This window comes from Schistocerca cancellata, chromosome 10, assembly GCF_023864275.1.
Source record: "Schistocerca cancellata isolate TAMUIC-IGC-003103 chromosome 10, iqSchCanc2.1, whole genome shotgun sequence".
In the NCBI taxonomy this organism is placed as follows: domain Eukaryota; kingdom Metazoa; phylum Arthropoda; class Insecta; order Orthoptera; family Acrididae; genus Schistocerca; species Schistocerca cancellata.
The window spans coordinates 116,848,927-116,909,874 of NC_064635.1; the positions used below are offsets into that span (position 1 = coordinate 116,848,927).

The 60,948-nt window shown below is 39.6% G+C and overlaps 1 protein-coding gene across 1 annotated transcript; it reads right to left on the bottom strand.

The window, feature by feature from the left end:
• Positions 1–25,491: 25,491 nt before the first annotated feature.
• LOC126106421 (YY1-associated factor 2) lies at positions 25,492–57,918 on the bottom strand. Its single transcript, XM_049912697.1, has 2 exons — positions 57,169–57,918; positions 25,492–29,664 (listed from the first exon to the last, which is right to left on the bottom strand). Exons 1-2 carry the CDS (start codon positions 57,695–57,697, stop codon positions 29,660–29,662), a joined length of 534 nt encoding a protein of 177 aa, XP_049768654.1. The 5' UTR covers positions 57,698–57,918; the 3' UTR covers positions 25,492–29,659.
• Positions 57,919–60,948: the final 3,030 nt, after the last annotated feature.

The window sequence follows — 60,948 nt, forward strand, 5'->3', positions numbered from 1 at the left end:
GAAAATTGATGCAGTGTCATCTCGTCCCCATCTCATCTGTTTGTAAATCGTAGAAATCGAAAGTTCCATGTGGGGTGTACTGGTTCTTTGCCTCAGAATTTCGTCTTAAAAAATTGTGGGGACTCACAGTTGTACATGTGACAGTTTTTGCCTTCTCCAGTTGAAGCAACATAGGTTTTCGAAACACACGAAGAACTGAAGCCATAATGCCAGAAGTTTTCTCAACAACCATTCTGGCCCTAGACAGTCTGTAATTAAAAACTCTCTCTTTTGAACCTATAACATGTTTTCCTGTGTAGGGATTTCATAATATTACCCGGTAAAGGAAAATCATCATCTGTTACAAAAACATATGGTAGGGCCTTTGTGCCATCTGGTAAGCATTCAGCTTGGGGCAAGTTCAGTTTCTTTTTGTTAATTAACTCACTTATGCTCGCGTTTTTGGACGCACCACCATTCTGCCTTGGCAGCCGATATCTGCGTACAACAAGTTGTAACTGGCATGAAAAAGTCTGTCTGTACACACTATAATTAGTTAATTGTTGTTTGTTCTGTTATTCATTGTGGTCAATGATAATGATAATTCATATTTGAACAAATGTATGAAAATAATCTGCCTGTACACACTATAATTAATTATTGTTTGTTCTGTTATTCTCCACTTTAGTGGTCAATGATAAGTCATATCTGAAAAACAAATGTATGAAAATAGTATGCACTATAAATAATTAATCATTGTTTGTTTTGCTATTCTCTACTATACGCTGCACGAGATATATATTTATATATGTTTTACCACCTTAGGCCTATGTTCTTAATTTACTGTATAATTACAAACTCATACAATGTAACATGACAAATCCTATATCATTGTATATGACAAAATGGGCCGGCCGGAGTGGCCGTGCGGTTCTAGGCGCTACAGTCTGGAACCGAGCGACTGCTACGGTCGCAAGTTCGAATCCTGCCTCGGGCATGGATGTGTGTGATGTCCTTAGGTTAGTTCGGTTTAATTAGTTCTGAGTTCTAGGCGACTGATGACCTCAGAAGTTAAGTCGCATAGTGCTCAGAGCCATTTGAACCATTCGATAAAGTGGATGCTCAATAAATAACAAATAACATCGACGACAGCAAGCAGCACAATGCTGGATGACCCATATAGTAATTGTATTATTCACTTTCACTACCAACAGGGCACTGTAGTACGATACGTTTCCTGTCAATTGCTCTGGCACAATGGGGGAACTGAAGAATCTGTGAGAGCAAACATGCTGTTTCACGCCAGTCGTTTTCAGTCGCCGGTATCTGAAAGAAAGAAATTTTTCGTTCATTCGCCAGAGGGCATAAGTGAAGATGAAGAGGATGTTGCTGGACCTTCCAGTGCTCCACCACGAAAAATCAGAGGAGTGGGCGAGAAAAAAGATACTATGCAGCAACCCTACGAGATTGCGTATCAGTTATTAACTAAAGTACTGCAAAAAGTACGGAAGTTGCCAGAATTTCAAAGAGCAAAAACAATGGCTTTGCTTAATGAGGTGTTAAAGAAACAGCATCCGGAAAGTCAGGATTCGACAGTAGGTATGAATGTGGCAGGATCATCATCATCAAATAGTAATTCCCTTGCCACATATACGAGTTACGTAGATAGTGAAAACACAACTGAAGAAGTTGCGTTTGATGACATCTATAATATAATTGACAAATAATAATATTTCGATAAGATGGATATTTAACGATGTTTTCCATTTACGTACCTTTACATAATCCCTTAGTACTTCCACCAGAGCTCCACATACTTAAGGTATTATTTGAGATACTGCTTGCTTCGAAATGTGAAATAAATACGCAAGGCTCTGAAATGAATCTCCTGCTGCCAGAAACAAAGAGTAACTGCAAGCCTCTGGTTGACTGAAATCGCTTTCCTGAAATTCGTGTCGTTTTTTGAAACAAATGGTGCTATCATATTTGCCAGATACTCAAAATCGGTAAATGACATCCGAGTGAAGTTACGAAAGCCAGAGCCGTCTTCCATATTCAGCTCCGCCAGTTCTTCTATAGAATATTTTTCTACACCAACGACGAGGACGCCTTTCAATTTGTTGGTGTAAACCTTCTAGTATTTATAATGCAGCACCACATATCACTGTATTTTCCTCGGCAACAGACATAACGCAGCAGCAGACGATACAACTCAATAAGACAAACAGCACTGCAGACGGCGTGAACACACAACGAGAAATGTTTGCCGCCAGTGTGGACGGAAACAGAGACAAGAAACAAAGTCGAAAACACTGCAGAAAACAATGTTTCCGACAGAAACATGTTATGAGCAGCAGTATGCACGCGGTTTTAGCAAGTGGCGAAAAACAAGTTGGTACTAATTTTTTTCATATGTTAATAGAAAAAAAATCAGCTTTGAATTTCTTCGAGAAACCATATTTATGACAGACGAGGACCTCCGAAGCATGGGAAGTATAGCTGTATCACTAGAGTTGTAGAATGGTAATGTTATGTAATTCATTGATCGCGGGTACAATCATTCCTGCAGTCGTTTTTTTCCCTTCGCGTTGGAATACCTACATCCATTAAATGTATAATTCATCAAATATATGCACTCTTACCTAATCATCATTTCAATTAAAAACACACGTGTTCTTGTCTGTAATTACATATTGCACGGGAAATTTGAGTTTTCATTGCAAATATAAGTTCTTAATTATCGATATTTTAAAGAAGATTGTTAATAAAGGTTGTTTAAATTAGGAAAACATAAATTTGTAGGGCAAAACTGAAAAACCAAATGCTCTTTATTTGGACTATGTCCAGCATGTCGTAAATTTGTTCTCACATGAGTCAAGAGTGATAAGCGTCGTGAAAACGTGGACAACAATAATTTTCACAGATTTTAGCATACATTTAAAACACTCATTTTTATAGTTGCCACCGAACCACTGCAATATGAAGCCAAGAAAACTAATCTGGAGCCAAGTTGAGAAATTTTATCGAGAGAAATAACAAGACGTTTCAGCAGCCACACGTACTGGCACTAATACACTAAAGTTTGTCACACATCACTGCCCAATGTTCGCGGGGTACAAAACGTCACATCATAAAAGGAGAAAGTGTGGCGCTTGGTTGTCTTCGTGGATTCCGTTGTTTGCTCTGATCGTAACAGATGACAGTAACAATATTCAACTATGTTTCTCAGATTCGGGTATGGAAGAGATTGAGAGAATACCAGACGACTGACAGTGAGTAATACCTTCAGTGAGTTCAATATTTAACTAGAGTGCGTTTAAAATTAGTTGCGACTTTTGACAGTTCAGTACACCCAAAGCATTGCGTCAGCATTGGAGAAACTACACTCCTGGAAATGGAAAAAAGAACACATTGACACCGGTGTGTCAGACCCACCATACTTGCTCCGGACACTGCGAGAGGGCTGTACAAGCAATGATCACACGCACGGCACAGCGGACACACCAGGAACCGCGGTGTTGTCCGTCGAATGGCGCTAGCTGTGCAGCATTTGTGCACCGCCGCCGTCAGTGTCAGCCAGTTTGCCGTGGCATACGGAGCTCCATCGCAGTCTTTAACACTGGTAGCATGCCGCGACAGCGTGGACGTGAACCGTATGTGCAGTTGACGGACTTTGAGCGAGGGCGTATAGTGGGCATGCGGGAGGCCGGGTGGACGTACCGCCGAATTGCTCAACACGTGGGGCGTGAGGTCTCCACAGTACATCGATGTTGTCGCCAGTGGTCGGCGGAAGGTGCACATGCCCGTCGACCTGGGACCGGACCGCAGCGACGCATGGATGCACGCCAAGACCGTAGGATCCTACGCAGTGCCGTAGGGGACCGCACCGCCACTTCCCAGCAAATTAGGGACACTGTTGCTCCTGGGGTATCGGCGAGGACCATTCGCAACCGTCTCCATGAAGCTGGGCTAAGGTCCCGCACACCGTTAGGCCGTCTTCCGCTCACGCCCCAACACCGTGCAGCCCGCCTCCAGTGGTGTCGCGACAGGCGTGAATGGAGGGACGAATGGAGACGTGTCGTCTTCAGCGATGAGAGTCGCTTCTGCCTTGGTGCCAATGATGGTCGTATGCGTGTTTGGCGCCGTGCAGGTGAGCGCCACAATCAGGACTGCATACGACCGAGGCACACAGGGCCAACACCCGGCATCATGGTGTGGGGAGCGATCTCCTACACTGGCCGTACACCACTGGTGATCGTCGAGGGGACACTGAATAGTGCACGGTACATCCAAACCGTCATCGAACCCATCGTTCTACCATTCCTAGACCGGCAAGGGAACTTGCTGTTCCAACAGGACAGTGCACGTCCGCATGTATCCCGTGCCACCCAACGTGCTCTAGAAGGTGTAAGTCAACTACCCTGGCCAGCAAGATCTCCGGATCTGTCCCCCATTGAGCATGTTTGGGACTGGATGAAGCGTCGTCTCACGCGGTCTGCACGTCCAGCACGAACGCTGGTCCAACTGAGGCGCCAGGTGGAAATGGCATGGCAAGCCGTTCCACAGGACTACATCCAGCATCTCTACGATCGTCTCCATGGGAGAATAGCAGCCTGCATTGCTACGAAAGGTGGATATACACTGTACTAGTGCCGACATTGTGCATCCTCTGTTGCCTGTGTCTATGTGCCTGTGGTTCTGTCAGTGTAATCATGTGATGTATCTGACCCCAGGAATGTGTCAATAAAGTTTCCCCTTCCTGGGACAATGAATTCACGGTGTTCTTATTTCAATTTCCAGGAGTGTATATGATGATAAACTGCGGGTCTCGCCCACCTTATAGCTTCATACGTCAGCATCATGATCAATTACCTATTATTTCGTTAATGGTCATAGTTATTGCGATATTTCGGTATTAGTTAAACTACTGCGAGAAATTCTTAAAGTTTGTAGTGAAAAACAGCGATCGCTATTTATCTCCAATGTCCCGGAAATGGAATGCGTGTAAAGGTTTCAGTCACGAATGCACACGCCAGTGAAAAAGCCAGAAGGAAATATTCATAAAACCCTCATATCTCATTAACGGTCTGAGATATCCAAACAAGATTTTGGCAAATGATAGCACGCAAGGAGCAGAGCATTTTGCCATATGATTAATATGCGAAACTTCCATATCTACCGCGGTATTCAAGCAGCTACAGAAGATTTTAAATGAAATAATGTAATTTTCAAGGACCATCACTAGCAGATGAAAACAAAAACTGCTGTGGCTTTTGCAACAACATAAATGAAGCTGAACATTTCTTTTCATACTGAGAATGGGCTTTCTCATACCTAATGATTTGTCTTGCCCTCTGTTGCTAATTTAACAACACACTTTTTTATGATTCTGTTATTCGTTATTTATACTGAGCAAGCAGTAAAGGAAACAAAAGAAAAATTTGGAGTAGAAATTAAAATCCATAAAGAAGAAATAAAAACTTTGAGGTTTGCTGATGACATTGTAATTCTGTCAGAGACAGCAAAGGACCTGGAAAAGCAGTTGAACGAAAAGGGCAGTGTCTTGAAAGGCGGATATAAGATAAACATTAAAAAAGCAAAACGAGGATAATGGAATGTAGTCTAATTAAATCAGGTGATGCTAAGGGAATTAGATTAGGACATGAGACACTTAAAGTAGTAGATGAGTTCTGCTGTTTGGGGAGCAAAATAACTGATGATTGTCGAAGTAGAGAGGAAATAAAATGTAGACTAGCAATGGCAAGAAAAGCGTTTCTGAAGAAGAGAAATTTGTTAACATCGAGTATAGATTTAAGTGTCAGGAAGTTGTATCTGAAAGTATTGGTAGGGAGTGTAGCCATGAATGGAAGTGAAACGTGGACGATAAATATTTTAGACAAGAAGAGAATAGAAGCTTTCGAAACGTTCTGCTACAGAAGACTGCTGAAGATTAGATGGGTAGATCACGTAACCAATGAGGAGGTACTGAATAGAATCGAGAAGAAGAGGAATTTGTGGCACAACTTGACTAGAAGAAGCGATCGGTTAGTAGTACACATTCTGTGGCATCAAGGGATCATCAATTTAGTGATGGAGGGAAGAGTGGAGAGTAAACATCGTAAAGGGAGACCAAGAGATGAATACACTAAGCAGATTCAGAAAGATGTAGGTTGCAGTAGTTACTCGGAGATGAAGAAGCTTGCACAGGATAGAGTAGCATGGAGAGCTGCATCAAACCAGTCTCTGGACTGAAGACCACAACAACAAAAACACTATTTCAACTGCAGTAGAATCTCAGTGAGATGTATATCTGTAAAGTCTGCTGTATTTGGGCAAAAGAAGTAGTTGCTAACACAGAAACAGGAGAAGTGACGTATTACTCAAAACTCGACACTGTCCTTCATGAATCCACGTCTTCTTAAACACATTCTTGGTATGGCTGACAGCTTGAGACCAGTCCTGCGATGTAACATTTGCAATGACTTCTTTTGTCAGCATTTCAACCTCACTGAGCGTAAATGTCTTGTTTTTGTCACATTACTTTTCAGCTATGCCCATACATTCTCTGTCGGATTTAAATGTGGATGACACAGAGGAAGCCTTATTAGATTATGCCCTTTAGTGTTAGCCTGTTCGTCTATCTGGAAGCGTGGAGTTTTTGGCTTGTACAGTACTACAAGTTCCATTAACTTCGCCTTACACAAACGAGATTCAGTTTATCCGATCGAACATTTCTTTGTACCCAGAGAAAACTAGCCGCTTTCCTCTGCTGCGTTGGAGCTTTATCCATCACAAACAAGTGGTATTACACTTGACCATTGCTTTGTAGAGTTCGGAGGAATTATATTCATAGTCGATAACCGGTTCTAGGACGACCACTTTTATTGCTAATCTCGTGTTCTGACGTTCTGTACTTTTATTATTAAGGCAGCACCAACACGAAACACTCGTTCACAACACCTGACGATTGTAGAACACTTCAACGCCAGAAAATATCACTTTACTGCGAGAGGTACGGGACGTAGGTGCCTCTAAAGCGCGACAGCACGTGGTACTGTTTATCCATGGCGTGCCAACAGGGGCAGTGTACTGAGCAAACTGCTGGTGGCGTGGTAGGGAAAGCCGGCTCGCCATTGGCATTACCTGGGCAATGGCGACATGTCCCCACTGCTGAGCCCAACGTCAGAAGTCGCAACTAATTTTAAACTCAGTATAGACGATGAAATCACAGCAATACGCTTTTGCATCACACATATCTCGTGCAGAACAAATACCCTGTGTTTAAGTTAGAAATTTTCATTACTCTTGTTTTTAACTGTTATGCTATCACTACGTTTACATGCAACACATGTTCCGAGAGACGAAAGCCGAATTTTGGAAACCATTTCTCACTGTCGTGTTCACATGTTAAGGTCAGAAGCGGATTGCTAGCACAATTAATTATTGTGCCTGGAAAACAGCTGATACAATTTACGATTTAGTCAGCATAATCGCTATTTCTCTTCAGTTAGACGAGGTGTTAACAGCTTCAGTATAGTATTTCAACTTATCATTCACTGTACAATATGTAACCTCGTCCACATTGGCTGAATACTTTTCAAAACAAACGAAACCTGACAGCCGAAACACATTTCAAAATCGGCTGTGCTTACATGAGAGCGGAACTGGAAAACCAGGAACCAGAAGCAGATTTCCAAAATCGATTTTGAATACCAAGAAGCAGTATTGGGAAACTGGTTTACGAAATCCGGTTTTGGGGGCGCCATGTAAACGGGGTGTATGTTAACTACGAAAAGAGCATGTTACCATCTCCGTCTGGTCCCCTAAGTAGAGTGCGATGTTGCCGAAGTTTTGTGAATATTATTTCTTTCGCCTTAAAAACTGAATGACGTTCAAAGCTATATTGTTTCTTTGATAATCTCTTCTTACATCAGAGTTGGAACTTCTCACATCATGGCAGGTTAGCAGTTGGCTAGCCAGTGCTGTCCCAGTTAAATGCGCTGTTAAAGCTGTTGTCCTGTATTGTCATTCAGTCGATACACACGTAAAGCAAAGCATAAAACGTATCCTTATTATCGTACTTGACTGTACTCAAGTCATCTTGGCCTCCACTCCACATGAAACACAACGCAACAGGTCCCGTAAATGTGACAGCTATGCACGACATCATTTTGACGTCATTCAGTATCACCTGATTGGCTTTTTTAGCGTTCAATATGGGCCTCTCACAAGGCTTAAAGGGAGATGTAACGGAAAATGTAAACATTTATTTATAAAAATCATTACAGCCATATGTATTAATGTACAAATCTAAAATTTTGCAAGTGTAAAGCAAAAGAGCTGTGATTTAACGGAAAAATATAATAAAATATGCAGGATTAATATTTTGTCAGAAATTTGAATTTTTAATTGTCTTGTATATTAAGTGCCATAACTCAGACTCTTATCACGCCATTAATCTGAAAATTTTATTGTAGTGTCCTGAGAAGGTTATTAATTTATGGCACAAATCGTATCATTAACGGAGTTTTTAATTTTGCACATCCAGAATTAACTTTTTTCTACAAACAATCATCTAAAAATCAGAATGTAATTGTAGGATCTCGTATTTTTTAGTTCCAGGGAGACAGCAACATGTTACGAACAGTTCCTGAAAATTTCATAGCCTTAGCACATATACTTTTTGAGAAAAGGCTTCTAATAACCTACAAAATGCAAAACAGAGAAAATGAGGTTCAAAGATTTCCTTCTGGTACTTCCACATGTAATAAGCTTACCTCAATTTTAAAATCCTCCATAATGATACTCCTCATCCTTCAGGTTTCTCTTCTCTCCTCTTCGAATCTGCCCAGCCTGTATTTGCACGTAAGACGCTGATCTGTTAGCTTTCTTGACCCTGCTCTTGTCGATGGTGTAAAATGCTTTTGTTGTAAACATGCCAGGATCTTACCAACTCTCTTCAGCACTTCAGTCCTGCCATTATTTCCGTTATTGTAACATAAAACTGCATCATAGATACCTATTCTGAGCACTTCAAGTCCACAGAATGTCCTTTTTGAACATCCAATCCTAATTAAATTATTGGGGCTTTCATTTGCATTTTGCGTTTTTCCGTGAAGACACTCAATAAATCACGGTTTGCAAGAAACCTGAATGTGTGCTTAATTGCATTCATAACAGGTTCTGGTAATGAATGTTTATGTGAATACGCTTCATTTCGGTTGTTGAACTTGCACCAATCATCTTTCGGGCACAGATTGTGCATTGGTGTTTGGGCAGTGGATAGTTTGTGGAAAAAACAGCTCACACAGCACCCCTCATTGCCTCTGAATCGTGTGTTTTTCCTGATAACTCTCCCAGAGATTTACAAAAAAACACATTATTCTTGGAATGATTTACCATAATCAAAGCTATAACAAAATGTTACACAACGGTTCATGCCTTCATATATGTGTACTCTCTCAGAAGTCAGCTATTAGCGTCAATAATTTACAAATTAAGCATGAAACACACTTGTTTTATAATTTCAAGTATGTCGTTTCATGGTAATGGAGCACTGAAAGTTTATCACAAACATGTCACCATTATCATTAAACATCACTTAATAACCGATTAACTATATATGCTATCGAGAGAGAATAGGGTAACCAAGAGAGTAGACAATCACCACATAATTAAGTGCTAGAGTAGGTTTGCATCCCACCACATGCAAATGTTTTCTTTTTTTCGTATTAAGGTTGTTAACACATTCTGGGATTTTCTCATGAATGTAATACAAGTATGTTCTGCAATATTCGATGTTATTTATATTCCATCTGATTTGGGAACGAAGGCTGACATAACTATCTGGAGATTCCGAGTGTATGGTTAGGCAGGATCGTGAGAGGACAGCTTAAATTACTGTGAGTGAAACGAGCACCAGTTACCTTCATATTCCTCCTTGTCACAAATATCTCGCTGTTTATTTACGAATATGTAGCGATTTCCGATTGTGTGGTTACGCAGAAACCTAAGAGTACAGTTTTAAATGCTGCGACTAAATCGAGCTGCAATAAAATTCATAGTCTGCCTTTACATAAAGATTTGGCTCTTTATTTCTCAATATGAGCGGCTGTCAACTTTGTGGCACGGAAAAATATGAATATTATTGCTCCTCGATTCACTCGCAGCAATTCAATTTGTCCTCCTGACCACTTACTCGGAAATCGCTAAATATTTATTTCATTCTTCGTTCTCAGATCAGACTGAACGAAAGGAAGTAACAGAACGTGTTAACAACACTAACATAAAAAAAGTTGCACGTAAGTGGATGCGAACCAACGACTTCTGATTCCAGAAACATGACATTATTCATTATGCTAACACACAGACGTACATTAATAGACTGGCAGTACCGTGTACAGTATCACCGGCGTTACTGAAACTAGCCAGCACTTTAGCATAACAATATGGCGGTGAGCGCAAAAATCTGTTTATATACTGATAAATCAGTCGCAATAAATGGGGATAAACTGATATAACTACGTTACCTTTAGAGTTTTGACAAAATGGTTATTTTATGCATCGTATTTGGTTTTCTAATTTCTCGTACAGCAGATGGGAGATACAAGGAAAGGAACATATCACAATGCAAGAATAATTAGGTGCATCTTAGGCATTTTTTCTTTTGTGCTGTATGTAGTGCTAAATAATTACATTACAGTTTGTCTTATCTGAAATACTGACAATGATTAAATAGTTTATGTACATTTTAGGGGATTACATCAATCTAATTTCTCGTACAGCAGATGGGAGATACAAGGAAAGGAACATATCACAATGCAAGAATAATTAGGTGCATCTTAGGCATTTTTTCTTTTGTGCTGTATGTAGTGCTAAATAATTACATTACAGTTTGTCTTATCTGAAATACTGACAATGATTAAATAGTTTATGTACATTTTAGGGGATTACATCAATCTAGCATTAATAGACGTGGCTTAACGATACGCTTTTAACCAGTTTTGATCAACTTTGGTTTTCTTCGAATAGTATGCTCCTTATGAAAGTGCTCCTATAAGTAGAAAGTGCTATTTCTCCTTGAGAACAAGTGTCTTTATTCATTTAAGTGTTCTCATGAAAACTACCATCTGCCTCAAATGCATGTATATGCAACTTGATGTCCTTCTCATAACACGATTCTGCAATGTATGATTCAACTAGTACACAAATATTTAGTCAACTAAAGAACTTTATTAGACCGCCTTGTAAAGGCTACAACGTCATTTGGTATCGGGAAATCTTGGTAGTACAATGTGCAAACTTGCTGCCGCCACCATCTTATCTCACCAAACGTCTGGCTTCAGTAAAAGATGCATTTTGCCAGTCTAGTAATGTACGTCTGTGATGCTGAACTCTGGTCTTGGTTATAATATTCTGTCTTGAAAGCTTGTATCATTGACACGTTATAAAGCGACATTTAGTGATAATGGTGTGATGAATTTTCAATGTTTCGTTACACTGAAACGACATACTGCAAATTACAAAACAAGTGTGTTTCATCCTTAATTTGTAAATTGTTGACGATAACAACAAGAGGGCACTCTTATGCGAAGGCATTAATCATCGACAAAGCATTATGTGACATTTTATTATAGCAATAATTATAATAAATTATTCCAGGAATGACGTGTTTTGTAAATATGCCGTATACGCACATGAAAACTTTTGATAGGCCCTTATCGAATGCTACCGAAGGTCGATCATCAAGTCGTCGATATTGTATGTGACGTCAAAATGACGTCACGTTTGCGGGAATTTTACGAAATGATCATAACCATGAAAGAAATTCAGTGATATTCCAGAAAATTAGGAAGAATACATAGTGTCATGTTTACAAAAGGTTTATTCTTATGGTGAACACAGTAAAGCATTTAGGTTACCGGAGGTCAACATTAACGCTAGGCACCCTGTGAACTGCAGATCCTTTGGATAGCTGTCCCAGAAGAGAAGTTTCACTTTGAAGAATTAACTGGTAACTCCGTCCACCACTTAGACACTGTTGTAAGACGTCACAGTAGAAGATAGTAACAAAAAGGCATATATTAAGAGGTGCAGCAAGGTTGATACTTGCCCCTAAGAACCACAATGTCAGTGTGTTTACACTGGTTAAGATGCTACAACAGTGGTCCCCAATTATGCAAAGCCTCTGGGCAGGGCCAAGTGACAGAAAGCATTGTTGTTACTGACCATAAGATGAAGGGCAGTGACGTTTACCTTTCAACTGAACGCTGTTGCTACCAAAATTGGAGTTTGTTAATGTGAAGTCCAGATACATCCCTACCTACCAAGTAGGAGAGGGAAAGGAATCAGAATGTGGTTGGCAGAGGTGCCCTGGAGGTGCAGAGCCATTCGTCAGATTGTCTGAAGCATGTCAAGTGCCGCACCACCACAATCCTTTAAAAACCCATGTTTTTGTTTTCACACAGAGTTCACAGATGATTGGGATGCCAACTGTCTCATTCATTGCCAGCCTCAGCAAACTCTAAAAAAATCTGTTTTTCTCACTTGGAGTGCTGCTCTCGAAGTCTGTACTTAAAATGCTGCCAGTGTTCACTGCTTCTATCAGCGTTCACTCCACAGGCTCAGACAGTGACTTCCGTTGTGCAACCAAAAGGACAGAATAAAGAAACAGAGGTCCATAGATTGATGCCAGACGAGGAAAGATGTGGCCAGTGCAGTCTTGTTTACACGATTTCACGAGAAGGGGTCACGGGAATGGTTGGGCGACAACGTAATTGAGTGGTGGCAGTGAAGTCCAGCAGTAGAGGGCATGCAGAGTCTTCGCAAGCTTCAGCAGCAGCAGCGGGAAGCGAGCAGCTGGCAGTGGGTAACGGGCTGGCACAGCACAGCTGAAGGCAATGTGACACCACGTGGTCACGTCCTGCTCATCTCATCCTAGTGTAGCGCATTGTGTAGCTTTCAGTGGTGGGGCTGTCTTGACTCAAGTCACCTCTCCTCGCCTCTACATAGCTCATCAGTAACCGGGATAAGTCATACTGTCACCTAACAAATCAGTTGCCGTAAGGGGAGCAGCCGCAACTAACAATGCCCATACACTCATTCTTTTGATGGATCGAAATCTGTATTAAATGAGTCCATAAACAAAGTGGACATAGCTTTTGAACCAGGACGTGCAGCAGCCCATCCCATATTGTTAAAGTTAGTAAAAATCTATATTCAAGGTCGTGCATGAAGTAAAATGCTCATGCGTGAATTATCTTCCACATGGGAAACAGTACGAAATGCTTTTTTGGAAAATTACGCACGTAAGCCTACTTTGGACTTCAACACCTGTAAAATGTTTTAGTAGGCAATCAGAGTGAAAAATCGATACAGGCTGGGCCAGTAAAGTAGAGTCACTTCAACATCAGTTTCGTGAGGTTATCCATAGTGCAATGCCAGAATCATTACTGGTGGGGTCATTGTCATTAGTAAGAAAATTAAGGAGAGCAGTATCTATTCAAAGCATCTATGAGAAGCAAACACAGACAATTGTGTGTACAAGGGGCGAAAACACACTCTCACTGGGGTTGTTAAAGTAGCTTTGACATAAGGGTTGGTAGTTACGTCCACCATAGAAAAAGGATTTACTAATAAAAGTCATCATAAACGTCATCAGGGCAAAACGGGAAAGGTTACTCTTAAGTGTTTCTCACGTGGATGTGCAGGGCATATGTCTAAGGATTGCAGAAGTAAGTTAATTTGAGACTGTAAACTTGAGAAAAGAATTCGTGAAGTAGAATCAGCTGACGTGTGACGAGAGTCAGAGGCTCAAAAATCCGCCAGAGGCAAAAGTTACATTTTACTGGGACATAGAGGTCCTTGTAGGAAAGCAAGGCCAGTTGTGCGTTTCATGTGTGATAGGCCAGGGCATATGGCTAGAGAGTATCGGACTCCTCTCGTGCTACTCAGATTGGTGAGATAATCTGCTTCTGAACGGACGCATTTTGTCATTGCTTCGTAATTCCAGACATTTTGTTACACACTGAACACAGGCAGATTTAAAGAGGCACATCGACGTACTCATTTATATTAATATACTGCAAAGCAACAATTATTATTAATATGTAAGTGTCTATTCATAATTTGTGTGTATATGTGATTTCTTGAATATGCATTTTATTAATTTCTATGTCTTTTTTTCATATTAGTAGTTGTAACTGCGACATGGCAGAGGTTTGTGTGCAATCTGATGGAAAATTACATAAAGTCCTAGAATAAAAGAACTGTAAGTCAATCCTCACGGTAATTTTACTGCAAGAAGTCCAATATTTTGTTTTGGGAACTTGCAATGCAAAAATACTTAGCAAACGCACGACCTCAGACATCAATTGTTCACACGCCAGACAATGTGTGAGGAAATAATATTTTTTAATCTTAATGCTTTGAAATAGTGTTAATTATCTGATCTGTATTCTCATATTCACACGTAGAAGAGATATCTAAAGTCGACTGTGAAAGTAAAAATGAGTTTTTAAAATTGAATTTAATTGCCTACAGAGTACATAAAGCCCGTTAAAATTCCTTCTGGACAATGCAGCACAGATTTAGCTTGTTCAGTATAATGTACCTGTGAAGCCAGGTCAGGTATATACCTTAAGGAAGTAAAAAGATTATACACACATCGACTGATGACCTCAGAAGTTAATCGCACAGTGCTCAGACCTCAGACTCTCAGAGCCATTTTGCAAGTACACAGGGGCAGGGACATAGAAAACCACAAACAGATTTTGAAACTGCAAGACGTGACTACAGTATACAGTTCTGGGTAACTCAGAGAAGCCAGTTAACCAAAATACACCAAAGAAATAGCGAAGTAAAAAAAAAAATACCAGTAAATAAGACGTGTCATCGACAGGAAACGTACGTTATAGAAGCTAAGGCAGGCCCATAGGGATAGAATGAAGTTAGGTTCTCGTCAGGAGAGGATAAAAGATTGCAGATACTAGCCTAAGAGAAGGCACTGTTGAAAAACAGAAGTTGCAGGAAGGCGTGTACCAACCAGATAAACTGGTGAGAGTACGAAAAAGCTCTTAATCAAAATATCCACGGGTATGCTGCCGGTCTATAGTGTCCAACGGGCACAATATTTCGGCGATCAAACATGTCGCCATCATCAGGTGAACTGACGGACTGAGCTCCTGTGAACGTACCGGCACGGAGATCCGTACGCTATGGCTGCTCAGAGGGAACTGGGTTCGGTCGCGGCGGCGGCCGATTTAAATACCCTCCGCCCGCGGCGCGCTCCCTCCGCCGTCCGCGCCCAGCGCCACGGTCGCGCGATGGAACAGATTGCGACGGCGTCTGAGATGACGTCGGTGTGATGGCTCTGTCCGCCGTGGTCGTCACAACTATACGTCTGCTCGATTTACTCTTGATTAACCCGATCGCTGGTTCCCAAGCCTTGCTAAGATTATAGCCACAGTCCCGGTTTATGAGGTCGTCATTGGTGCGAATTTCGATGGCCTCTCTAACAACGCTGTCCCAGTATCTCGGCGTCTGTACCAGAATCCTCGTGCGGTCATACTCCATGGCGTGATTTTCCGACAAACAATGTTCAGCGACCGCCGACTTGCTCGGATACATCAGTCGAGTGTGCCTCTGGTGTTCACGGCATCGATCCTCGACGGTACGCATCGTCTGACCAATATACGACTTGCCACATTGACACGGAATCTGGTACACGCCGGCCTTCCTCAAACCGAGGTCATCTTTGGCGCTCCCCACCAGTGCACGAGTTTTATTTGGAGGACAAAACACAGTTCCGACCCGGTGTTTCTTCAGAATGCGGGCGATTTTCCCCGAGAGTGCGCCTGTGTATGGAATAAATGCAGTGCCTACCTCCTCCCTCGTGACTTCATCCATCTCAACAGGTTGTGCTGCAGTGGTTGGGCGGAGAGCACGTTGAATCTGCCACTCTGAGTACCCATTTTTTCGAAATACAGTTCTCAGATGTTCCAATTCCTGGGGTAGACTCTCTGCGTCAGAGATAGTGCGCGCCCTATGTACTAGAGTTTTAAGTACCCCATTCCTCTGTGAAGGGTGGTGGCAGCTGTCTGCATGCAAATACAGATCAGTGTGCGTAGCCTTCCGATACACCCCATGACCTAGGGTGCCGTCAGCCCTTCTCTTGACCAAGACGTCAAGGAAAGGTAATTTACCCTCCGTTTCAGTCTCCATAGTGAATTTGATGTTGGGGTGTATGGAGTTTAGATGTGTAAGGAAGTCAAGGAGTTTATCCATACCATGTGGCCAGATGACGAACGTGTCGTCCACGTAACGGAAAAAGCAAGTAGGTTTCCATACGGATGACGACAGAGCTTCCTCCTCGAAGTTCTCCATGTACAAATTCGCTACCACCGGTGAGAGTGGGCTACCCATGGCGACTCCCTCCGTTTGTTCATAGTATTCTCCATTAAAAAGAAAATACGTGGAAGTCAAGACATGCCTAAAAAGTTCGGTGGTCTTCTCATCAAACTTCTGACTAATCAAGTCTAGTGACTCTCGCAAGGGTACCCTCGTAAACAAGGAAACGACATCAAAACATCAGATTCAACGTGCTCTCCGCCCAACCACTGCAGCACAACCTGTTGAGATGGATGAAGTCACGAGGGAGGAGGTAGGCACTGCATTTATTCCATACACAGGCGCACTCTCGGGGAAAATCGCCCGCATTCTGAAGAAACACCGGGTCGGAACTGTGTTTTGTCCTCCAAATAAAACTCGTGCACTGGTGGGGAGCGCCAAAGATGACCTCGGTTTGAGGAAGGCCGGCGTGTACCAGATTCCATGTCAATGTGGCAAGTCGTATATTGGTCAGACGATGCGTACCGTCGAGGATCGATGCCGTGAACACCAGAGGCACACTCGACTGATGTATCCGAGCAAGTCGGCGGTCGCTGAACATTGTTTGTCGGAAAATCACGCCATGGAGTATGACCGCACGAGGATTCTGGTAACAGACGTCGAGATACTGGGACAGCGTTGTTAGAGAGGCCATCGAAATTCGCACCAATGACGACCTCATAAACCGGGACTGTGGCTATAATCTTAGCAAGGCTTGGGAACCAGCGATCGGGTTAATCAAGAGTAAATCGAGCAGACGTATAGTTGTGACGACCACGGCGGACAGAGCCATCACACCGACGTCATCTCAGACGCCGTCGCAATCTGTTCCACCGCGCGACCGTGGCGCTGGGCGCGGACGGCGGAGGGAGCGCGCCGCGGGCGGAGGGTATTTAAATCGGCCGCCGCCGCGACCGAACCCAGTTCCCTCTGAGCAGCCATAGCGTACGGATCTCCGTGCCGGTACGTTCACAGGAGCTCAGTCCGTCAGTTCACCTGATGATGGCGACATGTTTGATCGCCGAAATATTGTGCCCGTTGGACACTATAGACCGGCAGCATACCCGTGGATATTTTGATTATCAAATACGCCGGGAGAAACTCAAGAATCACGAAAAAGCTCTTGTTTCAATACATATGAGGAAATGGTTTTTATTGAGATGCCTCATGTTAAGGTAGAAGAAGTATCGGCATTTAATCCAATTCCAAAGCAGATTGAGCACAAGATAGACAAGGTGTCGATTGAATAAAAAATCGAGTCAGATTGTTTAAAATGGCATAGAAAAACTGTCCATAATAGAGATGTGTTCTGGGTATAGTGATATCTCTCATTTGCCAGGGAATAAAGTGGATTCCCAAAGCAGAGGGAAGAGTAATATGCTCTCGCTCTTAAGGAAGCATTACAACAGGAGATAAATTAGATGTTGGAGGATGATATAGCAGTACCTTCAACAAGCACCAGGAATTTCCAGTTAATTGCATTTCCCACAAAGATAGATGCCTCTGGTAAAAATGAATGGAGAGTGCTGGCTAATTACAGAAAACTAAATGACATTACCATCAACACAGTCCTCCCACTCCTATGTACTGATGAAATTTTGGACAGATTAGCAAGGCAAAATTTTTTTCAGCACTAGGTTTGGTTAAGAGATACTATTAGATATTATTAAATGAATAAGACTGAGAACTTACAGCTTTTAGTACACAGTATGCTCATGATATGTATGAAAGAATGAAATGGGACTCCATTCTTCACCCTCCACATTCCAAAAACTGATGAATTTGGTTCTGATGGGTTTACAGGGTGAAAAAATGTTTGTTTATTTATGTAGACAGTGTAGTAATTTTTGGTCCATCTCTGCAAAAACACAATCCTTGCTTGGGCAAGGTTTTTGAAAGGCTAAGGCAACACAATTTTAAGTTACACATGGATAAATATGAATTTTTAAGGAAAGAGATCTCACATCTGGGACATGTGTTAACTGAGGATGGGTTAATGCCAGATCTAAACACGTTAAAAGCAGTGGCGGCCATATCTGGAGGCAAGGGTGTGGGGAGGGGTGGAGAGGCAAGGGGGTTGTAGGATGGAGATGTCACCCCCCCACCCCCACCCCACCACCACAGCTCTCGGGGAAAGGAAAAATATATTGTAGTCAAGTGATTTAAAAATTGGTATCACGCAGTTTTATAAGAGGGTCATTACTGCAACATTTTTATGGGTGTGCAAAGTTGCCATTCAACTTTAGAATTATGAAAAATACTACATACTCGCAGGTCTTGCTTCTCCTCTCCCTCCCCCCCCCCCCCCCCATACAAACCATCATATGGATACTCTTTACCCCAGCCCAATACAACAAAATCATTAAAAAGTGTCCTCGGGTTAGTTGGGGGGCTATAGGTGCTACCTAAGTGACTTCAGTTAAGTGCAAAAAATCACTACATGCATTATTGAAGAAAAGATTTGAGTATGAATGGGGCACCAAGCAAGATGGCCTAAAAGAGAAGCTACTCAATCCCACTGCATTGCAGCATCCAGATTTTTCAAAAAAGTTTTTAATCGTGACTTATGTGAGCCAGGATGCTATTGGCACAGATCTTAGCCAAGGGGATGTAGGTAAATAATTTTCAATTGCATATGATTCCAGAACACTGAACAAGGCACAGCAAAATGATAGCACCATTGAGAGAGAGTTATTGACAGTAGTTTGGGTGGTCAAACTTTTCAGACCACATATGTTTGATCATAAGTTTACCATTTGTACAGATCATAAAACAGTGCAGTGGGTCGGAAATATTAGCAATCTGTCCTCATGTTCAATGATTTTCTGATTGAAACTGTATATGAAAAGGGCAAGAACAACTGTGTAGCGGATGCATTATCGAGGATAAGGAAAGTACAGTCAGCTTATACTGAGACTGGAGCAAATGGAAATAAGGAAGGGGTGGTAGTCAAGGAAGATGAACAGCAAGAGATAACTGCTGAACAAAGGGCGGAAATTTTACGGGAATTCCATGACAGACCCATACGTGGGCATCAAAAGATTGTGATAACTTATGATCAAATCAGGAAATACCAAACATAGTCAGGTATGGAGGAGGATATTGAGGAATACCTTGTTTTACAGACTATAAGACACACTTTTTTTCTTAGAGAAATTGCCTACAGAATTCACGAACATCTTATACTCGAAATTAATATAAAAATGTCCAGTGTTTGCTTTAAAATTCCCACCATTCTTAAAAAATGGCGAAATATTTGATGCCGCGGGAAATCTATCTCTACCTGGCAACATTGGATTCAACTGACAGCAGCAGTGTACTGATATGACGAACATGAGTTGTGGGGATTCAAAGGCTTAGGCTTGCTAAAACTATCTCCCTCCTGCCCCACCATCAGTCAAACCCAGAACTCGATGCATCACTGTAGTCTACATGGCCAGTGAACTATAATTGAAAGTGATTTGTGTTATCAGTAACAGTACAATATTTTTGTTAGTAGCTAGTATCATGGTGGAAAAATTAAATGGTATTCATATGATGTGGGCTATAAATTGAAAGTAATAGCATATGCAGAACAACATGGAAACAGAGCAGCTGAGTGACATTTTGGCCCTCCATCAACAGAAAAAAACCATTTGCAATTGGCAGCCTGGTAAAGAAGAACTGAAAAAAAGGGGGAAGACTAAATGTGCAGATAAGAGGACTGAATGCAAAATGGGCAAAACTGGAAGATGGATTATTGCAGTGGAGTTAAGCACCATCGAAATGGTACTGGAATTAATACAAAAATGATTCAATACACACTTGGAAGCTAGTCCTACAGTGGGCTTAGCATGCAAACCAAAACCAAAACCAAAATATGCCAGAAAAATGCCAAAAGAGTGTGAAGAGAAAATATTTTCTTTCCTCGGCTTTGTTATTCAACATCAAAAGAAAACCAGTGTGGAACTAAGCCAAATAGCGAATATGGATGAAACTCTCCTGGCAGTTGATAAGCTGAGTAACACAACTGTTGCCATGCAAGGTGCCAAAACTGTAACTATTAAAACAAGTGGACATGACAAAATGCACTGCACTGTTGTCCTTTCATGTTGTGCTGGCGGTACTAAACTTAATCCAATGATCACTTACAAGTGCAAAATAATGCTAAAAACTTCTGAAATACTGCCAGGTGTTGTTGTTCACATACATGGAAAGGTTTGGACGGACAAGGCTGGTATGAAATTGTGGATTAACACAGTGTGAAAGAGATGGAACGGTGCTTTATTGAAAAAGAGTTCTCTTCTTGTGTTAGATCAGTTTAACAGTCATTTGAAAAAATTCTGTGAAATAGAAGTTGAGAAAGGGAAATACATAGCTTGCTATTATTCCAGGAGGACTTACTTCGCAATTGCAATCTCTTGATGTGTCGATAAATAAACTACTTAAAGTGTATATGAGAGAGGAATAGAATAAATAGATGAAACCCAACACGAATTTACATCGAAGGGAGCTTTAAAGCAACCCACAATCAAACAAGTGTGTCAGTGGATAAAACAGTCTTGTTGTAAAGTGAGAGAAGACGTTATTGTTAAATCTTTCAAAAAGTGTGGCACAAGTGATGCTCTCAATCGCAGTGAAGACCATCTTAAATATGAAGAGGACAATGATGATGACGAAGAGGAAGAAGAAGAAGAAGAAGAAGAAGAAGAAAGTTCAGATGATGATTTTTGTGGATTTTAAAGGTCAGTTCGGTTTCATAAACTCTAACAATAAAAATGTTATTTAAAAAAAGCTGCTCAAAAATTAAGGTGTCTTATAGTCCATAAAATGTGTTATATCAGAAAATGCATTATCTGTCAAAAAAAGAATATAATATAAAATAAGACAAAAATACAATTGAATGTAACACCGACACCAGGTGCAGTGTTTGATAGGTGTGATGTTGAAACATCATGTCCCGTGACAGTAACAGACAGAAATAATAAATATATCCTAACAGTCCAGGATGTTCTAATGAAGTTCATTGTAGCAGAACCGATACAAAAGCAGGACAAAGATACAGTGGCTCATGTCCTGGTGGAAAGAATAATTCTAAAATCTGGGATACTCTCAAGTAATCCTCAGTGACAATGGTAGCACTTTTTTGAGTGGCACACTAAAAGAGTGGGTGCAGATTGTTAATAACTGACAGGGTGCAGACTGCCTGATATCATCCCCAATCGAATGGAGCATTAGAAAGATCACACCAAACCATAATAGAATTCCTGTGATAATATATCAATAGTGTTCAATCTAACTGGGACGGCTGACTTCCATTCACAGTATTTGTGCACAATACCACACCCCATGGTGTCACAAGTCATACACCACACGAGTTATTTTTTGGTATTGCATGTAATATACAAGGTACATTGCAAAGAATCCTGCAGGAGTTACTTATAATTACAATGATAATGTATGCAAATTAGAGGAGAAAATTAGGCAGATTCGCCAATGTGCCACAGAATTATAATAAACAATGTAAAGGCAAGAACAAAGAGTACTGTGCTAGAGACCAGAATCTGAAAGATTTTAAAAGAGGTAATCAATTTCTATTGTACGAGGAAAGTATTAGAAGAGGCAGAAGTTGTCAAGTAGGAATGCAGTGGTGTGGCCCATACACTATACTAACGACAAAGGGCCCAAATGTGGTCATTCATTTAAAGAGAAACAAATTTTTAACAGTGCATGCCAAGAGGTTAAAAGAGTTCTACTGACACAGAATTTTTTCTTGAATTTCAGATGAGGAAACTGACGGGAATGTTGAACCTGGTATGCTGTATTGCAACAATGTACACACTTGGATAATTTCAAGATTTAGCACAGAGAAGTTTCCTTCAGCACTGGGTTTATATGATGATAATACTGGCAAGGTAAAAATCTACAGTGTGACGTGGAAAACTGTTAGCTATATATATCTGGGAGAACTTCACAGAAAAACTGATGACACAAAGCCTTGTAAACAGAAGTTAACAAAGCTTGGGAATAAGTGACCAAGAGTGTACAGCTGTAATTGCATGTCATAGAGATCCAGTTAATTGTACAATTAACAAGACATGACACATGTAAGAAACGAGGTGTTTAAATTTTGTGGGTGAACCTAACATAACTAATGCACTGCAAATACTTAAATACTTCCATTTAATTCGAGACAATATTCAATGCAAGAAGTTTCCAATTGCTCTCATGGAACAGAGCGGATACCAGTTGGTATCAATCATTGATGTTGAAGTATTTCCATCCGGCCATATAAGCTGTGTATTGAATGTCTATTTATTAGAAAATGAGCGTTTTAATTTGTATAGAGTATTACCTCTGCCTTCTGAGGTTGGTGGAAATCAAAGTTTATTTATGTCCATACAACCAGAGAAAGAATATTTGTTAACTGATGAATAGAAGCAGTACTATGGAAAACTGAGTAACGAACAACTGTTGTATAAAGAAATAAATTCTGTTCTCAAAATTTCTAAGCAAAAGTTTGTTTTACTGTCCACATACAATCACGAAACCTGAGAAGCTAGGAGGTTGCAATCCGTAATGGGAATTCCCAAGCATAGTATTAAGAAGTTTGCGAAACTAAAGGATACATTTGGCCTCCACTAAGTCAGGACCAATAGCTATTCATTGCTCCAAACAGGGAAGATTTGACAATTTTGTGTAATGACAACAAGCCAACAGACATACTGGTCAAAGATACAGGGAAACTAACATTTTATGGAAAATGTAGAGGGTATGGAGCAAAGGTGTTCATATAGCCTTAATGAATAATAAGAATTAATGTGACCACTGGACACAGTGCCAGCTTCAAACATGGAGATTGAGTGCCGTATTATAAAGCAGGAAAAGAGGAACATTTCTAAGTTATGGTTAGACCTGCCATTGGAACATGTAATACAACATTTAGATTATTTTAAAGTAGCAGGTCATAAAATAGCAGAAATAGAAAATAGCTTTCCAAGAGCAGCACAGATTTTCAGAAATACCTTGGTATCATTAATTGTTCTCATCCTACTTAAGAGTTGTAATACTTCCCATTATGCTTATATGTTGTTTATGCAACTACTGCAGTGTTTCAGAGATTGTTTTAAGGACATGTGGAAGGTACGGGTGGTGATTGTTGTGGCAGAGTGTGTGTGAGGACGACTTTAGTAAACACATGTGAAGGGTCCCAGATGCCACGTATTCGTAGTACACAGCCTCTTTGGTCAAGGAGAGGAAATAGTGAAGAGTGAGATGAAAGCTCCATTATGTTTGAACACAATGAAGAACAAGCCTCGTTACCTATTCCAGCTCCACATAGAGATCAGTGATAACACAAGGCACTGCAAAAGTCCCTTAGTATGTTGGAAATCGTGTGAATCACATAAGGAAAATGTGAACAAGGATCTTGTGTGATCATTTTCAGATTAATTATTGTAATGATGATATGTAATGTTCTGTATTGACGTGTTTATGTAACATGGAAGAAAGGAGCAGCAAAAATATTTTATCTTTGTTGTATATATTATGTACCTGTAAAGTGAAAAACAAATCAGTGTTTATACTGATGTTTCTATGTATCTGTAAAGTACAGTGAAAAATGAACCAAGGAATTACATTGATGGTTCTATGCGTATCTGTCTGTGTGTATATAAGTACAGTTAAAAATGAAACCATGTTTTATATCAATGTTTACCAGTGTGCAAAAATGAAGTGAAAACTTAACTTTACAAAATGCGAAGTGCAAAAACAACAAAATTGATTAACCAAGAATGAATATTGTCACTTTTAGAACTATGATGCTTTTACCACAACAGAACCCAGATTACTCATCTGTTGCCAAGTGATTTCCAATAAATTTTTCCCATTGGGAAGATATCATATATTAACAATGTAATTACTTGTATATTGTTAAGTTTGAGGCTGTTGGAAACTGACAAGGGCCCTTCATATTAGGGGATCAGAGACATAGAGGAGGTGGTGAGTTGCAGACTGGCACAACGAGAAAGACAGCTAATATATTAAGCTTTCAGACAAGGTGGTCCTTTTGAAATAGAAAACATACACATTAATACATGCATAATGCACCGGCACATTCAGGATCTGGGTGCTGGAGACTGTGGCCTTGTGTGTGTGTGTTTTCTATTTTGATGAAACACCTTGCCTGACAACTTTTTTTTTGCAGTGTTTTTCGTTGTGCTGGTTTGCAACTCATAACATCCTCTACATGGCGAGTAGGATTTTCAGATTGCTTTTCTTCTATCCTGTACTTTTTGTAATTGCTTAGCTGAGTGGTAATGTGCTTGTCTACCATGCAATGGGCACCGGTTCAATTCCCGGCCAAGTTGGAGATTTTCTCTGCTCATGGACTGGGTGTTGTGTTGTCCTCCTCATCAGCACGCAAGTTGCTCAGTGTCTGTTGAAATAAGACTTGCACTTGGTGGCCGAACTTCCCCGAATGGAGCCTCCCGGGCAACAATGCCATACAGTCATATCATTTCATTTAATTTGAAATACTACTTTGGATAGTTACCTCTGTTGTTAATCCGTGACTTAATCACTCAGGTAGTGTCCTTTGCCTACTTGAGGCAGTCAATCTGTACAGAGTTACTGCAAACATTTCTAAAATCTCTTCACAAATTCTGTATATTTTACATGTAAACAACATACTGCATGGCATTCATGAAGGTCACAAAGGTTAGTTCAAAGGAACGGTAAATATCTATACTTCTCCAGTTTCTAACCAGATAATTTACAAGGTGCTTGTGACATTTCCAGAAAAACAATGGCTCATCCTATTGTCTAGCATGTAGAAATCATTCTATCAAAATGTCACAGACACCTTGAGAATGGATACAGTTGGAAATCTTAGTAGCTCCTACAGTAATACCACATCATGACAACCTGCACAGAGAATGTAAACAACTGCCATTTTACACTGCCTGTAAAACATTGTGAAGTACATGAAAGGATTTAATTGTATAAATGTGAAGCTGTGCAACAAGTAACTCGAAATAAATTACAGTGTAAGCCATATGAGACTTTTTCTGGAAATTACATTGCATACATGTTTGATGCTAATCATAATCGAACACACTTTAGCTAAAGATTTTGTTGTATCTTTTATTCAGCAGCCTGATTAACAAAAATAGAAAGACTCATTTTCCTTGTACAGGAAAAAAATGCATTTAATAGTCACTTTATTCAGTTTAAAATTACATTAAACAATAATAAAATAGCAGAGAGTTAAACATTACATTTATTCAAATGTATGTCAGTAAATATATTTAAAACATTTCTCTTTGTCTCTCTCTCTCTCTCTCTCTCTCTCTCTCTCTCTCTCTCTCTCTCTCTCACACACACACACACACACACACACACACACACACAATATAATTCCACTGTAGACATGCTCGTCCCACATAATAAATCTTTTGAACTGTAAATACTTTTCACAATTACAATTATTTGGATGCTCCCACAATTATCTACAAGGAACTGGGGTATGGCAGTGGACACAAACGCGTCATGTGACACGCAATTACAAATAATTAGTCATTTTACTCCTGCCAAAATAAACTGGGATAATTTTGACTTGCAATCAAAGGTACACAGTCACTTTGAGCACTAATAAAGAATAAATTCAAACACTCATCATAGACTATTCTTCCACAGCACATTGTTTCATGCTGACACAGGGAGAAATACAGATATGCAGATTACCAAGACAATGTACAGTATCTTGTATGAAGCAGATATATACAACACTACTATACTTGTTAAAGTCAATGTAGAGAAACACATACACATCAGAAATTAAAAAAAAGGTAAAAGAAAAAAAGATGGTCAGTGGATACATCAGTTTCACACTTGTATCTACAATTTCAATAAATGCACACCCAGTAGTCTGGAAATTTGTAACTACATGGTTTTGAACACCATCAATGCGTGATGCAGCACGCTTCCAAATAATTAACAAATTATAAAACAAAGGCAAAAAGCATTACTTTAAACATATGCTCAAATAGATGCATTCAGCCGGCATGAAGATTTCCTAATATTTTACACTTTAGTCCAACAAACTAAATACTTCATCACGCACCCGGTATATATGCAATCCTTAGTGATACAATCAGTGCAGAGTATTTGCAACTTATGTGTGCTGTTATTAATCATTCTAGTGAACAGAGATTACAGTGTTTAGCATATCGTGATCGAAAACTGCATTCGATGTTCCTCTATAGTCTGTCCAACTCTTAACAGCTATGTCTGACTCACAAGCCAATACTGGTCTATTACTGCAGGGAAGGAATTTGGCCCTGGTGATCCCTCCAAAGCTTTCAGGTAAATTAACAGAGCTATCAGAAACAAATATTGTGATGTGTCCACAATGCATTTTCATTCTGAAGCGGAATGTGGGCTGTTTTGAATCTTCCTAACACGTTCAAACCATGTACCATGACAGCAATCAAACCCAGAACCACTGTCTTCTAAGACAAACGCTCTACTGGCTACGCAATCCACGTGGGTAATGAGTCATGCCTCTATAGTCTAGTCAGTAAATCTGCATAGAGAACGCAATGGTTCCAGGTTCAAATCCCTTCCGCACTCCATAGCACTTAGGCTACAGTCACTTTTTGTGTGTCATAAAAACAATAAAGTCCCAAAAACCAGGTTTTACAAACAAAGTAAATATCAGAAATCATACAGTTTATGATGTATAACATATACATTATTGATACAATATAAAAGTACACTTGCACAATTTGAAAATGTTGATATTATACCACTTCAACAGTAACTGCATAAAATAAGTAAATAAAAGATTAAATACCACTATAAAACTTTTGAAACTGAGAAGAGTATTTTAGTCATGTTACATTAGTTCTTATGGAAAAGTCTTATCAAGAGAGCCAAATCCAAACAAGATTATCAACTCAAAAAAACTGTATCTTTAAGGACCTAATAATACAGTGCCATGTGGTGTAAGGAAGGATGACCATGGCTTAATGTCCAGCTATCTGTGATATTAATAGAGGCAAAGCATGATCTTTGACTGGGCAAATATGGGGAATGATATTGACCAAAACTTTTCCAAATGTACCATCCAAGCATTTGCCATAAGTGATTTAGGAAAACAACAGAACACCTAAATATGAATGGCCATAACAGAGTTTGAAACGAACTACTTCCAAACGCAAGTCTACTGCCTTCACCCAACCAGCTTGTTCAGTGTTTCATGCAAAAGTGTTCGGTAGGTTCAAAGTAAAATGTGGTGTGGAAGCACCTTTACCAGTGTTGTATTATAATGCAAATATTAAACATAAAGCAAGCAAAAGTGAACTAAATGAAAACAAATGAGTAGCCTTAACAAATGACATTATGCTGCCGAGCCAAAACAAAGACAAACTGAGATTTTAGTGTCCTCTGGATCAAGGCCAAAAATGAGTTTTCACAAGTAGATTTAAGTTACAAATCAGAAATTTAGGGTTCCTCTGAGCTTGGCTAACCACATGTAATGAACTGGACCTAAGGTATAATGTGGAGATATATGTTTCAGCAAGCTCCAAAATAGGCTGAGATAATGTCTGCCACTCAGAGTACAACCTATGATACAATCCTTCACTTATTTGTTCTGAAACCTGGGTAGCTAAGAAGACTGAATAGTGGTGCAGCAAATCTTTGAACCTGTCAAAGATGGAGAACAAAGATGTATATCACGTGAAGGGGAGGGATAACATATTGCAAACATCATAGGAAGCAAGCAGATCTGGTTGCAGGTACATGTGACAAGGAGTAATTCCCACACCGAGATGAGGAGAAAAATCATGGGAAACTTGTGTCACTGGTATATTAGGTGGGGAAGGAAAATGACCTAACTGAGGTGAGCATTTCAACACCCTGGGAGAAGATAGGTCTATATCGAAGGAGACAGAGGCAGTTTGTGAAGGCTGTATGGGACAATAACAGCTGGATGACAGATGCAAAGATAGGCAGACGGAGGGGTCACAGATAACAGTCTGTGGGGAAAAAATCTATTTTTGCCAATTATAGCTGCACAACATGAATCTTTTTTCTTCCAAGCCAGATTTCTTCACATTTATAAGTTTATTACATGATACAGGTCTCAAGGACTAGGTCTCTAGGAATGTTAAACTTACTGTTGTGCACAAATTAAGTCAAACAATCTTACATGGTGAGATGAACCAGAAATAGTTCCTGTGAGAGTTTTCAGCATATGGTAATTTATATTTGTGACAATGAGTTATTGTCTCTTCTGTATTGGCACCCCCTAGGAGCAGAACTGTGTAGATCCCAACAACTGTTATATGCTATGAAGCCAATGCGAATATGGCTGTTACTAAGAACCGGAAGCAGCAACTCCTTCTTTAATATAAAATGTCCTAATACTGGATACGGATAGCTAGTCGTTAACCAAAACGGTGATGGCACATGGTATCCATGAAGATCTTTGCTTCTATGACTAGTGTGTTTAACAATGCTCAATATGTGGTTGAAATGTTAAATACAATTCCCCACAGATTCACTCTGAAATGACTCGAGTCAAACTGTACATTATTAAATTAAGAAAAGTACTACTGCTATATCCATAACTCACAGGTGTCGCTCAGAAAATCTATACTACAAAATATGAATGAATACAGTCAACAGTGCTGTTACAATATGCTGCCTGCCACGTACCTAACATGTATTACATAATATAGGTGCAGATGAAGTCACAACAATGATGCACAAAGTAATGTGCCCTTTTATAATTAATATATGCCACTGAATGCAAACAATGTTCAAACTGACTCAAATAAATATACTTTTCAAATGTAAAAGATATTTTATCACAAACATAATTCAAGCAGACAGTAAGCCTTCTTGATTTTGCTCAAATAAATCAATATCCAATTATAAAACAATGTTCTTCCAAACAAAATCTTAAACCATCATATGTATCAACAAATATGAACGCCTTGCAGGTGTCTTAATTTACAAAAGAATTTTATATTCTTGTACTTGACACATTAGTGTAACAAGAATAATAGATGACAAAAATATTATTTTATATAGACATTCATATGTTTAAATATGTTTTACTACATCATTATGTCTGCTACCTTTGTTCTAAATACAGTATGACTTTTCATATGTGTACTTCACAAATTTACATTAAAATCTTGAGTTTACTGTCCTGCAGCTGCCAGGATTTTTAAATAGATGCTGCTGTCCTTAGCACCATTTGGCAGTTTCTTTGAAGAGATTCTCTCCCGACCTTCAGAATCCATTAGGCTGAAAAATTTTTTTTTTATTAGAACTGTACATATTGAGGCTAATTCAGTTGCGATCAACTGCATACTATCTGCAGAAGCAGAAACAATAAAAGCAAAGAAATTTCAAAACTAAAGTGATCATTCCAAAAAACAAAACCGTATATTAGGGCCACATCTCAGAAAGGGCTGATACTGTTTTCTTCATCTCACTACAGAGTTAGTTAATAAAACTTATTTAGAATTACAAATGATTATTAATCTGTGTATGCCAAGCTGTTCCTGGCTAGTACAAGAAATGCAGCACAAATTGTAAAAAAAAAAAAAAAAAAAAAAAAAAAAAAAAAAAAAAAAAAAAACAATTCAATAGTCAATACAAACACACTTTATTGCTTTGAAACTATCTTCATCATTAAGAAGCAACATTCACAATCATGTAGTAATTGTTTATATGATAATTTGGTAAAGAAATATTGCAAAATGTTACATTGTGACACGTCGAAAACGAGTACGGTGTCTCAGACGTGGACACCAGCCATTTGTAGCTGTGCAACGATCTATCAATTTTGTGCACATTTCACCAACTGACTCATAAAGTTCAACTTGCCACAAAGAGTTCTCCATTTATACGAAGACACTAACTTGTTCTCGAAAGAACAGTTACTGTTGATGACCGTGCAGCTTTTCCCTGGAATAAATGATGACTAACTGACAACCTCAGCTGCCAACAGGTGTTGTTGATATACCTTGATGTGGACAGCTGAAAATGTGTGCCCCGACTGGGACGCGAACCCGGGATCTCCTGGTTGGGGCACACATTTTCAGCTGTCCACATCGAGGTATATCAACACCACCTGTTGGCAGCTGAGGTTGTCAGTTAGTCATCATTTAGCTCTCCATTTCTTCCTAACTATTCAGGCAGAGTGGGGGTGGGAGGAGTGTGTGTGTGTGTGTGTGTGGGGGGGGGGGGGGGGACACAAGAAAGCATTTCCTATAATGTTGGCTGAATGAACATGAAAGCCAGTTTGGCTTCTCCAAGGATGCAGGCTGCTCTAAGAGACTGCATTGCACTCATTATACAGGGTGTCTTAAAAGAAAGTTTATATTTGAAGAGCTCTCTGCACATGTGCAACAAATTGGAGGAGAGTGGGGGTATGTTCATCGCTTGCTTGGTCTTCACAAATTCAGCTGATATTGAGCATTTCTCAGAGTTTGGACCACATGTTCTGTGAGCAAGAATTTTACAAAAACGGTGATTCGGCAACTGTAGCACAGAGGAAATTTTGCAGTGATTGTGGATTTACATAATGTGTTCTCCTAATCCGCAAATGAATCAAAATGTTTGAAGAGACCTGTTCAACACAAGCCAAAGCAAAATCCACACAATCAACGTCTTCAAGAATGGGCGAATCTGCGGTGTTCGTAATTCAGTCTGTTCGTGATGATCCTAACCTCTCCAGTCGTAAGCATGCAAGTTCTTTAATTGTGTGTAGACCATCACTGCATCCTTACAAAATCCAATTGGTACAAGAATTATAGCCTCAGGATGCAAGACAAAGACTGCAGTTCGTTAATGATGTGATTGTGTGCCTTTCATTTAAGAACATCTTGTTTTCTGACGAGGCTCATTTTCATGTGAACAAGCATGTCAGTAAGCAAAATTGCCACTACTGGAGTGCAATGAATCATAAACAGAAGCATAAAAAACTCCTTCATTCACCAAATGTTCCTGTGTGGACTGCAATGTTGGGATGAGGAATAATTGGCCTGTACTTTCTCGAGGACAAGAGCAGTCGTGCTTTTACAGTGCATTTGGTATGTTATGCGACAATGTCAAATGACTTTTTGGTGCCTGAACTGCACAACTTTCCTGATTGTTACCAAAGAACATGGGTTTCAGCATGACGGAGCCACTCCACACATGTCCAATGTGTCTATATGAGAGACCGTGAAATTTTTCATGGTAACTTGATCTCTAGGAGGAGTGACATAAATTGGCCCCTACACTGCCCAGATTTGAGCCCCATGGACTTTTTTATCATGGGGATCCATCAAATCTCAAGTGTATGTCAATAATCCTACTTCTCTGCAGCAATTGAAAAACAATGTCTGCTGCGAAGTGACAGCCATTCCCATGTCCACATGCCGAGCCATCATGCATAATTTTGTTTGTTGTTTAAATGAGTGCCATTGGCATGTTGGATTCCATTTAAATGACATTATTTTTAAGAAGCAAATTACTAAACTGTATATTTCAATAATAAAAAAGATTTTGTTGATGACTTCAACCTCTATTTTATTCTGACACGTCAAATATAAACTTTGTTTTGAGACACCCTATACTAGGCATCCTCAAATTATACAGGAAGGCCTGAGAGGATGTACTGTGGGGTAAATGGGAAATTATTATACAACATGGGCACAGGGCTTATAAATTTACTTGTCCAAGAACCACTAAAAAGTTATATATCTACAATATATTTGATTTATAGCTCGATTTTCAATATTCAGATATAAAATAATTTAATTTATTTTTTTTAAGGTTAATAAAAACGGGAGGAGGATGAAAGCCTTCCCCGATAACCTCTAAAATTGACAACTTGGCCACAACAGTCTTTAGTTCACTCAGTGATGGAAAATTAGGGGACAAAATTTTGCAGTCACAAATTTTCGCATAGAACTAGGTAGAAGTGTCATGAACAACATACTAAAAATCCTGACCAGTGGGCTGTGAGTGTTGGGGTGGGGCAATGGGTCACAAAGGGTTGTTATAGTTGGAGGGGAGAGTGGGAAATTGAAAGGTCACTTTTTTATGTTTTTCTGGTATAACTTGAAAACCACAGCTCCTAGCAAAAGTGTTTCCCAGTACAAAATTAAACTACATTAAATTTCCTTCAAAAAATGTCCTATTCATTTTTTTCTCTACAATTAATAGTTTCTTTGTCACAGACAATGGAAAAAGATCACATATTATTACCTTTAACTGAAATGGGTTAAATGCAAATATTAAACATGTGTGCGATATCTAAGTGCAGTAGAGCCCTATTAATGGATAAATTGTGTTCCAGAGTGTGGATAGGGGGAGATGTGAGGGATAGAAGTGAAAGGTAAGGCAGATTGCTAGAGTGTATTCATACACTTTCCTCCTCCATAGGACTGCAAATAAAAGTTCAGGGGATTTCTCACTCTTAAACACCAAACTAAATCATAAGAGGTAACTATAGGTATTTCACAAAGCTATATGGACCCTCTACAGCACACCTAATGAATCACTGGTGACAAAGTGCACAGATATGCTAGAGGACTTTTGCACAAAATGTACTAATACTGCATAGAACGCATATATGAATTACTAATAACACTAATGCAAGTAATGCATATGGACAGAATCTCTGTAAATCTCCGCACATTGTTCTAAAATTCTAGAGAGGAAATTGATTCTAAGTCATCTTGTATGGTAACTGTAGGATTCTTCTGAGAAAGATGATGTCCTCCAGTACGAGCACTACTTGCTTTTCAGTTTATGGGCAGACTATACCTCCCGAGCATTTCCAGACCCATTCCCTTATGCGAATAGACAAAATTACTTCACTGAGCACGTATTTATATAATCGAGTTATTATTAATAACTCATATCTGATTTCCATATAGCATTAAAGCACTTGATGAGGTGTGGGGGGGGGGGGGGGGGGGGGGGGAGGAAGGAAAAAAAATGCTTCCGGGCACATCTGCACACTGTGTCAGCAATGATTTAAAAGGTATGCTCGGAGGGGCTGTATAACTTTGTGAAATACGCCGTAGTTTCTTCTTATGACATAGCAGGGTAGATATAGTGGGGAATTGCCGTCTCAACCTTCAGTTTGCAGACCTGTGAAGGAGGAAAGTTCATGAACCCAACCCAAAATTCTACCTTCCCATGTGCTTCTACCCCATACATCTCCTCCCACACTGTTACACCCCAATAACACAGTTTATCTCTCAACATGGGTCGGCTCCACTGAGAAGTGGTACACACATTTAATATTTGTAATGAATCCTCTTTGTTTAAAAATGAACAATAATTTCACTTTGTTGGGACAATATATTTAATTATTTGTAATTTTTTCCTCCCCTGAAACATGGAAACTATTGACCCTACAGAAAAAGTGAATAACACCTTTTGTGTAGAAAATTTAACGTTGTACTGGGAAAATGTTTGTTAGCAGCTGTGGCTTTTTATATTATTTGGAAGAAACATAAAAAAGTGACTTTTAAAGCCCAATCCCCACACCAATGCTTGTGATTTTTAGTATATTGTCCAGGACACTCCCTCCTAGCACTGAGCAAAAATTTGCTACTACATGATTTTACCCCAATAAAAAAATAAAATAAAAAATTTAAAATATTACAGGGCAATATTATGAAAAGGACAGATTGCTACTCACCTTATAGTGGAGATAACAAAAAGACAGGCATAACAAAAAAGACTCTCAAACAAGTTAACGTATTGGTCAAAAAGGCATTCATCCAAATCAGACAAAACCACACACACACACACACACACACACAACCACTGTCTCTGGCTGCTGAGGACAGTCCGGCCTCGGCAGCCAGAGACAGTGGTCACAAGTGTGCGAGTGGCATTTTTGTGTGCGTATTGTTTAATTCAGATGAAGACCTTTTTGGCCAAAAGCTCAACTTGTTTGACCATTCATTTGTTGTGCCTATCCGTGACTCAACATCTCCGCTCTATGTTCAGTAGCAATTTATCCTTTTCAAAAAAAATTGGTAATCATTCCATCTTGGATTTTCCACTCCTTGAAAATTACCAGATTGACACACTACAGTCAAATCATTGGGATTTTAAGACACCTCCTACAAAGTGGTCAAGTGTGAAAGTACTTCAAATTTTGGAAAATACAGGATTCTTCTGTTGCCTACATAAACTACATTGGTATGCAATGTCATCTGAAAAACATGATATTACATCCACCGTTGCTTGGTTTACCATTTTTCCTATGTACAGCCCGAAATTTAAACTTTTAAAACACAAAATTAAGCTACATGCATTGAGTTCATATCATGTTCCTCTATTTCTTCAGAATACTTCATGAAATCGGAATTGTCTTCACTCTAGCATAATGACTGAACATTTTCTTCACTTGCCTCGCCATCAGTTCTATTATAATTCTTCCTGTTAATTTCATTCCTGAGGTCTGAGGCAAGCCCAGATAGTACACGAACCAGACGCAATTGCCCCAATTTTGAAATATTTAGCGGTAACAGCCACCCCTCAAAATTTATAACCTACAGGAAAACACATGAAGGCAGTAACATTTCCTTGTTTCATTAAGCTTCTAATTTAGGCTACAGGAACTGTAATATTCATAACACTTACAGTGAACACGTAGATATTTAATAAAATAAATATGCCAACACACTAATAAGAAAAGTATGCAACTGAAAAACAAAAGAAAACAAAGACTGCTTCAAGCAACAACAATTACAGACATGAGACTGTCTGTAATCCTCTTTGAGGATGTCCACATGGACACTGCTATCTGTCACCATGATGCAGTTGTAACAACAGTGACTACCAAAGTACAAAGAGCAACAAACCAAGAAGAATATATTTTTAGCAAATTAGATAAAAGGGCAGTTGCGCTGTATCTCAATAAGTAACTCAAATCATTTAGCTCTGGAGAGGAGCACATAGTTTAGGAACTATGGCTCAGGTTTAGGACAGTTGACTATGCACTTGATAGATATGTACCTAGCAAAGAAAAATTCATAGTGAGAGGAGCCCTCCACAGTACACAGTAGCTCTAAAGGAACTTGTAAAGAAACAAAAATTACTGTATAACAGGTGTAAAACAAAGCACAGAGCTACGGCTAGAGGTACGGAGATGTTGAATCAAACACATTTGGCTATCAAGAGAGCAATGGGTAGCCTTCAGTGACTACTGTAGCAGATTATTATTGAATGATGTCTCACAAAAAGCAGAGCTATTCTGGTTATATTACAGGCTGTTAGTGGTACCACAGTTAATGTCCATTCAGCCAAGGGCGAGACAGGGACTGTAAATGAAGACAGCAAAGAAAAAGCAAAAATGATTAAACCTGTTTTCAAATGTTGCTTACAAAGGAAAGCCCAAGAGTATTGCCCCAGTTTAATTCTCACTGAAAAGATGAGTAATGTAGATATTAGTGTCAGTGGTTTTGAGAAACTGCTGAAGATACTAAAGTTAAACAAAGCTACAGGGTCCGATGGAATCCCTACCACAGAGCTATACTGAATTTCTGGCTGAATTAGCCCCTCTTCTAACTATATCTATCATAGTCCCTCTTCTAACTATAATCTATCATAGATTCCTTGAAGAAAAAACTGTGCCCAGTAGTTGGAAGAAAGCACAGATCATACCCATCTACTAGAAGGGCAGCAGAAGTGATCCAGAAAACTACCATTTAATATCTTTGACATCCATTTGTTGTAGAATCTTAGAACCTATTTTGAGCTCAAACATAATGAAGTATCATGAGCAGGATGTTCTCCTCCATGCCAACCAGCATGGGTTCTGAAAACATCAATCATGTGAAACCCACGGAGCACTTCCCTCACATAACATCCTGAAAGCAATGGATCAAGGCAGTCAGGTAGATGCAGTATTTCTTAATTTCCAAAAATGGAGTGAGAGTCACTAACAGATTTAGAAGTAACTTCGGCTGTGCCCCAGGGAAGTGATTGGGGCCCTTGCTGTTTGTTTTGTATATTAATGACCTTGCAGACAATATTAATATTAACCTTAGACTTTTTGCAGATGACAAAGTTATCTATATTGAAGTACTGTTGAAAGAAGCTGCATAAAAGTTCTGTCAGGTGTTGAGAAGATTTCAAAGTGGTACAAAGATTGCCAATTTACTGTAAATGTTCAAATATGTAAAACTCTGCAATCCATAAACTGAAAAATCTTCGTATCATATGACTACAGTGTCTACGTTATACCTGGCCAATTCAAACAAAAACCTGAGTGTAACACTTTATACAGAGATGAAATGGAACAATCATATAGGCTCAAGTGTAAGCAAATCAGGTGGCAGACATCAGTTGATTTGTAGAATACTAGGAAAATACAATAATTCTACAAAGGAGATTGCTTATGTATCACTCATGCAACCTGTCCTAGAATATTGTTAAAGTATGTGGGACCTGTACCAAAAAGGACTAAAGGGAATATTAAACATAAAGAGAAAAGGGCAGCATGAATTGCCATAGATTTTGCTTACCCCACACGAGAGTGTCACAGAGATGCTAAAGACACTGAACTGGCAGATTCTCGAAGATAGACATGAACTATCCTGATAAATCCTATTTACAAAGTTTCAAGAATAAGCTTTAAATGACTTATCTTGAAATATAATACAATCTCTCAAATATTGTCCCCGTAGGTTTCGTGAGAACACAATTAGATTAATTACAGTGAGTAAAGAGGCATCAAACATAGAAATAGATATAAAATCAATGGAAATGTCATTGACAATATACAATATCCAGAATGAAATTTTCACTCTGCAGCAGAATGTGTGCTGATATGAAACTTCCTATCAGATTAAAACTGTGTGCCGGACTGAGACTTGAACTCGGGAACTTTGCCTTTTGCGGGCAAGTGCTCTACCATCTGAGCTACCCAAGCATTACTCATGACTGATCCTCACAGCTTTAATTCTGCCAGTATCTCATCTCCTTTAAAAACTTCACAGAAGCTCTTCTGCAGACTTTGCAGAACTAGCACCGGGTAGCTCTGATGCCAGAGAACTTGTCTGCGAAAGGCAAGTGTCCCGAGTTCGAGTCTTGGCCCGGCGCACAGTTTTAATTTTCCAGGAAGTCGGTATGCTAGTACTGGCCAAAAACACAACACAGCTACAGATACCAATCCAAGAAATTAATAGGGTCAGCTACAATTTTGTCCTCAAAACCAGTAAAACCAAATACACGATTATTAGTAAAACTAATATCTCATCAGGTATTACTCTCAACTCTATACCCATTGAATGAGTATCAAAATACAAATACGTCCTAACACAAAAAAGACACATCATGAATGAATTGTCTGAATGGAAGGAAAGTGCAAGACGTGACGTGACGTACATGTACAGACAAACACATTATTACAATTTCAGAAAAAATGGATAATTTACTGAAGAGAAAGCGTTTCACAAATTAAGCAAGTCAGTAACACGTTGGTTTCCCTCTGGCCCTTATGCAAGCAGTTACTTGGCTTGGCATTGACTGATATAGTTGTTGGATGTCCTCCGGAGGGCTAGTGTGCCAAATTCTGTGCAAGTGGCACATTAGATCGTCAAAATCCCAAGCTGGTGAATGGCCCTACACATAATGTTCCAAATGTTCTCAACTGGGAAGGTATTCAGTGATCTTGCTGTCTAAAGTAGCATTTGGCAAGCATGCAGACAAGCAGTGGAAACTCGCACCCTTTGCTGGCGAGCTTACCTTCATAAATGTAAGACCACGATGGCATGCCATGAAAGGTAACAAAATGGCGAGTAGAATACTGTTGGTGTACTGCTGTTCTGTTTGGATGCCACTGATAGCAACCAAAGGAGTTCTGCTATGAAAAGAAATGACACCCCAGACCATCATTCCTGGTTGTTGGGCGGTACGGCTGGCGACAGTCAGGTTGGCATCCTACAACTGTCCAGGGCATCTCCAGACATATCTTTGCTGGCCATCGGGGCTGAATTCAAAGTGGGACTCATCACTGAAGACAATTCTACACCAGTCAATGAGATTCCATGTTAAACAAGTTTGACACCACTGAAAATGGGCTTGTTGGTGTACAGAGGTCAACGGTAGTTGGCACAAGAGCCTTTGTGAGTTCAGCCGCTATTCTGTGAGCCTTCTGTTAATAGTCCTTATGGTCACTGAAAAGCTAGTTGCTTGGCAGATCGACGATGATGATGAATCTGGGGCTCTGAGTGCCTCTCTGACGATCGTTCAGTCCTCATGTTCCGTCGTCTCTTCACCCATTCCTGCCAACATTGTCAAATACTGGCATTGCTCCTATTCAAATGTGGAGCGATTCGCTGATTCCTCCAACTGGCTTTTTTGAGTGCTGCTACACATCCTCTCTCAACTGCTGACATCCGTGTTTATTGTTCATACACATGTCTGTGACGCACAGTTAGTGTCCTACTGTTTACACAGAGTGAAACTTGCAGTGAAACTGCACTGCAGCATCACACATTCATTCACTGGCTATCAGTGTTTACAATTTTGCATTTTCCGTTGATACCTGCATAAATATCAATTTCTGATCAATTTGCATAGCTCCTTTTTTATCTTAGTGTATTTTAATAAAACCTCCTTTGTTACGTTTGCTTTAACTGTAGCTCATGAGTAAATGTTGTAGGACACTAGTGCTGGGTGACAATGTTGGTCTCTATGCATATGACTGAGAGCTGCTTTGTAGAATCAGATCTGATGGATGGATTGTGCAAGGGCAATATGTGCCATTGGAGGAAGGTCTTTCTATGGTCTACTTCATTAACTGCAGCTTTTGTTGCAACAATTGAGTGCATTGTATAATGATACTATGCAATGTGCTAATGCAGTTACTATTTATCATAAAGCCTCTTTCCTTACTACATTTTGTTGCATAACATAAAAGCAGAGTAATCTGGATTTTAAGATTTATTTATGCTTAATTCTGTAGGAAAGATTTTGCACAATTACTTAATAAGGGCATTTCTTTTAAGTTATGTGGTGCTTGGATTGATGATATGTTCAATCAGACCCAGAAAATCAATAGCTGAACTGAACAAGCTAGAGCTGTATTTTTTAAGATGAGATTCCTTTTTTTACCAACCATAATATATCTTGCAGCTGAGACTCCAAATGATAAAATGTTTTGTAATCCCAGTACTTTTTTTACGGAAAGAAGGCATGGCAACAATGAAGAAAGTGGAAACATTCCAAATGTGACTATGTTAACAAATGTGAAAATATCCTGGACACAAAGCAGTTTTACTGCAAATTAATAAGAATAAGGAATTGAGGAAAACAATCAAAACCATAAAACTACAACATATTTGGCCATATCATGAGAGGAGAAAGGTACAATACTCTCATTATGGAAGGAAAAGGCGTAAAGAAAAGATCGATAGGAAGACAATGAACACTGACTGCAGAATGTTAGATGTGATTCAGGTGCGTTCCCAACAATTGTTTAGATAAACATATTCAAGAACATTATTAGCTAGAATGACAACCAACCTTTGAAGAGGGACAGCACCTTACGAAGAAGAACAGAGGCATTTAAACATTCGTTCTTCCTGTACTCCATACGTGAGTGGAAAAATAAGCAGCCCTAGGAAATGGTAAAATGGGAGGTACCCTCTGATGTGCACTTCACAGTGGTTTACAGAGTAGATGTAGATGACATGTCTGCAGCCTTGCTACAAGCTGGTATCCAAAATACGGGTGCCAAAACCTTACAGAGCATCAATGTAATAGTGCTTACAACCAGCTTGGGCATTGCAACATTACCTACAGCACATGGCAAAATGTAGTACACATATACAAAATATATGTGGCACTATAATTTTTAAGCTAACACTAAATGGAAACACTGCAGTGCGGCGCATATGCAGAAAATCTGTTGCACTTTCTGCAAGAGATCTGACATAATGGAAACGTAATCACAGAGTACCATATTCAAAGTTACTTTGCTGTGGTCGGCTGTGGTATAATAGGCCAGAAAATTTTTAACATTTCACGTTACCTGTATAATTTGTCATGTTCAGAAGCTACACTGTTCCTGACAACTAAGCCCTAATCCGATTCCACTGGGCCTCCATAAGCTGCGAGTCAGACTTTATCTTCAAATCTTTTTTTGGCAGAATAGATGATCTGAAGATTTCTAAGTTTACAGCTGAGTGAATACAACCACTTTGCCCACAATATTTTGCAAACTTTTCCTGCATTTTCCCTCACGTGTGTTGGGTGTAAACCTCACAGGTCTGCTACAGGTGACACAGGCCTCCAAAAACGAGAAGTGTAGAGCAGACAAAAGGCAGAACAGTTGGACTCAAGGCAAAAGCAATATCAATGTCACACCCATCTCTATAACAGTGCCATGCGACTACAAAGGTGAGAGCACTGAGAGTGATGGAGCATACCGTGTGTTGCCAACGTAGTCTCCACCTCTGTCCCACCTCCCACTCTCCGGCCATGACCTTCTCCGGTAAGTGACAAACCAGGGATAACATCACTTTGGGGCCACTGTTTCTGCTTTTGACTCTACCAGGAAAAATTGATTTTCTTAGAAAATGATTGCGATCACTTTTTAACGCAATACTCGTCTTGTTTGCTTTATTATTATTATTATTGTTGTTGTGGTTGTTGTTGTTATTGTTATCTTCTATCCAAAAACAGGTTTGATGCATTTTTTCACACTATTCTATCCAGTGCAAGCCTCTTAATCTCTGCATAACTACTACAACCTCCATCCATTTAAACCTGCTTACTGTGTTCATCCCTTGGTCTCCATCTACAATATCCCCCCCCCCCCCCCCCACACACACACACCTCCCTCCATTACTAAATTGATGAATCTTCACATCTTAGAATGTGTCCTATCAACTGATACCTTCTTCTCCAACTTGATTTATTACCTCCTCTTGAGTTACTCGGTCTAACCATTAAATCTTGAGCATTCTAAATTAGCACCACATTTCAAAAGCTTCTGTTCTCTTCTTATCTGAAGTGCTTATCATCCACATTTCCCTTCCGCATGTGGCAACTCTCCTAATACCTTCAGAAAAGATTTCCTAACATCAAAATTTATATTAGATGTTAACAAATTCCTCTTTTCAAAATTGCTTCCATTACTATTGCCAGTTTGCATTTTATATCCTTCCTACTTCGACCATCACGAGTTTTTCTGCTGCCGAAAAAAGTAGTACTCGTCTACTACTTTACTAAGGTAATTCCGTCAGCATCATGTGATTTTAATTCAACTACATTCCAACACCCTTGTTTTACTTTTGTTGATGTTCATCTTATAATCTTCTTGCAGGACACCATCCATTCTCTTCAATAGCTGTTCCAAGTCCTTTGCTGTATCTGACTGAATTACAATGTCATCGGCAAACCACAAAGTTTTTATCTCTTCTTGCTGAACTTTAATTCCCTTTCCAAATTTTCCCTTTCTTTTGTGTTTATTTTTTACTGCTTGCTCAGTGTACAGACTGGTTAACACAGGGGATAGGCTATAACATTGTCTCATTGCTTTCTCAATCACTGCTTCCCTTTCACACCCTTTGCCATTTATAACTGTGGTCTGGTTTCTGTGCCCATATTTTATTTCTGCTTCCTTCATAAATTCAAAACGTATTCCAGGAAACACTGTCAAAAGCTTTCTTTAAATCTACAAATGCTTTAAACATCAGTCTGTCTTTCTTCAGTCTTTTCTAAGATAAATCATAGGGGCAATATTGCATTGTATGTTCCCACACTTCTCCAGAATCCAAACTGATTTTCCTCGGGGTCGCTTAGTGCTTCCTTTAACCCACCCATAATGAACACTACAGTAGCTAAATATCTCCACCATATCTAAACTAACACAGTAAATGACTCTAAACGCTCCATGTGCACCACAAAGTGTGCACTATACTCAAGACCTAGTATAATGACGAGCGTTACATGGCACACTGCTACTTGCCACTGTGTATTACCCCTTCTTACTTGCTCACCAATATAGCAGCAGTAGTCAAGTAAAGTATCACCTGTGCACACAAAATGGTCAGTATTATTATGCAGGTACCTATATCTGAAACAATTTAATAAAGGAGGCACATGAGATTAGAGTGTTGGATAATTTATCTAACAGCAACAGAGTGTTAATCTTAGTAAATTTTGGGAGGTGGCACTAAATTTGCTTACACCTTGTACAAAATCACATCTATCAGCTACGGACAACACCCCAAGAGAGCACATCAATTGTTATGACATTGACAACACCAAACTATAGTCCCCGTTACAAAAAAGTGGTATAAACTACATCCTATGCAGTTTGCAGTTTATCGAGATCCAAACAGCAAGCAACTGAGATTTTCGATTGATACGCTAAAGTATGATTAGTAGGGAAGCTGTCAGAATCTTGCAGGGAAAAAATGATAACACTCAGATATGGACCTGGAGTTCTGCTGATTATCACTCTCCATTTGTCTCTGCAGTAGGAAGTGCACACAATAGGTGGCCCAAAAACGTACATCTGTCTGCCACCCAGAACACTGCAGTTATAGGGGAACCTACAATGGACTCTTTAACCCGTTACGCAACTTGACATGGCAGGCAGGCACGGCAAGCCACTTGCATTATTTTTACACCACCTTATTAACACCCTCTTCGACTACCTGATTAAGCTTTAAAATAGTAGTGGCTTGAAAACAGTTATGACTACGAATGAAAAGGGTCAACACCAATAATGTGGCAAAGAAGTCACTGAGATATGCAACACAATGCTTACAAAGCTCTAGGGGCTGGTACTTGACACGATTTGACTTTCCTGTACAAGGCAACGCCACCTTTCATAAAATTTTGTTGTATAATAGTGTGATATTAACCTTTAACTCTAAAGGCGCATCCAATCAATTTCCTAGAGTTCAAAATGATGTTTCGATAATGCTAGAATGTGTCTACAAGTACACCATTTAACCATTCACATCTCAGCACTGAAAGTGTAGGTTCACCCCTTGTATTTAATATCCTGTTGACAATGATGTCCAAGATGGGGTACACACTTGAATTGGACAAGATGAGGAAGAGATGTATCCTTGGTTTAGGGAAACCATACAAAACCTTTTTATTTTAAGAGACTGCTAATGTTTTGGCAGTATATAGTGAAGCAAACACTACTTTGTTGTCCAAGCTGTGCTGTTTTGCTTTTCTACACATTCCTTCAAATGAGAGCACTAGTATTATTGTAGCTCTGTCCTTTGATAGTCAAGATCTAGTGAAAACCATGTTTTGCTCAGATCGACCACTGGTTTAGCAGTAATGTGCTTCCAGCATTAAGCTAAGCAACTAACTTAAAGCCAAATCCAACAGAAGTAGACTGTCATGTATGATATGATGTAGTGAGGTGTGATCTCACCCATATTTGATTTCCCTATTTTCCTGAGGAACTTCCCAAGTTTTGCATTTACTGTTCAATGGAATCCTTCAAACAGAGCTTGTGAAACTACCTGAAAAGTAACATTGGCCAGTTACATGTCTGATGTCATCAACAGTGAGGGTGATGTTGAGTTGGAGCTGTACACAGTATTTTGAAAAAGAGCCAAATTCGCAGATTACATTACTCATCCCTTCACTAGACTTCAGATTATAAGTAACATGGTATTCACCTCTAGGACAGGTGTGAAGCTGCCCAGATGTTTTTCTGGTGTGGCTACAATGCAATACGACTTTTGTAGCCTTTGTAACTATTAACTTTCCCCCTCCCCTATTCCCCGTGCTGCAGTTAGACTGCCTCTCAATTATCCGCTACATCTACTCTGCCAGCAGCCTAACTGTTGTTCAGAACATGAATTAAACTGCAGCACTCCCGTCGTGTAGTGAAGACGATCATATCCGGCAGCATACTTGTGAAGAGCATGAACATATAAGACACCAGGAAAATCTATGGAAGCCACTCATGAGAGCTTTCTGCTATTGGTAATGGACAAATTACTGTTTTCTTCCATTTGTTAAATGGAAACAGGTCAAGTATTTTGAAACAAATATTTGTTAAGTATTTATAATCATGCTACAAAATACTTTTATCTGTTAAAATAAATTTTTGTGACAATGTGATTGCATTCTTGCTGCTGGCAATCCCAACTCATTTATGTAGTATGCAAATGCTGCACTCAAGTGCAACTAAAATAAAAGATAACTTAATGGAAACACGTGAGGTTTTGGAGCCAGTGATTGTTTCTTTTAGTAGAAGTTTTGAATGGAAAGGAAGAGGGATGAAGGAAAAGTACTGGTGAGGTTTAGGAAATGGAAAGAGTTGCAGAGAAGTCACTCAGAACCCCAGGTCAGGGAAATTTATTGGATGGGATAACAAGGTCTCATTTTCTAAATCCCATCAGTCCTTTTCCTCCATCCCTCTTCTTTTCTCTCCAACCTCTGCCAGGAGGAGAAGCAACAGACTCCAAACGTTCGCACATTTACACATCTTTTGTGTGTTTTTTGCCTGCCGCCATTTGCTGAGTAGATTACTTAGGTAAAACATACTGTATGTTTCACAAATGAGATTGATGTGTTGTGTATAGTGAACAGCATTTTGCGTTATTCATGAAAATCATGGGGGGAGAGGAAGGAGAGGGAGGGGGTGAGAGAGAGAGAGAGAGAGAGAGAGAGAGAGAGAGAGAGAGATATGGGGAGGGGGGGAGGGAAGGAGGGAGGGGGGAGGGAGGGGGAGAGTGAGTGAGAGAGAGAGAGAGAGAGAAGACAGGGTGGGGGATCTCAATTCCACAACATGGTTTAGTAATCTTGTATAGCATTAAAGAAGTTGCTGAGCTTATTGGTTGGTTTGTTTAAACTAGGGAGAAAGGGACCAAACTATGAGGTCATCAGTCCCTTGTTCCTAATAAAACAATGCCACAAGTGTGAGAATAAAACAGACAAAACATACAACACAAAACAGAAAGAAAGGAAAGACCACAAGAATGAATAAAAGGCAACGGACACTAAAAGGAACAAATGTTGACAAGAAAACAACAGAGAGATACAAGAAACAGTTAGAAGAGAGTAAAACGAGGAAAAACAGTGGCTGGCCGACCACGGAAATAAAAAGGAAAAGCCAGCCACTTTGCAACACATTAAAACCTCCACCCTAAAAGCACTAGGGTGGAGGACACAGAGGAACAAAGGACATGTGCTAAAGCTCAGATAGAATGATAAAACCCACCCTCACGGATGAAACGTAAAACCAAACCAGCCGATGAGGCATTGTCTGCTAAAATCAATGGTAACAAGTCCAGCAACCAAAGATGAAGTTGCTGCGCAGCCAAAGAAGGACAGAGTAGAAGAATATGGGCCACTGCCAACTGGGTGCTGCACCGACGCTGAGGTGGGTCTTCATGGCGCAGGAGGTAGCCGTGGTTCACCCAGTCATAGCCAATGCGGAGCCGGCAGAGAACCACAGAGTCCCTGTGAGAGGCCCTCATAGAGGACTTCCATACATTAGTGGTCCCCTTAATGGCTCGCAGTTTGTTGTGCGTACTGAGATTTTGCCATTCCGTCTCCCAAAACTGAACAACGCTGCGGTATAATAACGAACACAGGTCAGTTGCAGGGATGCCCATCTCCAGAAGTGGTTTCTGTGTAGCCTGTTTGGCCAGCCTGTCAGCAAGTTCATTTCCTGGGATTCCAATGTGACCAACGAACGACTGGACCGTTCCAGGGTATAGACGGACTCCTGGATGGAAGCTACCAAAGGAAGAGAAGGGTAGAACTGGTTGACAGTTTTCAGGGTGCTCAAGGAGTCAGTACATAAAAGAAAAGACTCCCCGGGGCGTGAACAGATATACTGAAGTGCATGAGAAATGGCCACCAGCTCTGCAGTGAATATACTGCAGCCATCGGGTAAGGAATGCTGTTCAATATGGCCACCGTGAATGAAGACAAAGCCAACGGGGCCATCAGCCATTGGTGTAAACCATTTCAGAACCCCGGAACACATCAAGAATTGAGAAGAAGTGTCAGTCGGGAGCCGCAGCGCTAACAAAGTCCTTAGGGCCATGTGACAGGTCCAGACAAAGCTGCAGCCGAGGTGTACACGATGGAGGCGTACGTGAACGGACCGCAAGTAGAGGTGGTAAAGGGAAGGACTCCAGTTCGGTGAGAAGGGACCACACGCGAACCACAATCATTAGCCCTGACCTGGGCTGCCGATGCGGGAGATGGATTGCCGTGGGCGAAAAAGGAGACGGTAATTTGGATGCTCAGGAGAACTACGGATGTGTGCTACGTAACTGGCAAGCAATTGTGCACATCTGATTTGCAATGGAGGGAAGCCAGCTTCCACCAGTACGCTGGCCACTGGACTCTTCCTAAAAGCTCCTGTCGCTAGTCGATGCTGAGCTTATTGTGCCAATCTGTCAGAGAGATCACTACCACCAAAGTAACTTCCCTTTATTCCATAAAATACAGAGGAGTGGTTTGTTATTCAATACTGAAATTTGGAAGGTAGAAAAAAATGTAATGGAAAAACGAAGCTTTGATGGTGGCTTGTGAGTTGTGCCTGGACGAGTCAGTTCAAGAGAGGCAAAGGTCCCTGGTTTGTGACCCAGTCCACCATACAATTTTGATATGGAAGGAAGTTTCAAATAATTGCTTGGATGGCTGAACTTGAAGTAATGGCTCCAAATTGAACACCACTCCCTACATTTAATGTCAATGACGACTTTTCCATTTAGCATCGGTGAACAGTTCTGTGGACAAGTGATGAGACTAGGACTTTCCTGGTTGAGCGGTAAAGTGTATTTGCACACTTCATATTTTATGTGTTCAGCTAGGTTCACCCCACTCCCCTCTTTGTCTTTCTCTCCTATGCAATACTTTGTCAACTGGCCTAACGATCATCTCTAAATAAAAAATATCGACTGTTAAGATTATACCCCCTGTTGGACAGAACATGGATTTACACAGAATTTGTGAGACCAACAGAAGCCTTCAAAAAGTCGTTCTAAGCAGATTACGCATCTCAGCAGTTGTTTAGTTATGGAATAAAAATGAAAACTAAACCATGATTTTTTAACAATTTTTGGTGCAGAAAGCAACCAGCTGTGAATACTTTTAAGAAGTTCCAGGCCATTCCCATCTCCACATGGCTACACGTGTATTACTACAGTATCAAAATCACCAGTACAATGTCGTCTGCTACAGTAATTTGTTCTAGTGAATAGTGTTTTGTCTTGTTATGCTCCCTTAAATATCTCTAGGAGGAATCAGACAGTATTTAAAAGTACAAGGTGGCCACATATTTCACAATCAACAAGATGATACTCTTGCTCAAATAAATAAATAAATAATAAACACGTGAAAACCGAACTCAAACTGTAATTGTCATGAAAAATAGTATGAAGTGTCCCTGAGTCACAGGGATTTGTGGAATATGTGCATGCTGTTTACATATAAACACTTTTTTGTGCGTCCTCACAGAAATGTACAAGGACTAAAATGAGGCAAAACACCTTCACTTCATGTATTAGGCAAATTGCCTGTTATGGTACTGATCTCTTCTATCGTCTTCCTATATTTTTTCTTCCAGTGCCTTTATAACTGAAAGCTCTTGCTAGAAGCCTTTCTCCACCTACACAGTTTACATCTTTCCTCCATTCTGTCATTTTTCTTTTATTTTTTTCATTTAGGCTATACATTTCTAACTGTGCCCTTATAGCCTAATTTATTTTACTACCTTCTCTTGTACGTCCTTCCAATCTTCTTAGAAACCTCATTTTTTGAACCTGTAGTCTATTTTCTTGGTGTCTTATCATCACTTCTACAAATAAGGGTTGGAGCTGCTACAGCTTCCCTCCATGGAGGGCACTACTGGCAGAATGATGCTGCAAGCTGAAGTAAGGGTGTGCTCGGAGAAAACGAGAAACAAATATTAAGATTGAAGATCCCATCAGCAATGAGGTCATTACAGAGGGAGTACAAACTCACATAGGGCAAGAATAAGAGAAGGAAATAGGCTGCCTGCATTTCATTCTGTTACTTACTTAACTGGCAATTGGGGACCTTGCAAATTTTGCACTGAACTTACAAACTGCCTCCACCAAATGCTGTTCTGTGCAGCTTCCATCCAGTTTCCTGTGAATTCTACTTGTTGCATATCTTTTCAGTTGATCCTCTCATCTTTTTCAGTCTTCCTTGTAAATGCTTTCCCTGACCTCCCCTACTTATGGAATCCCTGCAACATGTCCAGCCCACTGCAGTCACTTAACCTTTGCTTTTTGTACAATATTAAGATGATTCATCTGTTCCCTCCACCCTTTTTCTTCCTACACCGGCACAAAAATATTTCTTCAATCTTTCTTTCACACACCATCAGTTTTCTTCCACAAACCATCAGTTTTCTTCTACTGCTCTCAATAGTACTCGATGTTTCAATACCGTAAAGCAATACTGGCACAATTAATACATTATTTGCCTTCATTTTTAACTTTTGTTGACATAAGACCTTGATTTCATGATTGGTTTTACTGGGCAGTATTCCTCCAGTTGAGGTGTGATCCCAATTATTTAAAGTTCCCAACTACCTTCAGCTTCATCACCCCAACTTGTAAATCACCAAGCACACTGTGGCTCATCCTCCCACTTAGTTCTGTCTTTTCTGGGTTGATTCATAAGCCCACCTTCCCTTCTCTCCCTACTTTCATCAAATTATGGAAACCACAGAAAGTGGGAGACCAAGCAGAGATCTGAACCCCCTATCACCAGAACCCAAGTTCAATGTCTTAACTGATGGACCATCCCATATGGTAGGGGTCCTTGAATTGTCTTGTTACTGCAGGCATAATCAGTGTCACTTCAGACGGGGGTGGGGGTTACATTGTTATTGATGTTAAAATGAAGGACTAAGTAAGGAACACGAATTTTTTTTTCTCAACAAAAAAAAAAAAAAAAAAAAAAAAAAAAAAAAAAAAATTAATAATAATAAAAATAAAATAAAAAAGAGTCCTGACCCGAGATACAGCCCACCAAAGATAACACTGTACATACCATTTGGAATGTGCAAAATCTGGTAAAAATTTTAAAATGCTATATCTCATTAACAGTTCTAGATATTTTGTTACAGTTTTTTTTTATTTGAAAGATAATTGCTTTATAATTACAATGGTATCCTCCATTTGGACATATCTGTCAACGCTCTTCTACTGTCACCTTTTGACTTTTTTTTATAATTCATAGAAATTTTTTTTTTCAAAAATGCCAATACAGGAAAGTTAGATTTTTTTCTGGTGATTAGTACCATGCAGTACTATATTCTCTGTGAAGCAGAGCTTCCACTTTTAAGTTGAACAGGTTTCATTTTAAAAAATCATTTTTTTTAACTTTCAAGGGTAACGTACACTATATGATCAAAAGTATCTGGACATCCCCAAAAACATATGTTTTCCATATCAGGTGCATTGTGCTGCCACCTACTGTCAGGTACTCCATATCAGTGACCTCTGTAGTAGTTAGACATCATGAGAGAGCAGAATGGTGTGCTCCACGGAACTCACAGACTTTGAAAGTGGTCAGGTGATTGGGTGTCACTTGTGTCATACGTCTGTACTTGAGATTTCCACACTCCTAAACATCCCTAGGTCCACTATTTCTGATGAAGAATGGGCCGTCATTCCCCAAGAAACCTGCCAGTACCTGACTGAACGTATGCCTGCGAGAGTGGAAGCTCCTAGCCTTGATGGCTATGGGTCGGCCAACACCATACTGAACGCCATAATTACCGATGGATCGCACCATGAACTTTTAAGTCATTTTCAGCCAAGTGTCCAGATACTTTTGATCATATGGTGTATGTCTTCACTGGAGTTGTTTCTTACTAATTTCTTTGTTACAATGTTTATTTCTATTGTCTTTGTTGCAGTTATTTCTTATCACCTTCTTTTTTTTGCAGCAGTTATTTCTTTTCATTTTCATTGTTGCAGATATTTCTTACACTTTGTTGTAGTTTCTTGTCAGTTTCTTCGTTGTGGTTGTTCATTGCAGGTTTCTGTATTGTAGTTGTTCAGTGATAATTCGTTTACTGCAGAGGCTTTATGAAATCTGATACCATCCAGTGAGTTCTGTGTTTTCATGAGGAATTTGCCAGTTGACACAGTTGAGGTGTATTTTGTTAAAAGGACTGTTTGAAATGTCTTCTGACTTGGGCCACAGGAATGTGAAGTGTCCTGACTATTTGCATAGCCATAAAAGAGTGATATATAAGACAAACAAAGGAACAGACTTTGTTCAGGATGGAAATAAGTGTTCTCATTTGAAGACTCTCTTTCAAAGTAAAGATGTTTCCGGCAACGGCTTTTTTGTGTTCTAAATGTTTTGACAGAATAACAACAATGATAGTACCTGAACAAGGCGAAGCCTCCCATGGTGCAGATGATGCAGATTTTGCATCAATAGAGGAAGAATTAAATACCCTGAATCAGTCAACTACAGAGGTAGATGTTAGTTCTGTTAAGAAACCGAGGTCAGTGAAGTTGTCATAAGCTCTTATGCATCACGAATGTGCAGAGAAATTACTAAAGCTATGGATGAATACACTACGGCAAAACTGACCACACTCTTCAAAGTAGAAATTCCATCTTCAGAAGAAAATGAACCAAAGCACTCCTGCACCTCGTGCCAGGAATTTTTCACAAATATCAATCCACCTGTTGAATAATATGCATCCTACAGTGAACTGGTACAAGTTTAACTATCATTCGAGACACATTTTCAAAGAAAACAATTTTGAAGCACTTCCATCAGTATCAAAGTACATGGTAGACAAATCAAGAAATGTGAGGCTTGTAAAAGGAGACTTTGGAAGACCAGATCTCTATTACAGTCATCCTATAGAAGCAGCACAAGTTCAAATGGTGCAGTCATTTTATCTGGAAGATAAATGGGACTGTTCTCTCCAGAGCGCCAACAAAAAAAGACATTAGGCCTATAACTGTAACAGTTGAAGGTCAAAAAGTTGTGAAAGTGAAGAGGTACATGACTCACAGTGTTAAAAGAAACTTCTGCAGTTTATAAGAGCAACTATACAACTTCACATATTGGAAGATCAATATTTTATGCACTGTGACCTAAGTGGGTAGTTGCACACCAACCTAGAGATGTCTGTTTTGTGTGTACTGTGCGAATTTTGAACTCTGTATGGTAACTTTGAAGAACTTACTGGAGCTCATGATATATGACACCTTGGTTGGGCGTGTGAAGTCATTTGTAGTCTGTGACATAAAGCGAGAGACTTGTTTGTTTCAAGAATGTGGAGACTGCCTTTGAAAGGGAGGATTGTCTTTACAGACACTTGGCTTGGAAGATGTAGGAGATAACTCTGCAGAAATTACATATGCGACATGTGAGGAAAATAAACTAATTAAGAAAACTGTTGCCTTTGACAGTTTCATTGATGAACTTGGTAAATGGTCAGTGAAAGCAGGAACACACCAGCATCTGACAAAATTGCAACACACTGCAGAAGTGAGAGGGAGTGTACAGGCTGAAGAAGTGTGTTTAGTGCTTCACTGTGATGTTGCTGAGAACTGGTCTGTAATTCTCCCACAAGAAGTATAAGGGTATCATTGGAGTAATGACCAGTTTTTTTACAGGAGTGACATATTTTCAAAACGAGAGCACAAGTGTTGCAGTTATAAGTGATGACACAGGACATGACTCAGCACACACTTTGTTAGCAATGCGTGAAATTCTTCAACTGCAAACAAAGGCAGAGGTGGTCATCATTATTTCTAATGTTGCTCCTAGACATTAAAAAAAAAATGTTACCAGCTGTTTGAGTTGAGTAAGTCACTTGTGCAAACTGACTGGGTATACAGTGCTACTGGTCACAGGAAGGGGCCTTGTGATTGTGTAGGAGACCTGCTGTAGCACCATACTACAAAACAATCTTTCCAGACCAAATACAGCTTCGATTTAGAATGCTGAGGATTTTACGAGAGTTGTGAAATCTTACACATCCACAGTCCTCATTCTTTTGTCCAAAGAGGAAAACAAAGAATTCTGTGAGCAGAAAAAAGAAGGATGGTCCAAACAAACTACTCCTGTGAAGGGGGTTCATAAGACACATTTTTGGACTCAAAGTGATGGGCGAACTCATATTAAACGCACTTTAAAGAGCAAGAAAGAAGAAATTTCATTCGTTCAGCCAACACCTCACAAACAGCAGGATTATATTCAGAATCACAACTTCAGATGGTGGATGTTTGTGGTTTGTGTGTATGGCTGTGACTGGTGGATTGCAGAGATATAGACACCAGTTACGAGTTAAACAAAATTGTAGTGAACTTTATGCTACCACATGGACCAGATGCTGAATATACGTTTCCAACTGAAGGACAGCAACAACGCCATCAGTGCTCACTTCCTGTTCACAATGTTTTGAAGATTTAAGTGCATCAGTTCCTATTGGTTCAACAGGAAGGCATCTCTATATCAAAGGAAGATACTGAAGCAGTGGAACACATTTTTAGTTCATTGACTGGTCAATTTCAATACATAACAGAGTGCACAGAAGTTGTATAAATTGAAACCTTTAAGTCTTTGGACCTTTCACACACATTTTGGAACCATTTGAAATGCTTGAAAAATGAGTTTCTTGCTCATCTTCCAAAAGTAAAATTATGTTAAATATGGCTAGGTTTTGAAACTTCCTGGCAGATTAAAACTGTGTGCCGGACCGAGACTCGAACTCAGGACCTTTGCCTTTCGCGGGCAAGTGCTCTACCAACTGAGCTACCAAAGCACGACTCACACCCCGTCCTCACAGCTTCACTTCTGCCAGTACCTCGTCTCCTACCTTCCAAACTTTACGGAAGCTTTCCTGCGAACCTTGCAGAACTAGCACTCCTGAAAGAAAGGATAGGTTTTGTTTTTTAAGGCCTCTTATGTGATAATGTAGTAATAAACCCATTTTTACGTATGGCAAAAATTTTGATAGTTTATAAAAGCCAGTTCAACATAAAAGTGGAAGCTCTCCTTTTCAGGGAATGTAGTACTATAAGGTACTAATCACCACAAAAAAATCAAAATGTTTTGGATTGGCATTTTTGAAAAAAAAAAAAAAATAAAATAAAAAAGTTCCATAAATTATAAAAAAAAAGTTCTGAGCACTGTAGTAAAAGAACTTGACAGATAAGTCCAAATGGAGGATTTCTTTGTAATCATTAAGCAATTATCTTTCAAATAAAAAAAAAACCCTAGCCTGCCTGAATTGATATTTACTATTGTGTATGATAATCAATGGCTAGAAACAGGATTGTTTTTAGATACCAGATTTAAAATAGCAGGCACATGTCAATTCCTGCTTGACTACAGAGTGCAAGATCATTCTCGAACTCTTGATAGTTACTCTGAACAATATAACCTTGTTCCTAGAAACAGCAGCAGAGCTTAGAGTATCTATGTCAACAAAAGAAAGTGTGTCAATGAATTACCATTTTTTTGTCTTATTAACAAGTTTTTATTGCAGCCTCAATGTAGTTAAATTACTGTAGTGACAGGAGTTGTGTCCTTGAAAGCCATCAAATCTTTTCTGTGGAATGGTGACTGACACACACAAAGAGAAGTTGAAACATAGAGCCTTCACACCAACATGTGTTATGACCTTTTGTGATCTTTTTTTTAATTATGTGAGCTCTAACAAATGATCACAGTTTGCAGACAACACTATCTGGCCCTCCATAACAGGAGGACAAAACAAAAACCTGATTTTTGTTTAGTAAGGCAACTGACCAGTTTAATGTGAATATAGTGAGAATATAGTTAAATTTGTCGACAGATGGTCCATCAGAACTTATAGGAGGAGAAACTCCCACTTCTTCCTTCTCAAAGCAGGAGTGTGCTTCCCAGCTTGGCTTTCGGGTAGCTTGGCATCTCTGACAAACCAATACACTTGTGAGTGGTGAAAAGGGCATTAAACTTCTATCTGCAGGAAACTTACTTGGTAAGAATACATTATAAACTTGTGTAAAAATAGTTTAAGGAGTACACATAAGAACTCAGTGAGTAGCTGATATGCTAAATGATTGAAAGGCACAAATAAGACGTTGCTAGCTTTGGGCAATTTCTTCTTCAGAACCCCACACACACACACACACACACACACACACACACACACACACACACACACACACACAGAGAGAGAGAGAGAGAGAGAGAGAGAGAGAGAGAGAGAGAGAGAGAGAGAGAGAGAGAGAGCACACTCCTGCACAGCTACATTGACTCAGCTGACTAAATCAAACTAAGGTGAGGAGCTGTGCTGTGTGGAGTAGGTGAAGAAAGGGGGGAGTGGAGGGGGGGGAGAGTACGAGGTAGGCAGGTGATGGCTGAGAGGGACTGGGAGTGCCAGCCACAACAGTGTAATTACACTGTCACAAAAATTTATTTCAACTAAGAATAGTATTTTGGGGCACAACAACAAATACTAACAAAATTTATTTTACAAACTACTTGACCTCTTTCCATTACTACCAATGAAATAAAGCCATAATGAGACCATTAACAATAGCAGAAAGCTCTCAGGTCATTACCAGGTATTTTAAATAGTGGCTGCTAAGTGATATAAAGAACTGGCAGTGAGAGTGCTGTAGTTGAAGTCATTTATTGTGTGACAGTCCAACTGCTGGCAGCATGGGTGTGGTGCATATCATATTAGCACAGCTGGATATTTTTTTAAAAATATACACACGGGGGCAATTCCTACCCACCACCTTTCACACATTCCAGCAAGAGAAATTCTTCTACGCAATTGGGTGACTAGGAGGGTGCTCCTTTGCAGCTGGTTCCTGGGGATAGTCTGAGGGGCGTGTGTTGATATTATTCATAAACTTCTATGAAAGTCTCACAAGTCCTCTATGTCCAATAGAAACTGAAGAACACAACACAGCAGCACGTTCATTCAACAGCCAGCTACGATGCAACTATGAACATTACAACAATGTACATAATTTTAAAAGTTTGGAGTGGAACCAGTCAACCAGAAATGTGAATTTAACAAAGACATACATGTTAGTAGTACCACACTTTTGAATACCACTGGTTTCATGCCAGTAGATTATCAACTGTGGACCCTCATCCTGTATTTTGTCTTTTGTATTGCGTGCAATTTGGGTACAGGACACGTACACAAAGTTTCAGATGACTGAGAAGCTAGATATCTTCTTGATAGTACCCTACAGCATATTATGTAGGCCACTATATCATCTAACACTGCTCATTGCTGTCAATGTAGTTGTTTGTGGAAGGAGATGTAAAACAGGTAAAATAGTGATCACTGTAGGCAATTACCAAACAAACTGTATTACCAGTATCTGCAGCGAGACAGTGTGAAATGAATAATTACACTATTTTAAAGGATCTACATTGACCATTACATTACAGCTGCAGTCTTAAATATTGTTACCAGTCTGTCTATTCACGACTGCCTACTTATGAAGTTATGACAACAAAATTTATAAACTCTGTAGGAAAAGTTAAACGACTACTGTCAGTGTCAATCAAGGGAATGTATTAGTCTGTGATAAGCCGGACGAAAAATAAGCGTCTCAGTCTGCTATTTCTCTTGGTATGTTTCACTACTGTTTCTCCGCAACACGACATACATAGCATCTGTACGTAAACAAATTCCAGTGACATATGTAGGCCTATGGCACTTTTAAAGGCTGCACAGAGAAACCAACTGGAGGCTCATTACAAAAGGATAACCATCTTTCCAAATGCATTAAGAGTCTTTCCACTTAACTGTTTCCAATTCCGCAATTTCTGCATCAGGATTCTCTGAACTTTATTTAAAGATATATTATAGCTTATGGAAATTGTTTTCACGTCTAGTTTAGCTGTCTCTTCGTTCAAACATATTTCATGAGTGCAAATATTGTTACTTCAGAACTGTCAGCTAAAGTTACATATGGACCGAAACCCCTGAAATCTTGGTTGTGATGACAGACTGATCTGTAGTGCAGCCTGAGGCCTAGGTTACGATGAAAGGTGACAATCTAGTTGTGCGTCATCGAATTTGATGAATGTGAAAGCACAAAATCTGATTGTGATAACATTTGACTGGTAGCAAATCTGTGCAATACTGAAAATTACAAGGAGGGCAGGGTGAGGGCTTTCACTTAACTGTCTACACAATATGTAGTGTTTTCTCTGTGTACCTAGGCTTAAGCCATGTTCTGCAATTCAGTGTACATTAGAATATTTTCTTGGGTGAATATTACGTAGCCAGTTATGTATAACTGCCTCTCACACATCAAAGTTCAGTAAAAATGTTGCTAAAGCCTTCAGTATACTAGCTTCTTTCTATAATTAAAACCTCTTGACTCTTAAAAGCTGGGTTACCAAATTGTCAGGCTGAATTAATGCACAGAAAACTTTCTTGTTACCTGGAATACATCAGTATTTCATTACTACAACCACCTCCCACCCCACACACACAATTTAGATGGGTGTTGCATTGATAGAGGAAAGGAACAATGGTTTCAGTGTAGCTATAAGCAGTTTCTTTTGCAAACTTTAAAATTAAAAGCATTAATAGAATAGGCCTAAATGTAAACTGTCATTGAACATTGGTGGTGTCATCTTATTTGAGGGCAGTAATTTTTAGGGATTAAAAGAACAATTAATACAGTAAAATTTATTTTACAATACGTGTGGGCACAAACTGAAATGGACCAAATGTACTATTACAGTGTAATGATCACAGTTATGAGAACAGTGAAAGGGGAATGAGGGCTGTGCTGAACGTACCTGCATCACTACTCCGAGCGTCATTGCTGGATTCTGAGTGGCTTCCAAGTTCCGAGGATGCGGTACTTGACTGACTACAGTGTTCTGGGGGCTTTTTTGCTTTGTACTCTGTTATAAATACTGTAACATCGTTCACAGTGACCTCACTTGTCACGCCAGTAGTCCTGTCAATATTTTTGATCCGTGGCACGCTTTTTCTGGAGGCTTTCTCTGGGGTCCCGGATTTCTTCTCCGTTTTTTCTTTGGGAGGTGGATCCTTCGTGCCTCCTTCTTTTGTCCCTCCCTCCTTTTTCGCGACTTTTGGCGCCGTCGACGTGTATTGTTGTGCAACTTGCTGGGCTACAAGCTGCGGGTTTATCCTCGGTTTTCTGGTAGTGGTGCCCTTACGAACGTCGCACATTAGACACTTAAATGCCTCCGCGGTATTTCTGTAAGTGCACACGGAACAATCCCAGAAGTTCTCCTCCAACACTTTTGCTTGACGTTTGTTTCTTTGAGCTGATTTTTGGCTCGAAGACTTCAATTCCATGTTAGTAGTACCCAACTGTTTTAGGAAGTGATCTATCCGTTTTCAATTAATTTTTTGAGCGAATAGATGCTCACACTGCAGGGAAGTATCCGAAACACCGCTACACTTTTTTACTAGTGCATATTTCTGCCCATCTTACAGGAACACAGTATGTCCTCTAAGTTGTCCAGCTAACCAACCATTTAACAACAAAGCCCACCGCTTATGAAATTACTCAAATCTGTGAGCCGTGAGGAGACGCTCGACAGCGTTGCCAAACGTAACAATACAGTTGGCAGAAGAGCAAGGATAAACATTGACACTTGCCAGTTCCAGAGATGTGATTCCAAATGAAGCCTTCAGCTGGGGAGTATCTCGCGCCAGGAAAACTCTGGCTGCATTGATGTTTCGGACTGGAAATTGAGCTAACTTGACCATACTCTCCTGTCATCCGACAACACCAGACTGCGTGTGTTCTACTACTCTGTAAGTAGCAGTTAACACGTGTACTATGCTTGCCTACTCACATATCATTTGCTTATTGTCATTTCGCTTCCTTTCTTTGCTATTTTTTTGGTGCATCATTGTCATTGTGATGACTTTCTGTGTAAACAGTGTGCTATTCGCGCCCATCACGTTAATTTAAAAAAAAAATCAAGAGTCATCATGATGCAAATACGCAGTAAAGGTAGAATACCTAAACTTTTAAAAGGGTGCCTACAGGAGTTTCTAGATTTACATCCATTATGATTTTAATGCACCTTTTTTTACTCTGAAAACTCGATTAGTTGCTGCGAAATAGAACAGAATATGTTCCAATATTTAAGCTGGGAAAGAAAGTAGTCACAGTAAGTACTCTTGTTTTTTCGCATGACACTGATATTTTAAATAACATTGAAGCTGATGCTATGTACATTTTCCACCACAAACTCAGTGATGGAGTTAATAAGTATGCTCAGTCAGACAGCCACTTATACAGTTAGATACCAAATTGAAATGTTAGGTACACACACAGCAGGTTTATAGCAATCTATTAAAAGTGGTTTCGTCCTTCACAACTTAGGAACCTTTCTTGGTTAAAATTACTTTTTATGTTAGGGTCTGTGGAAACAGTACTGTACAGTAACAGTATTCCTGTGGCAAAAGGAAACAAACTAAACTGTTAAATATGCAACTGAATCATATAGGCCTCCCTTCTCAGTGATTTCACACATTAATTGTATTACCATTGTATGCTAAAAAGGCCTTGTTCCAAAAGCAGACAAAAGTTGGGAAGTCATTATCACAAAGACGTGATGTAGACAGACATGACCCTACACGTGATACTTCTCTATTTTTCGCTTTAGACTGGGTAAATCTTAATGGTTTTAGCTTTGCTGGCCTGAAGATGTCGATGACCTATTTTTATCAGAGATACTGAAGTTTTTAAATTTGTTTATTTAGTTTAGACAAACAATTACACAACATTAAAGTAATTTATGAGCATAGTGTAATATTAAATTTAAAACATCTGTATAACTGTACTTAAAGTAATCCACAATGTGTCAGTAGTGTATGGTATGGTCTGCCTGTATTAATTTTGAGAGGAAATCTTCAATAACGTAATATATTTCTCAGTATGTAATGCACAACTTGACCACATAAATTACAATAAATGCAGTGATACTGTTTGATCTTGAGTCTACTCCTACAATGGGATCACACAAATGTGTTACATAACAGCAGTCACACTTCTCTTTCTGTCAGGCAAAAGTTCTTAAGCACAACTGAAATGTAATTAACACCATATATCTCTCTTTAATCCCATTCAGCTGGTTTAGTATACTCGCGAATTTGTTTATGCATATGAATAACTGAGGGATCAAAATGAGGAAAAGTACCCGAATTTTATAGCTGTGAATACACAATCATATTCCATACAAACACAGAGTTCCATGTCAGCTGTTCATCTGTCATTGCAGCCAGGTGTCTACAGCAGCTAGTCACATGATACTGGTTTCCGGTTTGAAAGTTTATGCAGCCAAGAATTTTTCTGATGTGAGACACTCCTGCTTTCAGTGTGCAACCCCAGCTTACATTCTTGTGGATGATAAATCACTTAGTACCATGTATATCAACTCCAACAAAATACTCAAAGCGCTGAAATGCCTTAGGTGATGCATAGGGGATACAAGTAAATTCGCTTAAAGTAAAAGTCGAATCACACTTGGTGGAATGGAATGGGTATGAAACAGAAAGCAAAAAAAAAAAAAAACAACCGCAGTTCATTTCACATGAAGGCATTTACACAGGTTGTCAATGAAATGGAATGGGAGTGGACAGAATGAGACATATACATCAAAGTTTCTCCAGAACAAAATTTTGACCTTGACTGTGGTGATACACTGTCTTGTGACACTATAAGTCAACCTATTATTGCCACAATCGCTCAAGCTATAATAGAGGATTTCGAGCTTTTGTATCTAATCTTTATTAACCAGCATTAAAACATTGGTTTTGTGACACATTGCAAATGTTGAATGACAATTTGTATATTTTTCCACATATGTTGCTCCACCTATGAGGCCAGATATCTAAGAACAAAAGATGATTTAGGTTTTGCAGTAACTAGACAAAGAAAAAGCCTGCACATAAATTGATGAAATAGTTTTCATTGTCTAGCATTTTTAATAGTAAAAACATCAGCTGTATTGAAAGAGAAAGATACAATTGGTTCTGATGTTATTTGTTACTTCGAAAGGGAAAAATACACAATGGGTAACAGAAAAAATTCTGTATTACCATCTTGTTATTGTTTAATGTGTCTGTATGTGTAGTGGTACAGGGCACCCTCCACCACACACCGTGTGGTGGCTTGCAGAGTAGCTAGTAGATGTAGGTATAAATTTTATTTGGGGTTTAACTGTCAATGCTTCCAAATGTTTTAAGAATACTTTCCTATTGTTTCACTTTTCAGCAGTTTGTCACATTAACTGTGTCAAGAGCATCCATTATGAATTTTGCCAGTAACAAACTTGAAATGTTAATTCATTTATTATGATACATTTAAGTTGACCAATTTACTTGATATTTTGATAATTTTTTCTGAGGTAAGTCAGACATTGCCATCCATGTTGTGCATGTTGTTGTTATACAGTTCCAGTTGCAGCTGATGATGTATTCACCGCAAATGCGAGAGGTGTATGTGCTAATAATGCAGCCTTTTCAGCAGTAACTTTTACTCTGCAACGAATGCTTTCTTTTCATCTGTTCACCATCTCCTAGTATGGGCA

Excerpts from the sequence above, each read along its gene's own strand:
- LOC126106421 (XM_049912697.1), bottom strand. The coding sequence starts at position 57,697 with ATGGAATTGAAGTCTTCGAGCCAAAAATCAGCTCAAAGAAACAAACGT.